This window comes from Nicotiana tabacum, chromosome 24, assembly GCF_000715075.1.
Source record: "Nicotiana tabacum cultivar K326 chromosome 24, ASM71507v2, whole genome shotgun sequence".
Lineage (NCBI taxonomy): Eukaryota > Viridiplantae > Streptophyta > Magnoliopsida > Solanales > Solanaceae > Nicotiana > Nicotiana tabacum.
The window spans coordinates 101,183,123-101,255,211 of NC_134103.1; the positions used below are offsets into that span (position 1 = coordinate 101,183,123).

Sequence of the window (72,089 nt, forward strand, 5' to 3'; positions counted from 1 at the left end):
CTAAGTCATTACTATTTTCTTTAAGCTCTCATTTCTTCTATATTGATATCGTTCGAAGTACCTGGCTCGAGGGTGATTAATTCTCCAGTGCTAAGGCTGTTCAATTCGTGTGGTTTGCATTTACTTTTCCATTACTTATTTCAATTGCAATCTAATTTATCGTTTTGTATCAAGTTAGATCACGTATCCTTAAAACCACTTACAAATTCAATTGTTATCCGATTTTAAGAGTAAACACAAAGGCAATGTAAATGCCTTCGAACCAACATTAGCATGTGCTCATAAGTCACTGTTTGATACAATCGGCTGATTTTTCCAGCTTGGCCAAACGGGCTAAATTAGTTTATTTGAGAAGTGTTTTTTTCAAAAGTGCTTTTCAAAAAAGTTCTTTAGGTGAGAAACAGTTTGTGTTTGACTAATTAATTTGAAAAATATATTTCAGCAGCAATTAGTGTTTGCCCAAACTTTTAAAAAGTGCTTCTAAGTGTATTGTTCTCAAAAGTGCTTTTCAAAAAATTGCTTTTGGGGAGAAGCTATTTTTTGATGCTTCTCAAAAATTACTTCTACTTTTACTCAGAATTACTTTTTTTTTCTTCCAAAAGCTTGGCCAAATATCTCAACTTTGAAAAAAAATATATTTTATTTTTTTTGAAAAAAAGAGTGCTTTTAACCGTGGAGAAACTTGGCCAAAAAAGCTATAAATTTAACTTTGAGTAATACTCCTAATGATCCTATTACCTTATATGCTTTATTGGAGTTATAATTAGGGTGCAGTTGGAAAAAGAAAAAGAAAAAAGACAATACCTTCTTCGTTTACCAAAAAAAGGACAAGCTGTAAGATTTGTCATCTTACTTCTTGTTAAACTTTCAAGTATAGAATAAAGCTTTTCAGTTATGAAGACTTGATTTATGTTTTTGTGGATTAAGCTCAACTTTAGGTAAACCAGATCCAGATTTTAAGATCTGATCATCCTTACATCAACTTTAACCTTAATAATCGTTTAAATAACTTCAATATTCACCGTTAGCTAAGTAATAAATGTGTCTTGGGATACTTACAAACTCATATTGCGTTTATTGAACTTAAAGTTGAAACAACATCTGACTGAAAGAAAACTGGGAAGAAAGAAAAAAAGGGGAAATTATATTGTATAGCCGTTTCCAAACGTAATAACCGGTAAAATGTATTCCCTACGTTCACTTTTACTTGGCATGTATACTAAAAATAAATTTTTATTTTTACTTGTCACTTTACACATATCAAACAATTTTTTTTTTCCCTGTTATACCCACAATATTTATTACCCATTTCAAATTATTTTCTCAAATCCAATAAAATATGCATCAATTAATATGGGTATCATGGTAAATTATGCACTTTATTTATTATTTTTTAAGGGGCGTAAAAAATTAAAACGTGCCAAGTAAAAGTGAACGAAAGGAGTATATCTTTTGTATATTAATGTATAATAAATATTTTTATACATAATCAGTATATAGTTTTTGTATATTTATATATATTTAAGCATGAACCAGGCTCATACAAAGTGAACACAGACACGGGCAGAATTCGAGCACAAGGCAGGCACGTGAAGGAGATAAGCTTAAGTGGATATATCTGATATCTCGTGAACGAAAAGGTTGCATAAGTGAGAAGGAGAAGGACTCCTTACTCGAAGAAAACTCTATCCTAGATAAGGGAGGAGTTAGAAATTGAAGATAACTAGAACTCTTCCACAAGGAAGAGTATAGCATTGGAACTCTAGTTATTTCCTATTCTACTAGCTCTATAAATTACAGGATGTTCTCATTTTACAAGCACGCACAAACGCTAAAGTTAAACGTGAGTTAAGAAGAAAATAATGTCACGACCCAAAATCTAACCATGGTCGTGATGGCACCTATCGTGTTACAAGGCAAGCCTATTTTTCAAAATTTTACTACTAAATCGATTATAAGAATTTAATATAACATTTAAAAAAAAATCATAAACTAAATCAACTCTAAATATAAATATAAAAAATACGGAAACGAGCCCCAAACATTGGGGTGTCATTAAGTCATGAGCGTCTAAATCTATGAACTAAGAAATGAAACTGTCTTACTGTCAATACAATCCAAAAGAAGAAATGATAAAAGGAGTAACAAAGTCCTACGGACGCTAGCAACTACCTTGCAATCTCCACAGATAGCCGGCCTGAACTAAACGATCGCCGCGCTCTAACTCACCTGAATCTGTACATAAAGTGCAGGGTGTAGCATGAGTACAACCACCTCAGCAAGTAACAGAAATATCTAATGAACTGAGCAATAGTGACGAGCTAAGTAAAACAGTCCAATTATTTATTTTCACAATTTAAAAATAAACAGAATAAACAGGTAAATTCCATAACTCAGTAAATGCCACAAAGAAGTTTAACAGATACATGCAGCAACAACACAAATAAATACAACCTCACAGCAGTGTCACTCCATCACTCATCACTCGCACTCAGCACTCAATACTCAAAACACTCAACACTCTACGCTCACTAGGGGTGTGTACAGACTCCGGAGGGGCTCCCAAAGCCCAAGCACTAAGCACGGATAACTCACGTGCCATCATATCAATACCTGAACCTGCACGGTTAACTCACGTGCTACGCGGACAACTCACGCGCTATGATAATAATATCCTCACAACCAGGCCCTCGGCCTCACTCAATCATGTACCTCACTAGCCTTATCATCACCAACAAATAAGGGAACGCAGCCTACATCAAGTATCACCGCATATTAGCAAATAATAGAGACTGAGGTAAATATGTATAATAATTTCTATGACTGAGTACAAATAATGTGAGCATGAATAAAGCATAAGCATGATCTCTAACATGAAGGCAAACAAGTTCAACAACAAATAAATACATAGCCACAGATAATAGCCATTAGGCCTCACAGCCTCACGGGACAGACCAAGTCTCAATTCCTCGCGATGCACAGCCACACGCTCGTCACTTAGCATGGGTATCACTTCCAAACAATCACGTGATGTCAAATCTCCGGGTTTATACCCTCAAAGCCAGAGTTAAAACTGTTACTTATCTTAACAACGTAAAAATCCTACTCTGGGATGCCCTCGTCTCTGGACTCGGTCTCCAAATGCTTCGAATCTATTCACAATTAGTATAATACTATCAATATACGCTAATGGAATTAATTTCACAAGAAAAACTATCAAATTAGACTAAAACCCGAAATTGGCTCAAATCCGGCCCCCGGGCCCACGTCTCGAAATCCGACAAAATTTACAAAACTAGAAAGTTCATTCACTCACGAGTCTAACCATACCAAATTCATCAAAATCTGACATCGTTTGATCCCTCAAATTTTCAATTTAAACCAAGAGGGTTTTCAAATTTTCCCAACTCAATTCACCAATTAAATGATAAAAACAACCATGGATTCGGGTAATTTAACCAATATTGAGTTAAGAACACTTACCCCGTTGTTTCCTCTGAAAATCACCCAAAATCGCCTCAAATTCGAGCTCCAAATTGTCAAAAACTGAAAATGGGATCACTGCCCAGACTTTTCTTCTTCGCGAATGCGGTCAGTGCCTCACATTCGCGAAGCACAAAATATCTCCCGTCAAAATTCCTCCTTCGCGAACGCGTCATCACCCTCGCGTTTGCGAAGCACAAAAATGCCTCTGCCTCAATGCCTTCTACGCGAAAGCGTTCAATCTATCGCGAACGCGATGCTTCGTTCCCCCTCACTACGCGAACGCGACAATCCTTACGTGAACGCATAGACCAATTTCCTGGGGTCCTCAGCTGCTTCCTCTCTTCTTCGCGAACGCGTAACACCTCTCGCGTTCGCGATGCACACCCAGTCCACCCTTCGCGAACGTGTGCTTCTCTTCATGAACACGAAGAGCAAATATTGCCAGCCTCTCAGTTCCTCCTCGCAAACGCGAGGCTCCACTCACAAGCACGATGAAGGAAACCAGATGGTGCATCAGAAAAATTCCAGAAGAGTTCTAAGTCCAATATCCAACCTGTTAACCATCCGAAACTCACCCGAGCCCCTCGGGACCTCGACCAAAAATACCAACAAGTCATATACCAACATACCGACTTAGTCGAACCTTCGAATCACTCAAAACAACACCAAAACATCAAATTACCCTCGGATTCAAACCTAAGAACTTCTAAATTTTCAAATTCGGCAATTGATGCCGAAACCAACCAAACCACGTCCGAATGACCTCAAATTTTTCACACACATAACAAATGATACTACGAACCTACTCCAACTTCCGGAATTCCATTCTGACCCCGATATCAAATTTTCCCACTGCCGACCGAAATTGCCAAATTTTCAATTTCGCCAATTCAAGCCTAATTCTACCACGGACCTCCAAATCACATTCCGGACGCACTCCTAAGTCCAAAATCACCTAACGGAGCTAACGGAACCATCAGAATTAAAATCCGAGGTCGTTTACATATAGATCCATATTCGATCCACTTTTCTAACTTAAAATTTTCAATTATGAGACTAAGCATCTCATTTCACTCTGAAACCACTTTGGTCCCGAACCAACTAACCCGATATAATACAATATAGCTGAATAACACAAAAAGAAGTAGAAATGGGGAAAACGGGGCTATAACTCTCGAAACGACCGGCCGGGTCATTACATCCTCCCCCTCTTAAACATACGTTCGTCCTTGAACGAGTCTAACAGGAGAACATACCTGGAATTACAGCATCTGAAGTAATAGCGTCTGGCCTGGCTGGGAGGGCATAAAAATGGGCCTGACCACCCCCTAATCTACCTCCCCCTCTCGGGCGTCCCATAGCTGACTGGGCTCCACCCCTAGCTAGCTGAACTCCACCCCTAGCTGGCTGGGCGGGTGGTGGAGGAACTGGTGCTGGTGCCGTTGGTCGAGTACTCCGCTACGGAGTCCCACCCAACAGCCTAGGGCAATATCTCGCAATGTGACCAAAATCCCCGCACTCGAAACAACCCCTCCTCTGACGAAACTGCTGCTCCTGATGTCCAAAAGAATTACCCGATGATACCTGAGCGGGCGGGGCATAATGAGAACTCTGTGCTGGCAATGCACTGAATGATGACTGACTCTGCTGAAACTGGTCCTGCTGAAACTGACCTCCCTGAGGAGCACCACTGAAACCACCCTGACCACGAGGCCTCTTAGCCTCCCTCTCAGCCCTCTCCTGACCTCGAACCATCTCAATCTGTCGAGCAATGTACAACCTCATCAAAGGTAACCCCAGATACTCTCTCCCTGGTCATAAGCAATCGAAGCTGAAAACTGAGGCCATCTATAAACTTCCTGATCCTTTCTCGATGTGTGGGAACTAACCAGACCGCATGACGAGCTAACTCGAAGAACCGCATCTCATACTGTGTAACAGATATCTCACCCTAGCGAAGCTGCTCAAACTGCCTGCGTAGCTCCTCTCTGCGGGACTCAGGTACAAACTTCTCCAGAAAGAGAATGGAGAACTGCTGCCAAGTAAGGGGTGTTGTGCCAACAGGCCTACACCTCTCGTAAGTCTCCCACCATCTGAGTGCAGCCCCAGAAAACTGAAAGGTAGTGAATGAGACCCCACAAGTCTCCAAAATACCAACAGTACGGAGTATCCTCTGACACCTGTCCAAGAAGTCCTGAGCGACCTCTCTCTCTGTACCACTGAAAGGTGGTGGCTGGAGTCTCCCAAACCTCTCCAACCTACGCTGATCATTCTCAGGCATAGCAGGAACTACATAATCCTGAGAAACTGCAACCGGCTGGGCTGGTGGTGCCTCCGGTGTCTGAAGTCCCTTAATAACCTGCTTGGGTATGCGAGCGACGGGAGTCTGAGTGCCTCCCCCAGCCTGAGAAGTGGTTGCGGGTGTCGAAATAGAGACCGCCTGAGCAAGGCCGGTACACGCTATCAGAATCTAAGCTAGGGCCTCCTGATGGCTAGGAATCACAATAGGCACAGGTGGTGCATGAGCTAGTACATCAACAATTGGAACCTGGTCCTGATCTGGGACAACCGGTGGGTCTACAGGTACTGCCCCAGCTGTTGTATGGGCTACACCGCTACCCCTACCACGGCCTCTACCGCGGCCTCGGCCTCTTGCGGACCGAACTGGTGGCTGACCCTCTTGACCGGTAGCACGAGTCCTCACCATCTGTGAGAGAATGAAATACAGATGTTTAGTTACTAGAATACACATAACGCACGATAAGAATCCAAGAATGTGAAATTTTCCTAAAGGTTCTACAGCCTCTCGAAGATAAGTAGAGACGTCTCCGTACAGATCCGCAAGTCTCTACTAAACCCGCTCATAACTCGTGAGACCTATGTAACCTAAACTCTGATACCAACTTGCCACGACCCAAAATCTAACCATGGTCGTGATGGCACCTATTGTGTTACAAGGCAAGCCTATTTTCCAAAATTTTACTACTAAATCGATTATAAGAATTTAATATAACATTTAAAAAAAATTCATAAACTAAATCAACTCTAAATATAATTATGAAAAATACGGAAACGAGCCCCAAATATCGGGGTGTCACTAAGTCATGAGCGTCTAAATCTATGAACTAAGAAATGAAACTGTCTAACTGTCAATACAATCCAAAAGAAGAAATGATAAAAGGAGTAACAAAGTCCTACGGACGCTAGCAACTACCTTGCAATCTCCACAGATAGCCGGCCTGAACTAAACGATCGTCGCGCTCTAACTCACCTGAATCTGCACATAAAGTACAGGGTGTAGCATGAGTACAACCACCTCAGCAAGTAACAGAAATATCTAATGAACTGAGCAATAGTGACGAGCTAAGTAAAACAGTCCAATTATTTATTTTCACAATTTAAAAATAAACAGAATAAACAGGTAAATTCCATAACTCAGTAAATGCCACAAAGAAGTTTAACAGATACATGCAGCAATAACACAAATAAATACAACCTCACAGCAGTGTCACTCCATCACTCATCACTCGCACTCAGCACTCAATACTCAAAACACTCAACACTCTGCGCTCACTAGGGGTGTGTACAGACTCCGGAGGGGCTCCCAAAGCCCAAGCGCTAAGCATGGACAACTCACGTGCTACGCGGAGAACTCACACGCTATGGTATTAATATCCTCACATCCAGGCCCTCGGCCTCACTCAATCATGTACCTCACTAGCCTCATCATCACCAACAAATAAGGGAACGCAGCCCACATCAAGTATCACCGCATATTAGCAAATAATAGAGACTAAGGTAAACATGTACAATAATTTCTATGACGGAGTACAAATAATGTGAGCATGAATAAAGTCTAAGCATGATCTCTAACATGAAGGCAAACAAGTTCAACAACAAATAAACACATAACCACAGATAATAGCCATTAGGCCTCACGGGACGGACCAAGTCTCAATCCCTCGTGGTGCACACCCACACGCTCCTCACTTAGCGTGGGTATCACTTCCAAACAATCACATGATGTCAAATCTCCGGGTTTAGACACTCAAAGCCAGAGTTAAAACTGTTACTTACCTTAACAACGTAAAAATTCTACTCCGAGATGCCCTCGTCTCTGGACTCGGTCTTCAAATGCTCTGAATCTATTCACAATCAGTACAATACCATCAATATATGCTAATGGAATAAATTCTATAAGAAAAATTATCAAATTAGACCAAAACCCGAAATTGGCTCAAATTCGGCCCCCGGGCCCACGTCTTGAAATCCGATAAAATTTACAAAACTAGAAAGCTCATTCACTCACGAGTCTAACTATACCAAATTCATCAAAATCCGACATCATTTGGTCCCTCAAATCTTCAATTTAAACCAAGGGAGTTTTCAAATTTTTCCAACTCAATTTACCAATTAAATGATAAAAATAACCATGGATTCAGGTAATTTAACCAATATTGAGTTAAGAACACTTACCCCGTTATTTCCTCTGAAAATCACCCAAAATCGCCTCAAATCCGAGCTCCAAATCGTCAAAAATTGATTTCAGAACTTAAACTCACTGCCCGGGCTTTTCTTCTTCGCGAACGCGGTCAGTGCCTCACGTTCGTGAAGCACAAAATATCTCCCGTCCAAATTCCTCCTTCGCGAATGCGTCATCACCCTCGCGTTCGCGAAGCACAAAAATGCCTCTGCCTCAATGCCTTCTTCGATCACGCGTTCAACCCATCGCGAACGCGATGCTTCGTTCCCCCTCACTACGCGAACGTGACATACCCTACGTGAACGCGTAGACCAATTGCCTGGGGTCCTCAGCTGCTTCCTCTCTTCTTCGCGAACGCATAACACCTCTCACGTTCGCGATGTACACCCAGTCCACCATTCGCGAATGCGTGCTTCTCTTCACGAACCCGAAGAGAAAATATTGCCAGCCTCTCAGTTCCTCTTCATGAACGTGAGGCTCCACTCGCGAACGCGATGAAGGAAACCAGATGGTGCATCAGAAAAATTCCAGCAGAGTTCCAAGTCCAAAATCCAACCCGTTAACTATCTGAAACTCACCCGAGCCCATTGGGACCTCGACCAAAAATACTAACAAGTCATATATCAACATACCGATTTAGTCGAACCTTCGAATCACTCAAAACAATATCAAAACACCAAATTACCCTCGGATTCAAGCCTAAGAACTTTTAAATTTCTAAATTCGGCAACCGATGCCGAAACCAACCAAACCACGTCCGAATGACCTTAAATTTTGCACACGCATCACAAATGACACTACGAACCTACTCCAACTTCCAAAATTCTATTTCGACCCCGATATCAAATGTTTCCACTGCCAACCGAAATCGCCAAATTTCCAATTTCGCCAATTCAAGTCTAAATCTATCACGAACCTCCAAATCATATTCCGGATGCACTCCTAAGTCCAAAATCACCTAACGGAGCTAACGGAACCATCAGAATTCAAATCCTACGTCGTTTACACATAGATCCATATCTGGTCCACTTTTCTAAATTAAAATTTTCAATTATGAGACTAAGTGTCTCGTTTCACTCTGAAACCACTCCGGTCCCGAACCAACTAACCCAATATAACACAATATAGCTGAATAACACAAAAAGAAATAGAAATGGGAAAAATGGGGCTATAACTCTCGAAACGACTGGCCGGGTCGTTACAAATAGCAAGGTTTTTTGCAAGCAATTCTTGTGTGATTCAAGTGTGTGAACCTGAAGCTACATGAACCAGATAGAAGAACCAGTTCCAAGTGTCTGTCTTTTATTCTAGTTTCATTGTAGTAGGTGTTTCAAGTTGTACCTCTCAGTTTTATCTAGAAGCAATTGTATTAGGTACTCTAAGTATTATATTCAAGTTAGAGTTAACTTGAAGTTGTCGTCACAGTATGAGGCCGGTTGCCACAACGAGATTAGAGGTAATTCTTAGGTTTACAAAGCATCTTGTAAATGTTGTTTTGGCTCAGTGATTTAGTGAAGTGTTGGAAAAAATCCTACTGAGTAGTAGGTCATGGTTTTTTCACCTTTTGAGCCGGGTGTTTTCCACGTAAAAATACTTGTGTTCTTTACTTTCCGCATTTACTATTTTCGCAACAGTAGTATAAGAAACACATAGAAGAACCAAGTCCTTCTATAATCCGCGCACGCAAAAAATTGGACACCACACAAATTATTCCCCCTCTTGTGTGGCATTGAAGTATAAAACATCATAGACTTTATTTCGTACCGAAAGTGTTGGGTTCAGTTGAACCCGGTAACTCTATGTTGCATCTGCCCCTGATTATGGTATGTTTAAAACCTCATATATTCTAAAAATCTTATAATCAAACAAATGTTACATCATATACAAGATCACAAGTTTCAAAAATAGGGCAGAGTTAGAGTATTAGGGACAAATTCAGATGAATCCAGTAGCATGTATAAATATTTAATTACAAATATAATAATTAAAACGAATCGTGAGTTTAATGGTAAATTTTAAAATCATAAACATTAAATTCTAGCTCAGTCTTTGTTCAAGAGTCTCCATTTAACCTTAAAATTCATGCCTAATCAAATAAATTTACATAAAATAAAACTGGAAGAGATAAGTAGACCTCGCAAATCCAGGTCCAAAAGTGATACTCTATCTGTTTCAATTTAGATGACACACTTTACTTATTAGTCTGTTTAAAAAAGAATGACACATTTCTACAATTGTAAATAATTTAACTTTAAACTCTTTATTTTACTAATTTTACCCTTAATAAAAAGTTTTTATAATCTACAAATTTCATGATTCCAAAAAATTTTCTTAAATTGCGGGGCGAGTCAAACTAGCTCATGAATTGAAACGAATCGAGTAGGTACCAAACAACGGTTCGATAAAAAGAAAAAAGAAAAAAGAAAAAGAGTAATTACAAAAGCAGTAAATACTTAAAGTACCTGAGTTGTCAGCAAACACCGATGAGCCCGCTTCTTCAGAGAAGATTCCCCATTCGGCTATTCCCTCGCTGCTTTTTGAGTATCTTTTTGTTTTCTTTTCCATTTTTTTACCTGAAGACAAAAGAAACGGGAATTGTTCATTGAAAGTAACCCTTTGTATTTGGTGCAACTACTCTATCCTCCTCTTTGTCCTTTTATTCCATTTCTTCTTCAGTTTCATAACTTATTCAATATATTGGAATCAAATTCACGTGTGATTCTGATCTGGTTTTTCAATTTCTTGATCTGGGTTTCAAAAATCTTGCCTTATTGCTCATTTCTCATCTCCACATTCATCTCTATTGACAAATTTCTCTTACTGGTATCCAAGAACCCATTTTTCTTGTTCTTTCTAGTGGTTTCCGCCAACCCTTTTTGTTTTTTCAATAAAAGGGTCTAACATTTTATTCATACATTGGTTAATAGAAGGTGTCTCCATTTGTTTCAAAATATTCCTTCTTTTTTTTGTATTGATGGTGTGAAAAATGCCTAGGAAAAGGACAAAGACATGATTTTTGGTGTGAGCTGAATGAGGAATTTCATTTAGTTTTGTGTAGAATGAATGATTAAATTGTTCTTGGCTGTATCATATGATGTAATTTTTGATGGTCTAATTTGCAAAAATGGTAGCTTAATAACATATAGTATTAGTTTTTACTCACTTAAATAGAATTGCAATGGCAGAGAGAAATGTACATTCTATGGGATTTTTCGGAAGAAAATCCTTATTCAGTATGTTTTCAATTACTTCTATTATGTTCATGTTATCTTTGTTATTTGTGTTGCGTTCAACTGGCCGGAGACACTTATTTTACCTTAATATAATACCAAAGTCCAAGATTCTTGCTTTGTCCGAAGAAGGTTATTCACAATCCAGTGCTCAAATTGATGAGTATTCTAAAAAAGGAACATTGAAAAAGTACAATTTGTTTAAGTGCAATCCTAGTAAACAAGTGCTCAAAGTTTTTATGTATAACCTGCCCCCACAATTTCATTTTGAACTATTGGGATGGAAAGCTGAGGAGAAGAGTGTTTGGCCTGATATCAGGAACACGATTCCTGAATATCCCGGTGGACTAAACTTGCAGCATAGTATTGAATATTGGTTGACTTTGGATCTTTTGTCTTCTGAATTTGCTGACAATTTGGACGGTCGAAGTGCCATAAGAGTGCATAATTCAAGTGAAGCTGATGTGGTATTTGTTCCTTTCTTTTCATCGATTAGCTATAATCGGTTTTCAAAGCTTAAGCCAGGGCAGAAAACTAGCACGAACGCGTTGTTACAGGAAAAGTTGGTTTCCTTTGTGACAGCTCAAGAGGAATGGAAAAGATCGGGAGGAAAAGATCATATCATTGTGGCACACCATCCGAATAGTCTTTTGGATGCAAGAATGAAGCTTTGGCCTGCAATTTTTGTACTTTCAGACTTTGGAAGGTATCCTCCCACAATAGCTAATGTTGAGAAGGACGTGATTGCACCTTACAAGCATGTCATCAGGAACTATGGCAATGACACTTCTGGTTTTGATAGGCGACCAACTTTGCTCTACTTCCAGGGAGCTATCTACAGAAAAGATGTAAGTCGTTTTTTTTTGCATTTACTCTTCTGTTAACTATTGCTCTCTGATTTAACTGGTAATAATAATAGTTAAGTAATTTCATCTGTTATATGTTGTGCATTTATTTCGACGGGGAGGGAGGAGTTGGATCAATGTAGGGTTGGAGTTGAATGCTAAATTGGATGATGTGAAGCAAGATGATTTGTGATAGATTGGGTTAAAAGTAGAGATGTACTTTAGATTTAGAACTTGATGATATGTGATAGAATGAGCAGCATAGCCTTTTCAGGTTAGAATTTGAAGAATTATATTGAGATTCAGCATCTCGGACCTGCAAAAGTTTTATAGGAGGTACAAGAATTAATATGGTTAGTACAAATGTACAAGAATTACTTTATCTTTTGATTTCGCAAATGTATCTTGCTGGATAAAGATGCTCTTTAGTTTATGCATTCTAAAGGTCAGACACTTCATTTGTCAGACTCGTTGTGTTGTGCTTATAAATAGAGTTCTTTCCCGTCCATGTCCATATTAGCGACTTATGAAATTGCATACTTTGACATTATAGCAATCAGCAAACAAATGTAGGGGAATGATTAGGCAGATTATAATAATTTAGTGGCAACTGATAGCTTGGGTTTTTGAATATCTGTTGTCCGATGGGGGCATGATCACTTTAGAGACAGCCTGCAATTGTTTATTTGGTTCTTGTAACTTGAAAGGAAAAAAGAAAGTTAATGAAATTACAACTCCAAGTTCCAAAACTAAAATATCACAGAGAAGGCTCTGGTTGTTACATGGGGAGGACATAAGCAACACGATACGTAGCGAACCAACTGAAACTGATTGCTTGTCATCAGGATCAAGTTTTTTGTTTTGCTTTCACTATTTCTTTTTTTTCCTGTGGTTGTTGGCTGCAGTCTAAAACACTTTTTATCGAAATAAAGCAAAACAGCAAAGTTTGAACTTTTTGCTAGCATTTATTCTTCCAAGTAGAGTGTTTCTATATTTGGTATAGTCTTTAGCCGATGGTCTATCAGAAATAGCCTCTCTGCCTTCCAAGGTAGGGGTAAGGTCTGCGTACACACTACCCTCCCCAGACCCCACTTGTGGGAACTCACTGGGTTTGTTGTTGTTGTTGTTGTTATATTCCTCAGTCGTTTGAATTAATATTAACAAACTTTTGGCATGTATTCTACGCTAAGTGTCGCTCCGCGCTAATGGATTGAGCATTGAATCTAGTTAATTTGATATCATCATGTTGCAAGTTCTAGAATCTGGATTAATTCAAAGAAGGTTACCCTGATTTCTCTTTTACTACTTGCACGAAGACCTATCTGATGTCTATGCAATTGTGGATGCCCGAACCAAAGTTTTGGTTCATTTAATTGCCAAGATAGATTATCGTTGTGATACATAGAGTCTGAGATCCTCAAGACTTTTCTCTCTAAATCCCCATTTTCTTTGTGAAAGGAATTTGTATCTTGAACTTGAGCAAGATTATCAAGACTCTACCCTATTTGGTTACTCTTTTTCCTGTTTGTAGTTCCTTTCTTTCATTGTGCTCTAGTTTCTAAGTCTTATTTTTCATCCTCAGGGTGGGACTATTCGACAAGAGTTATTCTATATGCTGAAAGATGAGAAAGATGTTCACTTCTCCTTTGGTAGTATTCTGAAAAATGGTGTAAAACAAGCAACTCAAGGCATGCACTCTTCCAAATTCTGTCTTAACATCGCAGGTGACACGCCCTCATCAAACCGTCTCTTTGATGCTATTGCAAGTCACTGTGTACCAGTCATCATTAGTGATGAAATCGAGCTTCCCTATGAAGATATTCTTGACTATTCAGAGTTCTGCATATTCGTCAGTACATCAGATGCTCTCAAAGAAAATTTCCTCATAAACTTCATTAGGAACATCACAAAAGAAGAGTGGACTGGAATGTGGGCGAGGTTAAAAGAGATCGAAAATTTGTTTGAGTATCGATATCCTTCCAAGGACAATGATGCAGTTCAAATGATCTGGCAAGCTATCGCCCGTAAGGTTCCTGCTATCAATTTGAAGTTGCATAAATCGTGGAGGTATTCTCGTGCCCCTGTATCGAAAGAAATAGGGCTGAAGTCATTTCCCATGCCAAAGAATATTTTGTAAGCAACTGAACATTCAGTAAGATTTTGAAAGCTCTGAAATGACATCTGATATGTTCCTGGGAAATGCTGTCTGCAGCAAAATTTTGCCCAAATATTTGTAACTTAACCAATTGTTGCAAACAATATATTTATAGAAACATAGGAAAAGAAAGTTGTAATGTTTAGGTCTCTGCTTGCTGAACAGCTAAGAGATTTTTGATCAATTTGTTCATTCATTTATTTTTTATATGTTTAACTTCATCTATTTGAGCTTTGCATAGCCAGTTTTAAATTTGGATAAAGGAGGAGAGTTGTAGTGGATTAAAGATTATGAAAAGGTAGTCTAATATCATTAATCTTTTAAACATCAAACAACATGTTCCTACTATTCACGATGTTCTAATTAGTAGAAAAGTAATTTTTTTCCTTACTTTTATTTATGCATTTGTTTTTGTTTAGCTCAGGATGAGCAAAAGGAAATGGAAGATTTTCCTACTAATCATGAGCTCACATCATATTTAGGTTATTTACTCCTCCGATTCCATATATTAGCCGTTCTAATAAACTGAAATTGTTTCAAAATATTTGAGGTTAGCTATTAATTGAGAGATATCTTTCTTAAGGGATTTTTAAAATTTTTAAAAGACAGATAACGAGTAAACCGTATAGATTATATTCTTGAAAAATTAACCCAAATAGCCGTCCACCAATCGCTTAAACTAAAATAGTCAGTGAAAATAATATATGCATAATTTATGTATTATATGTGTATTATATTCTTTACGTAACAAATAAGATCTACATAAGTTAAAAAGAATCCGAAAACATATGTTAGAGAACTACGGTTGCCATTACTAATCGGCCGATCCGATGCAAAACTATTTTCTAGAACATTGAGATTTGAGTCGCATCAATTGAATTTCGACTTCGAGATTTGTCGATTTTGTAAACGGATCACTTTTGCTTGCTCAATATACTAAAAATATATTTTTATTTTTACTTGTCTATTTTAGTAAATCAAGAGAAAGACAATTTTTTCTTCTTCATATTTTATCCTTATCATTAATTAATAATTTCCCAAATTATTTCTTAAGAATTTTTAAAATAATATTATTATTATGAGTAAAATTGTAAAATACATACTTTATTTATTTATTCTTAAAGGGAATCAGAAGTTGTGAACAATTAAAAATTAAGAGGGAGGATTTATTTTTCATGAATCTATAACTTAGTGGCATACTGGCATTTATTGTTTAGTCAAGAATCAAGACTGTAGCGCATTGACTATTTTGCCAAGTTTCCCTTTAAATCATAAAAATCGTTCAATTCACTTGGTATTCATTTTTCTTAGTATTTTGAGAAACTTTTAAAAGGTAAAACTGGAAATATGAAAAATATAAGTAGATTAAGTAACTTAAAATTTTCAACGAGGAATCTGAATTTCCAACTAACGTTTGGAGAGTGTGTAACTGTGTACGGTAAATATTTGTTTGCATTTGATGTGTATATCAAGTCAAATAATTAAAGGTACATAGTAATATATTTCAATTAATCATATGATTAAATGGTAAAAGTTATATAGTCCCCACTTACTTTTTTTTTCGTTGGTACTTGTTTCAATTGAAAGTGAAAGCTGAAAAGAAAAAGGAATGAAAGATGTATATGAACTACCGACTAACACCCATTCAATTTTGTTGGATAAAAGTGTCTCAAGAATATGCAAGTGCTTTATTTATTGATAATTCAATTTTTATCTTACCTTAATAATATGGTTGTTGAAAGCCAAAAGAGCTGATTGTTTTTTGTTTACATTAAATTAAATTACTGCGAGATATGTAATTTTTATATATAAATATCATATGCGGATAAATATTTTTCTAATACAAAATTCACCTCCTTTCTACGGAAATGTTACTTGTTTCCTTATCGCACCAACAATGAAATACTGGATAATTTTTGTTGCTAACGTGACAATGGACAAATACTCTTGCATTTCAACCTAAGATTGCAACTTTAATTAATATCAATTGACTAGCTATTGGTATTATAATAATAGCACCAACAATGAAATAGTGTTTCGATAGTCATGAGTGGATGGATTTCTTTCACCCTATAAGCAGTTTAAGAGATAAGGGTATACAAACTGAACCGGAAAATCACGCCAAATCGAAAAGTCAAATCAAATAGATTAAAAAACTCGATTAGGTTTAGTTTGATTTGGTTTGGTATTGAGTAAAAAAATCTGAACCAAACCGATATATAAATATATAATTTTTATATATACTTTTAAGACTTTATCGAATGTTCTTTAAAATATGTCTAGAAATATTTGCGATTCTCTTGATGGATGTGATATTTAGTTAAATATGAAGTGCTCCATATTTATTAACTTTAAATAATTGGTCGTATGATCACTTTTTTATCAAGTATTAGTGAAATGCGTCAATCTCTTTGTTCTTCCATATTCACATGTCAAGATCTATTAAATTCTTATATTTTTTCGAATTTGAAATGGTATTTTGATAATTTAAAATTAAATAGAACATATCATTATATATGTTCATATTTATTTTTATGTTTAATTATTAAATTTGATTAACTTTGAAAGAATACATCAACGTAAAATTATTGTCAGACTATGGAAGAATAATTGTCATGTCTTACTAAGAAAATTCTTCTATAATAGTAATATTTTAATAAATCATATATTTTTTAATTTTTACTAAATATATATTTACTTATAAAAAATTTAAGAAGGTAAGATTAAAATAATATTTATATAAAAAAAAATACGAAAAATCCGACAAAACCGAACCAATCCTAACTGATATAGTTGGTTTGATTTGGTTTTAAACCGAACCAACCCGATCCAGGTATACCCTATGCCTGCGATCAATAAGATCCCATTTATCTTGATTGTTAGTTTGACTTGTTCATATTCACTGTTACTTACTTTATTGTACGCACTTTGGACTGATCTTATTGCTAGAGGTCTTAAAAATATAAATTCTATTGTTTATTCTAAAATTAGTTTTTGGATTAAACAAAGATCTCCTTGGTAAGTTTGTGACTACATGAACAATATAAAAAAGTTTGTTCCATTTATTCTTGAATATTTCAATTTTTCAGTATCATTAAGTCATAGAAATTGTTTATATAGTATTTTAGCTTTGCCATCTACTTTAATTCACTTGGTATTCAGTTTTTAATTCTTTTCTTAGTATTTTGAGAAAGTTTTATACAAGGTAAAACCGGAAATATGAAAAAAATAGAAGTAGATTAAGTAACTTAAAATTTTCAACGAGGAATCTGAATTTTCACAATATTTGCCTGCATTCGACGTTTATATCAAGTCAAACATTTTAATTTTAGTAATTAAAAATAAAATTAAAAAGTAAACATAATACTAATACATTTCAATTAACATGATTAAATGATAAAAATTGTGATTGAAAGATACATGTTCTGCTTCATTGATTAAATCTTGGGGGTCTACAGAATTATATAGTCCCCACTTACTTTTTCTTTTGTTCGTATTTGGTTCAATTTAAAGGTAAAGCTGAAAAGAAAAAGGAATGAAAGATGTATATGGACTACTGACTAACGACGACCATTCAATTTTATTGGATAAAAGTGTCTCAAGAATATGCATGTGTTTTATACATGATAATAAATTCAATATATCTTACCTTAATAATAACTGGTTGTTGAAAGTCAAAAGGGGCTGATTGTGAAAACTTATTCACATTTAGTGTTTATCAAATTAAATTGCTATGAGATATGTATTTTTAGTATATAAACATCAAATGCGACTAAATATTTTTCTCGTACAAAATTCACATCCTTTCTACGCTCGCCCCTACGGAAATGTTACTTGTTTTCTCACCGCACCAACAATGAAATACTGTTTTTTTTTGTTGCTAACGTGACAATGGACATATATTCTTACAGTTCAACCTAACATTGCAACTTTAATTAATATCAATTGACTAGCTATTGGTATTCTAATAAGTAATAATAGCACCAACAATGAAATAGTATTTTAATAGTCATTTATTTATTATGGTTCATCAAGCCTCCCTTCTTAACAAAACTTTCACAAGTCCATATTGATAGGTGTAACGGCCTATTTTATTAGTAATATTGTCCATTTTGAACTTAGATCTGCACGACTTTAAAACGCGTCAAAGTCTAAAACTTGTTTATTTATATACCAAACATTTCTTTTGTGTTTTGTCGATGTAAATTCGCATGGGGTATCATAATAGCATAGTCACCTTAATGACTTACGTTGAGAAAGTCATTAGTTAGAAGGATAAAGTGAGATATTTAGGTGCTCTCTCTTATAAGTGGATGGATTCCCTCCACTATTAACCAGTACTCCCTTTGTTTTAATTTAGATGAAATAGTTTGACTTGACACGAAGTTTAAGAGAAAATAGGGACTTTTTGAAATTTGTGGTATTAAAAGCTTTGTCAGACTATAATATTTGTTTGGTTATAAAAGTTTTTCATTAAGAGTAAAATGGAAAAAATAAAAAGTTTAAAGTTGAATTATTTTCAAATATAGAAATGTGTCATTCTTTATTAAATAAATTAATAGGGAAAATGTGTCATCTAAATTGAAACGGAGGGAGTAACTGTTTTGGATTGTGGTCTTGAGAATAGAAAGTATCTAGCAGGGAGAAATTCTCCTAATAGGCAATATGCGATACAAATTTGAAGATACTCCGATGATTAAAAGAAAACATATGTAAGAAGTAGAAAAGAAAAAAAGAGAAATAGAAAGTGCCAAAGGCAAAGTGGCTATCTAAAGTCGGCCACAGCTAGGATAATATGTTTGTGTGTTTAGCCAAAAAATCCCATCAGTCCTGAATTAGAAAGCGAAAGCTCACAGCCAAGTACAGCAAATTGATATTTATGCCCTTATTTTGTTTGAAAAAATATCACACAAAATATCGGAGCTTATAAAAGAAGATAAAATAAAGGCCAAACATAATAAAAACCTCAAAGAAATTTCAATGCAATTCTAAATTTAATTACGTGTCACGACCCAAAATCCACTATAGTTCGTGATGGCGCTTAACACCGCCGTCAGGCAAGCCAACGGTGATTTATCAATTTAATTATCCATTTTATTACTTTCAAAATCATAGATTTTAATAAGGAAAGAGACTTACACTTCTAAATCCACGGAAACGTACAACATTTGTAGTTTATAAAAGAAATGAGAGGCGATAATAATATACGAAATCGTGAGCATCAACCGGTATAACCTCAAACCCCGGTGTCACAAGTGCATGAGCATTTTCTAAGGAGTACAATAATAATACAACATCTGTCCAGAATGTTAATAGATGGAGACTCGGTGGACTGCGATGCGTAGCCTGGAATGCAGCTCACATGAAGTCCCCTCAACAGGTGCGCCTACGCGCCAAGATGATCACCAAGTGAACTTGTCAGATCTTGCACATTTAGTGCAGAAGTGCAGCATGAGTACGTAAATCAACGCGTACCCAGTAAGTATCTAGCCTAACCCCGGAGAAGTAGTCATGAGGGGTCGACATCGACACTTACTAGAGGTCCAATAAAATAATATAATAAATCATAAGCAGATATGAATCACACATCAATAATGGGATAAATATGTAAGTTACGTAATCTTCCAAATATTTCTTTTAACGTATGAATTTCTCAATCTTGTATTCTACCTTAACAACTCAGAAAAATGTCAAGTGCCAATATCAAATGAATAAGGAATACCATATAAAACGTCGGCCATCAGTGGAAAGATAATCTCGTGAGCGTTCGGATTACCACCGATATAACGCACGATTATGACGAGGTCATTCGGCCCGATCCAGAATAATGTGTATATTACCGAGGGTCGAGCGACACGAACCATAGTTACATCTATTCTACTCCCGAGACGTTCGGCCTGCTCCACAAGAAATGAAGGAAGTTATCGAATTATGAGGCACATGCTTATAATATAGTACATGGGCACAATAATAAATATATCCCTTTACATTTGTCAAATATCTTGGCAACAACTCAAGGTGATAAAGTTCGGCCTAATATATTTACATGTTTCTAAATCAATTTCAGTTAAAATTTTCAATTCATTAGACTAGCAAAATGAGTCCAAACAATTTAAATATTATATGATAAAGTCCTAAGTCTACCCGGACATAATCATGCTTTAGCTACGTACGGACTCTCGTCACCTCGTGTGTACGTAGCATCTACGACTAGTTACACATAACAATAAATATCACATAGGGGATAGTTTCTCCCTCACAAGGTTAGACAGAAGACTTACCTCGCTCTGAAGTTCCATATCCGGCTACAACGCCTCTCTAACACCTCAACTCAAAGCCAAACGTCCCGAAACTAGTCAAACAACGTGTAAATCAATCAAAATATACTCCAATGCTTATAATTTAACAATTTATAATGATTCCCAACTCCGCTCGAAAAGTTAATAAAGTCAACCTTCGGGGCCACGTGCCCGGATTCAAAAAATATTCGAAGATAAACTTCACCCATAACGCCACGAACTCAAATATACAATTTATTCCTAATTCCATTTCCAAAATCATGGTAAAAATCCTAAACTATCAACTGTAGGTCTTCCTCTTAAAATCCCAAATTTTTCCATACATTTTCATGTAAAAATCTGTATATAATCCAAGTATTTCACTAAAATTGTGTGGAAATTACTTAACTTGCAATGGTTGACGAAAATCTCCACTTGAAGCTCCCCAAAAGTCGCCCAAACCAAGAGAGAATGAAGAAAATGGGCCAAATCCCGTATAAAAATCCAGTTTTGCCCAGCGCTTCCTCGCACATGCGAAACAGTAGCCGTTTATGCGGCTCCGTACCTACGGAAAATATATCGCAGGTGCAGCTCCAACACAAACCAACAGCCCTCGCTTATGCTCCCCCAGTAGCGCACTTGCACTTCTCTTCTGCGGCCCTCAAGCGCTTCTGTGCTCGCGCACCTACGCTTCCATATCCGCTTCTGCGGCCCAGGCCTTCTTGGCCAACCTCCACTTCTGCACTCCAATGGTCGCATCTGCGATCACGCAGGTGTAGGAATTCCTTCGCACTTGCGGCCTCTGCCTAGATCACTTCCAGTCGCTTCTGCGAGGTCGCTTCTGCGATGAAGCTTCCGCATAAGCGGTTGCACCAACAACCAGAATTCTCCAGCTTTTCCTTAAGTCCAAAATTCGATCCGTTAACCATCCAGAATCCACCTGAGGCCCCCGGGACCTTGACCAAACATACCAATGCATCCCAAAACACATTACGAACTTAGCCGAGGCCTCAAATCATGCAAAAAAATATCGAAAACTACGAATCGACGATCGAAATCCTTCTTTAAGCTTTCAAACTTAGACGAACGCGTCTGAACCATACCAAAACATTCTGGAATAACACCAAACTTTGCGTACAAGTCATAAATCACAATACAAACCTATGCCAATACTCAGAATCCCTAACGGATATCGATAACACCAAAGCTCACTTCAAACGAAACTTAGAAAATTCTTAAACCATCAAAATGCCAACATTCCATAATAAGCATCGAAATGCTCCCGAGTGATCCGATACTCAACCTGAACATACGTCCAAGTCTGAAATCATCATACGAACCTATTGAAACCTTCAAATCCCGATTCCGAGGTCGTTTACTCAAAAGTCAAACCTTAGTTAATTCTTCCAACTTAAAACTTCCGAAATAAAAAAATTCTTTCCAAATCAACTCCGAACTCCCCGAAGTTCAATTCTGACTACCAGTACAAGTCATAAAACATGAAGTGAAGCTACTCAAGGCTTCAAACCGCCGAACGACGCTAGAGCTCAAAACGACCGGCCGAGTCGTTACATTACGATTATTTCCATAAGTTTAAAGTTAAAATGACCAGGACTATCCCTTTTAACCAGTGTTTTAAAAGGCGTTTTCGGGGCGAGCCCTAGGGCGAGGCGCACTAAAAACGCCCCGGGGCGATGGTGTGGGGAGAAAGTCTCAAGAGGCGTACGCCCCAGCGTTCGGGGCGTACGCCCGGGTGTTCGGGGCGTATTGTTTTAGTGAGGCGTAAGCCCCAAAGATTTTTTCAAATTAAAATAAAATTTGTTGAATAAGTCTTTCGTATAATACCCAAATTCTCAAAATTCAGCTTGGTAATTACTCAAAAGTTGTAAAAAGGAACTGAAATGTATTAAATTTAAAAGTTAAGACCTTTTTTATTGATTGAAGCCCCAATTTATGGTCTTTCCCAATTCTTTATCTTGTCTGCTAGTCTGCTAATATCTTCCAAAAGCAACGAATATTCATTTTTTTACAAATACAAAGAGAACTCCATTCTCCTTCATAGCAGCAAGTTTAGTATCTTTTTGTTCCTTCATGTAGAAAACTTTATTCTTTTCGACTCAAGTCACTTGAGCTTCTAAGTAGCGTATAATAGATTGTTTTGACTAGTTTTTTTGTGGGAATGAAGCACATCTATAGATATATTATTTTTCACATATTTATTGTTTTCTTTTTTTTTATATGCAATTTTACATGTTTATAAATATTTACTATAATTATATTATTTTATAAAATATTAAAAATTAAATACCTATGGGACTTACGCCCCGTGCCTCGGGGTTTACGCCTAGCTGAGTCTAAAACACCTCACCTTACGCGAGTCCAGAACCCATTTGTGGTTTTCTTGGACAAGTGTGACGAAAATGTGTGTTTAAAAAAAAGAGTGGCATTTTTATATATAGCCCTCTTTTAAAGAGCGCTATACTTTAACAGAGTTTTGGCCGTTAAAGTATAGCGCTCTTTAAAAGAGCGCATATATATATATATATATATATATATATATATATATATATATATATAGAACGCTCTTTTAAACCGCGTTATACAAGGCTGATAAGACAGCTATGCATAGCGCGGTATATAACCGCGCTATATATGTATAGCGCAGTTATATACCGCGCTATACATAGATAAATAAATGGTCCCCCTCCTTCTTCCCCACACTCAAACCAGACGCCCCCTCCCCCAAATTAAAAATTCTTAACCGACCCCTTGGCAGTAGGTGTCGGCCAATTTCCTTCTAAAAATATTATAGTGGACCCCACCCATCACACAAAAAGATAAGATTATAGGTCCCACATCCTAGCCAAGCCTTCTATTGTTGGGGTTTTCTTGTTTCGGGCTCAAATTTTCAAATCATCGACTTTCCGAAAAACATAAATCGAGGTATTCCGATTTAGTTTATGTCAAAACTCGTATAATAATGCATATTAGTTGTTTTGAATGTGTTTTCATGTTATTTTGTGTTTTTTTTGCGATTAAACTAATATGTTATTTTTATCCGGACTAAGATATTAGGGTTTTGTATTTGTTTTGTGATTAAAATGTATTTGTTGTTTTTATCTAGTTTAGATTATTTATTTGCTTAAAGACTAGTGCCCTTTTAGCGTAGTAAAATGTAGAGCCTTTTTAGCGTAGAATCCCTGTAGTTTAAGTATCTTTTATACTGATAGATCAAACACAAACTCTGTCCAATTAAATATGATAAAAATTAATTATTTAATTTATAAAACAAACATACAAAATTATGAAAATATTAAAATTGACACACACAAGAATTCAGGATAGCTTGGTGCTACTGGACCTCAAATATCGAGCCTGGAACCCATAGGTATATACTCTGTCCAATTAAATATGATAAAAATTAATTATTTAATTTACAAAACAAACATACAAAATTATGAAAATATTAAAATTGACACACACAAGAATTCAGGATAGCTTGGTGCTACTGGGCCTCAAATATCGAGTCTGGAACCCATAGGTATATACTCTGTCCAATTAAATATGATAAAAATTAATTATTTAATTTACAAAACAAACATACAAAATTATGAAAATATCAAAATTGACACACACAAGAATTCAGGATAGCTTGGTGCTACTGAGCCTCAAATATTGAGCCTGGAACCCATAGGTATATACTCTGTCCAATTAAATATGATAAAAATTAATTATTTAATTTACAAAACAAACATACAAAATTACGAAAATAATAAAGTTGACATACACAAGAACTCAGGATAGCTTGGTCCTACTGGGTATCAAATATCGAGCCTGGATCCCAGACCAATTAAATAGCTTAGTCCAATTAAATATTGTATAATTATAAAAAATAACTATTTAATTTACAGATCAAACATACAATTAATGTTGTTTAATTTACAGTATACGACATGGACGTGCCGCCTATGCATCCCGGACCTGTCTCCGATGAGCTATTAGTGTTACAGGGCGATCATAGGTTCACCTACGTATGGGAGGGAGAGTTACTGGCCCAGACTCTCCGCGTCAGGAGAGTGGACGACATGTGGGATTTTATGAAGGACAAAGATCTCCATCCCCGTGTAGTCCAGCGCCTGCGGGATACGGGCTTCTACAAGATTTTGGAGATCGGGCGGCTGCAGCTCGACTGGTCTTTGATCACGGCCCTGATAGAGCGGTGGCGACCGGAGACGCACACTTTCCACCTGCCCATTGGCGAGGCCACTATCACGCTGCAGGACGTGGAGTTTTTATATGGGATGCCTATTGATGGACTGCCCATTGCACTGCCTCAGGCTATGAGAGAGATAACGCGTGGGCAATATTTGGACATGCTGCAGCAGCTCACTGGTTTCAGGCCACAGGATGAGACTGCACACTCAGGGGCCAGTCGCATGAGTTTGACAGCTATTCGACAGCATTTGGAGATATTGCACCCCGACATCATCGGGGAGACATATGATCTGTATATTCACTGGTATACGAGGTTGCTGCTGCTCCTTCTGTTTGGGAGGGGGGGGTCTTGTTCCCGAGCACTTCGGGGAACCTAGTCACCTTGCGATTTATTCATCATCTTCAGCTGCTAGATGATTTACCCTAGTACAGCTGGGGTATTGCTGTTCTCGCCTACTTGTACAGGCATATGTGCCAGGAGAGCATGGGCACCTAGCATGACGTATGTGGATTTTTGCCGCTTCTACAAGTGACAACATATTCGAATACTCTATTTATTCCTTCCAATTCTATCTAGTCAAAATTTTTCTTAAACTTTACATCAACTTTGTATGTTAGGTTTGGGCCTCGGAGCAGTTCCTGTAGTTGCAGCCACCTCTACCACCATTACCTCCGGATGTACCACCTTCATTTCTCCCTCTAGCTAGGATGTGGGTTCTCCGGCGTGGATATGTACGATATTACGAGGCTCGGCATAATCTCCCCCTTTGCAGGGATGTGTTGGATATGCTGGAGGGCGCAAAGGTAAATGTGTACCTAAACTTACTCGGTATAGCTTCACATGTGTTGCACATACTCACGCTTTCTGTTGTTATTTTATAGTTCATCTGGAAGCCATACATCGACGACTTGATAGGTGACCTGCCCCGATTATTGCTCGGTCGGCCGACTAATTTGGAGCACTTCCGTCCCGCTCATGTGCCTCGATATTGTAGAGCATCATACCACGGAGCGGGTACTTCGTCAGTTTGGCCGTCCGTAGTATATAGCGAGGGGACCTACATGGGAGGCCACACATTATCAGTGGGATGATCGTTCTAGGGCGGACGACGCATATGTAGCATGGCTAGAGGCGCAGGTCCATACTTGGGACGACCGAGCTGACCTAATTCCGCCCCCCTCCCCCTTCACAGATCCAGACGTAGACTATTCAGCTCTATATGCCCTGGTACCGCCGCATTACCCGACTTTTTGTCGGGAATCCCATTCATCAAGCTGGCGGTCGGTACGTTCCATACGCCGGGCGGCACGAGGCCCTGGTATGTTTTCTATTATTATTAATTATATAACTGTAACTTAGTGTTCTGTAGTTTATATTTTATATGTTGTGCAGGCTATTAGCCTACATATAGTGTACTAGATGGGACTGCAGATGCAGCAGCATGCCGGCGAAGGAGCGGCCGCTTTGCACGATTACGGCCAGCAGGTTGCAGAGGTAGCTGCCCGGACACTGCAGCGAGCTCGAGAGGATCAACGCTTGGGACACGACCCTGCTTATGTGGCGTCATAGCAATACCAGCGAGGTAGGAGTGTCACACGAGGGAGGGGTGCCCCACGAGGCAGGGCTGCCGCACGGGGTCGTGGTGGGCGGCAAGGAGGTGGTCCCCAGTAAGGGGGCGTTGAGGCCCCTATTGATGATGTTGGTGCTGATATGCCGGGTGACCTACATGAGCCGGACGAGTATCCCATCAGCATGCCTTCATACAGCCTTGGGATGCAGCTCACTCCAGGGACTTCGCAGGTGACCCCGTCAGGTCCGTTATTGATCACTGGCACGGACCTTACCGGAGAGGATTGGGAAGCATACTTCCCACGGTCATCGACCGCTGGTGAGGATCGGCCGACCCGAGATTTGGATAGTGGGCGTCGGCTGAGTTATGGCTCATCATCACAGGCGCAGGTATGTTTTTATTAGTATTGAATTTAAATTTGTTTTTTCTTTTCTCATTTATTTTCCATAACTTTATTAATTTTCTTATTAAGGCTTCATCCCCGCCCGTCACGGAGGCCCATTTGTGCGATGCTGACATGGCTGCGACGGAAGATTATATTCAGGAGCCCGACGAGACCATGGTAAGACAATTTAAATTATTGTGACTTAATATATACTTTCCTATACTGAGCTGACTTATTCTTCTGTAGGTTTCTACTGGACCGACGACCCCTTCTACCAATCCTGCCAGCACCACTGATGATCATGCTGCAGTGCATCCTGCTATAAAGAGGCGCCGTGATGAGAATAATCCTGATAGCATAGCCGGACGGATGGGATGCGCCTCAGGCCAGCGGCTGCATTGAAGCACACAGGCTGTGGGACACATTGATTTTTTTTTTGTATTTTATGTAAATATTATTTTATGTAAATAATAACAATAATTTTTTATGTTTACATAATATGCGCATTATGTTTTTATTTTCCCGTTCCTTCTTTATTTTAATACTACAACACAAACACAAAACATAACAACTTAACATAATTTAAATTCAGTATAATTAATGAAAATACATGACACGGGAAACATAAAGATAAAGTAGTACACTCAACACATACATGTCATTGTTTAGTCACTGCCGCCCATTATTCTCTGCTCCAACCACTTAAATTTCTCTTCCATCTTATTTTTTTCTAATTCTGCCTCTTTCAGTTTCTCCTTCAACTCCGCAATTTCTCGTTATTCTTTTTCATATTCACATTGTTTTAAGGTCAAATCATGAAGATACTGCAAATATCGTTTGTAGCATTCCTTCTTACAGAGTTCATCAATCCATACCTCAAAATTACAAAAAGGTTCATCGGGAACCCTATAAAACCTGTCCACACACATCCAGTAGCGGTGTCCAACTTCACCATCATCCCAACAGTCATTCATCAAATATTTTTTGCCGCACTGGCACCTTGGTACATAAAGGCGTTCAGACATTTGTTAAAGCGTTAAAAAAAACCTTGCTTTTATGGAAAGTTTTGCTATTGGTTATTGTTAAGCGCAGAAAATAACTAGAATGCGCCCGTTATTTATAGGCAAGGCAACACACATAACGTAGTATTTAACCGCGCTATATATATTCACATAACGTAGTATTTAACTGCGCTATGCTTTGCGTGTTAAAGATGATTACAAATACAAAATAACTTTTTCTCAGACGGGTAGCTTTTCAGTTCGACAAGACAATACACATAACGTAGTATTTAACCGCTCTATATATATTCACATAACGTAGCAACACACATAACGTAGTATTTAACCGCGCTATATATATTCACATAACGTAGTATTTAACCGCGCTATGCTTTGCGTGTTAAAGATGATTACGGATACAAAACAGCTTTTTCTCAGACGGGCAGCTTTTCAGTTCGACAAGACAATACACATAATGTAGTATTTAACTGCGATATATATATTCACGTAACGTAGTATTTAACTGCGTATTTATCAGAAATCTACCTTTAACTCAACTATTTTTGAACTATATTTATCAACTATATTTATCAAATATATTCACATATTTTTTCCATTTTTTAATCTAATACTATTTTTTATTACATGAACAGGAGGGAGAAATACATTAATTTACTCAACTAAAAAATGTTAAATATCAATAAGATTTAACAACAATGGAAATATAATTTTATTTGATACATCTTGCAACATAAACAAAACATCTACTTATTACAACATAAACTCAATGATAGTTGGGAACATTAGAAGAACACCCACCACGAGCTTGATTACCACCACTACCCAAACCAGCCGAAGGATATTTTCGACGGTCGTGTCCTGTTTGCGAGCATATACCACATTTGCGCGCATAAACGGTATCGCTAATATCCATTTGGTTCCGTATACGCGTTCTCTTATGCACCTGTATTCGATGCAAATAATTCTTGTTACACACCATTTTAAATAGTTCCGGCGGCCAATAATGCTCAGCACACACTGGCTGCAACTGCCCACTATAGGTGTTTAAGTAAGCAGCAATACTATATTATTTATCAACGTAGTTGGTTGGCCCTAAACCTGTATGTTGAAAGCACCTGATGGCATGTGAGCACGGCATGTGGTAGATGGAGCCATTTTCCACAAGAGCATAACCTTCTAGATTCATTTATGATATGTACATTATTCTCCCGATTTTGATGGATAGTGGTGCAAACTTCAAAAATATTTCTGTCATGATCATACTGCAAAAATGAATGCCAATGTGCTCGCCGCCTGCATTTCTCAAATCTCTTCATCGGCAGTGGCATAAATTCAACACCTCTTTCCATCAATGACGTTGCAGCTGCAGTCCTTTCAACAAACCTCTCTGCCATCTGCTTGAACGACATCCGCACCATGGCAGTGACAGGCAATCCTCTTGCCGACTTCAATAACCCGTTGAAAGACTCTGACACGTTTGTAGTCATAATTCCCCATCTTCTTCCACCATCTGCATGCAAAGTCCACTTCTGAAGCTCATGTCGCATCAACCAATGATAGGCTCTCTCGTCTTCCTTCCTGATAGATTCCATATGCCTCTGGAATTTATGTTCTTGGTGGTCTGTTGCTGCCATCCACATCAAATCATGCAGATCCTTATTGGGATATGCCTTCTGCAAATTGGCCTTAAAGTGCCTCACACAGTAACGGTGGTAGGCATAAGGTTCTTGCCATGCAGGCAAGTTCTCTACAGAACTTAAGATACCACCATGCCGATCAGATATTAGAAAAATATCGGAACACTGTTTGACAACGTGCTCTTTCAAATGGTTCAAAAATAGCGTCCACGTCTCTTGGCTTTCATTGGCACAAATAGCAAATGCTAGAGGAAATATTTGTCCATTAGTATCTACTGCAACGGCTATCAACAGCTTGATATCATACTTTCCATAGACATGAGTGTCGTCTGCCCAGAACACGTAATTGAATATATATTCTGATTTTCCTGGACTACGCTCAATCTTCCATTCAACAACCGTCCCGGGGTTAAAGTGTTGCAGTGCGGCCATGTACTTGGGTAGAGCTGCAAATGACTTATCCCAGTTACCATAAACAATTTCAAACGCACGTTTGCGCCCGAGAAATGCCTTTCTTTTGGTAATAGTATGACCATATTCCTGGTGGACTGATGTAATGCACTATTTGATTTTATACCTTATGGACGCTTCAAGGTGTGGAATAAGGACAAGAGAAATCAAGTCAATATCCAAGTTATAGTGATTCCCATTGAATGTGTCCATTTCACATATGTGAGTGGGAATATATTTATCCACTTTCCATAGACCTGTGTTCTTCTTGCTCGCACGCAGCATCCAATGACAACCCGTAAACCATCTGCAACAAACAACCTTATATACATCAGGACTTGACTCCCATACCATCATCTCACAATACTCGTTTATGCTGTACATTTTCGCCGCCCTGCTTAGGCGCACTTTATCAGGAAAAAGCATGCCCTTTGCCAACACCGTTGGTCTAAAATCATCCCACATTGATATCCGAATTTCATCAAAATCCCTTGTGAGAGCATCCACATCCGGCATACTTGGCAAGTTATCAAGGTAGGGAATCTTCCTTGAATGAAACGACGCTTGGGACTCGTACACTCTCGGTCTAACGGGGGGTGGAGCATACTCCCTCGTCAAATCAGGTCCTTCATTCTCTTACTCCTCGTCACCATCCTCACGAGGGAAGGGTGTGTCGTCTCCGAAATCATCGGCATTGTTGTCATAATCACTGTTCTCTTCCTCACTCTGTGCATCTACCAGATCCCGATTTAATATGTCATCTTAGGGCAATTGAGTGAGGACAGATGGTTCAACTTGCTCGTTTTCACTGCACAAACAATAAAATAATAAGCTACTAAAATTAATAAATACTTTCCATATAGCTGTATCACTTCACTTACAAGTCATAACGTGTTGACATTCCTTGATGGACAATAATCATGTTGGTGATGACTCCCGGATGGACCACCATGATCCAACACACCAAAACTACGCATATTCCAACTGGGCGTGGATTCATAACTTGTAAAAGTCATATTTGGCCGGTACCCCCTGTGGAATATACGGGTGTTAATACAAATTCAATACAACAAAAATATACATCGTAACACTAAGAAAAATTGAAGTTTACCACTCGTCTTGTAGATTATGTAAAGCAGGAGAGAAATTATTTCCTCGCTCCTCATTTGCCCGTGGTGATAAGTTAAATCAGGGCAAACTCTTTCATCCGGAACCTGTCCGGCAAAAACTGCTCCAGAATAACCACCCGATGACTGAGGGTTATCCCTACTATGCGCAACCTCATTATTGCGAATGTCTTCGACCTTGACGTATATTTCCAATATTTTTATCATAAGAAATTCCCGGTATTCATCCGGAGTCCTCAAAAAATCCCTCAAAGTTTCATCATCGTCGATGTTAAACTCAGCGTAACAAGCAACGCCTTGCGGAGTGACGGAATATGGATATCTTCCGGTTACATTAAGGTTCACCGAACGTTTCCTCACACTCATTTTATTACATAACAACGATACCAATCTATCGTACTCCATTGTAAGTGAAAACTTAACATGATACTGTGGAGATAAACTATAGCGCACAGAGTTATTCGCCACCACAACCTCACCCCCCAATATAATGAAACCCTTACTTTTCGCTCTTCAGACATTATGAAAAAATGCTTGAGAATTTAACAAGAAGAAAAATTTGAACGAGAGTTAGGAATATTTTTGAATGGATTTTTGTAAAATCCTAACTCCTTTAAATAAGGCAATGCCTAGCTCGGTGGGCTGAATGTTTTAGGTATAGCGCTCTTTTAAAGAGCGCTATACCCATTTGAATTATTGTTATGTCAGTTAAACGCAGGAGACTTATTGGTGGGCCCACAAAATAGGTATAGTGCGGTTATATACCGCGCTATGTATATAGCGCGGTTTAAAAGAGCGTTCTCTATATATATATAGCGCTCTTTTAAAGAGCGCTATGCTTTAACGGAGTTTTGGCCGTTAAAGTATAGCGCTCTTTAAAAGAGCACTATGTATAAAAATATTACTCTTTTTTTTAAACATACATTTTCGTCACACTTGTCCAAACCACAAATGGGTTCTGGATCCCGCCTTACGCCCACGCATTTTAAAACACTGTTTTTAGCTAACCTTGTCTTGGTCTCTGCACTCTCATTTATAGTACTGCTGACTAGTGATTATAACTGACACTTGTTTGCAGCCGTCCTATGTCACTCATTTTTTCAGATTTTTTTTTACTAGAAATATTTCATAGTACTACTGTACTCTTGAGGGAAATGTTAAAAGAAAAAGAATATAAACTTGTTTCTCTTGACAATTGTTTGAAGAAGAATAGTTGGTGAAGTTTGTCGCTTAAGTTATCCTTAAAGAAGAACATTTGGAGTTTTACTTCATTTGTAGGTTACTTTCTTCTTTCTGTTGTCCTTAGTAAAACAGGTATTTCTGCAAGACTAAGCTTTCAAGTTTCATAGTTCTGATTGTCTGCATTATTACTTCATGCATTTCTTTTTCTAATTATACTACTAAATGCAAAATAATTGCAACAGTTCATTACTAGTTTGCTTTTTTTGTTTTTTTTTGTTTTTTTGAGATGATAATCTCGTTATATAAAGGATAAGGATGTTGATACAATGCACTATGTGTTCTGTATTTCTTAAGATTTCATCTTTTCTTGGATTGAATTTGGGGGGAAGGAGGGGGGGGGGGGGGGGGGGGGGCTCTTTTTGCTTTTAATTTTTTATCAAATTTCAAATGGAAATCTATATAATTATGAAACTATCTTCTTAAGTTGATTAAATATGTTACCCTTTTCATTAATTTTTATTCTAAATTCTATGGTTGCAGAATTTGAGCTAAGTAGTGAGAACTTCCTAAGTGTTGCAGCTATACATGGAAAAAGACTTTGGACTTAAAATCCTTCTAGTCTTGCATTTTTTATTACACTCAATATGCTTATCAGAGCAACTGCTATCTTCCCAAGTACAGACTCTATTTAGGATTCAAAATCTTCTGAATTATCCACCTGCTTTGAGTAGTTGGAACAATGACACAAATTTCTGTAACACTGAGCCAAGTTCAACTGTTACTGTTATCTGCTATGAGGAAAGCATAACTCAGCTTCATATAATAGTGGGTAAAGGGGCTTCTGCATTACCAGAGAACTTCTCGATCGATTCGTTTGTCACTACACTTGTTAAGATACCTAGCTTGAAAGTTATAAGATTAGTTTCTCTTGGTTTATGGGGGCCATTGCCTAGTAAATTTTCAAGACTTTCATTATTGGAAATATTAGACCTAAGTTCAAATTACTTTCAGGGTGACATACCCCGAGAAATTTCATCGTTAACGAGCCTCCAAACTTTAGTATTAGATGGTAATAAGTTCACTGGAAGACTTCCAAATGGCATTGGTTCACTAATAGTTTTGGCAGTTTTGAGTGTGAGGAACAATTCTTTAGATGGACATTTACCTGATACACTGGGAAATTTGCATAATCTTCGCGTTCTTGCACTTTCGAGGAATAATTTTACTGGTGATGTTCCTGATCTTAGCAGTCTAGAAAACCTTCAAATTCTAGATTTGGCAGATAATTCTTTTGGACCTAAATTTCCTCGCGTTAGCAGCAAAATTCAAAGCATTGTGTTGAGGAACAATAAGTTCACTGCAGGCATTCCAGAGAAAGTTCAATCCTACAATCATCTTGAACATATGGATATTTCTTCAAACAGATTTAAGGGGCCGTTTCCTCCGTCTTTGTTATCTTTGCCATCGATCACTTATCTTAACGTTGCAGGAAATAAGTTTACGGGAATGGTTTTTGAGGATAATCAATGCAATGCCGGATTAGATTTTGTGGATTTATCTACTAATCTGTTGAGTGGAAGATTACCTAGTTGTCTTATGACCGGTTCTAAGCACAGGATTGTGCATTTCTCTAATAACTGTTTAGCAACTGGAGACAGTAGTCAACATCCATTTTCTTTCTGTCGGAATGAAGCGTTGGCTGTTGGTATCTTACCTCATCATCAGAAGCAAAAACCATCTCCAAAAGTGGTTCTTGCTTTTATCGTTTGTGGTAGTATCACGGGTGGAGTCGTGCTAGTTTGCGCGACTATTTTGATTGTCAGGAACTTTCTTGCGAAGGAAGCTGCACGAAAAACCCCAACAAGATTAATAGTAGAAAATGCATCATCTTCATATACCTTGAAGTTATTCACTGATGCAAGTAAGATTCCTCGCTTCTTTCTGTATTCTCTATCACTTAACTCGGCCACTCAATACGTTGATTGAAAAGGTAACATAGTTAATTCTCTAGCTGAAAGGTGTTAGAAGTAAAGTTAATTTCATTAGCGTCCAAGTTCCTGTCTTAGCATTGAAGCATAGTACAATAGGAAAGGGAAAAAGCCTAAATATACAATGTTTAGGAATAGGAAAGGGAAAAAGCCTAAATATACAATATTTCGTTTGATTCCTAACTGCAACTAATTTGCCACGTTGTTTTTGTTTTCTATGTACAAGGATATGTTACTCAAGCAATGAAGCTGGGATCACTTAGCCTCCCGTCTTATCGGACCTTTTCGTTGGAAGAGCTTAAGGTAGCAACAAACAACTTTGATGCAACAACTTTTATAGGCAACAATTCTGACAGCCAGGTATTGCATTTCAAATTACCGCGTACCTTACTTTTTCTTTCCTACCGTACTATGTCATGGTACTATCATCCTTGATCGTTTTGGCACCAAAAAATGAGCTATAGAATGATACATGTTCAGCTGCTTTAGAAATGATACGGCCATCTCTCTCGGTTGCACAATCCCATTACATCGTTCTATTCGTGCTTGAAAAACAACCCCATCGGTCCGCTCCTTTAAATGGATACTCTTACCCGTCCTCCGAGGGTTAACATCACATAGATCAGATCGTGAACTCTTAATCTAATATGTTACACTATACCTTATCCTGTTTAGGTAGTTATAGAAGAATTCCTCTCTCATTCTACTAGCCAATCATTATCTTAGATGAGTGTGTGTCAACAAAGTATGACACGATATAAGCTCTTCGTAGGGATATTCATATTCGAGCGAATGTAAGAGCTGTAAAAATAATCTACCTATATGACCAATCTACTGAAAGTTTGATAGACAAAGGCTCATAAATTTGCTTTTTTTTTTTTTTTTTGGGGTTCAGATGTACAGAGGTCAGCTGAAAGATGGTTCATACATTGCAATTAGATGCCTGAAAATGAAACAATTCAACAATAGTCAAAATGTTATGCATCATATCGAATTGATGTCAAAACTTAGACATCATCATCTGGTCAGCACTCTTGGACACTGCTTCGAGTGCTACTTGGATGATTCAAGTGTTAGCAGGATATTTCTCGTCTTCGAATATGTACCAAATGGGACTCTAAGGAGATGGATCTCTGGTAATTATTTAACAAGTATTTGTACTTATATGCTAAATAATGTGCTTAGCAGATCAATATAAGGAATTTGATATTCTCAGTTTCTCAGTATCCTATTTCTGTTCGGCAGATAAACATGCTAAACGAAGACTAACTTGGACACAACGTATAGCAACCGCTATAGGAGTAGCAAGGGGAATACAGTTTCTGCAGTTTGGAATAGTGCCTGGAATATTTTCAAATAACATAAAGATAACAGATATTGTGTTGGATCAGAACCTTGTTGCAAAAATATGCAGCTATAATTTGCCTATTCTGGCTGAGAATGTAAAGGTGAGATAATAGACTTTACAAAGTTGTATATGTCATTTCTTACATACAAAAAAAGTTTATCCTGCAAAATTGGCTGATTCCGCTATCTGTGCAAATTCGTAGGAAAAGTTTCAAAATTTATCGAGTGGTTCTAAAGAGCTGAAGAGTGTAAGGTATGCATAACTGTTCCATAGTAAGTCATGATTAAGGAATATGTTAGCTCTTTATTTTCCTAATCTCACTTAGGAGCAAAGAAAGTTGTACATACACATTGCTCAATTACCTCTACTGATCACAGGGCTAATTATGAAGAAAAGTTGGATGTATTTGACTTTGGAGTAATATTATTGGAAATAATTAGCGGGAGGCAGATAAATACCAAGAATGAAGCGCAAGTTATACAAAATCAGGTATGACAAACACATCCTTTTCACTCTTCTTAATTCCAAACCTTCATCTTGAGCTAAAGAACCAAACTAGGAAAAGATTGTCTCTTGATATGAAATGAGGATGACAGCGCGAGGGGAGACTCTCTTTCCAACTCCGTATGAGCTAGAAGAAGTGCTTCTATATATAAGCACATAAATCCCCCTTTCCACCACCTATGAGGGATAAAATTCTCATCCAAAAAGAACTTTGCTCAAATTTTCAATTTCTCTCCATTCTTTTTTCCCTCCATTTCCCACTCACACCGCCTCATCTTTTAAAGCCCAACAATTGATTTAGGTTTTTTTACACGCTTGATCCTTTTTTAACTATTATTTTAAAAAATAGCATCATTTATTGTTTATTCCATAAAGAGCACTTTTTTTTTCATTATTAGCATATTATAAAAATTAAGCTCAACATTTAATAAGTTAACTGACTCACTAATCATAGGAAGTACTTCTCTTGTCCATCTCCATTCTCCCTTTCCAACATTCATCTTCACTCCATTTTTGAAAATCTGATGCATATGTGAATGCCACCTAAATTCAAGATGTATTGATTTATACGTCTTTTATACTTTGTATATCAAGTATCACTTTAATTCAAAATGTATTTATATGTATATAATTGTTGTATATTTATTTGTGAAGTGCCATCTTATTTTAAGATGTATTTTTAATGTATATTTCAAATATATTTTATATGTCAAGTGCCATTTAAATTCAAGATGTATTTTTTATGTATATTTTTTTGTATATTTATATGCCATCTTAATTAAATTTAAGATATATTTTTTTATGTATATTTCACATGTCTAAGTGTCATCTTAATTGAAGATATATTTTTTATATATATTTTTTGTATATTTTAAATGTGTTAATTCAATGTATATTTTTTTATATATACGGTTTGTATATATTAACATATATTATTATCGAAGTAAGATCTTTATGTTAAGAAAGGAAGAAAGAAGGAAGAGAAAAACTTAAGAAAGATAATTAAAAAGAAAACGAATGGAACAAATTTAAAAAATATATTGGCTTCGGCAAAAAACAAATTTAAGAATATGAAGAAAAAGAAGGAAAGCTAATAGATAAAGAGAGAAAAAAAAGGGCATGGTTTTTGTACAAAGAATTATTGACTTTCCGTTCAAATTGCTTATGTTTAGGGATTAATAATTAATACTCCTATTTTAATGGAACTGTGTACTACAAATATAAATATTTTCCTGCCACAACTGTAATATTAGGTTTCATGCTAAGAATTTGTTATATTTCTTTTAAACTTTGACAGTTATGTAAAGTTCCCAACAATTTAAGGGTCTTTAAAGCCCAACAAAATATTTTCTGATAACCAAACACCAGAAAATGACTTTATCATCGAAAATATTTTCTCAAAAATAATTTCTAGCGTACCAAACACACCTAATTCTTGGACTGAATACTAAAAAGTATATGGCCCTTATAATAGGACTCTTAACATGGCTCATTCACTCTTTTTTACTCTGCTTATCATATTTGCAGTTGCAAGAGAGCATAATGGCTAATGAAGTTGCAAGAAAGACTGTGGTTGATCCAACAATTAGAAATTCATGCTCGGACGAATCGTTGAAGACAATGATTGAGATATGCAGTAGGTGTTTATTACAAGATGCAGAAGACAGGCCCTCAGTAGAGGATGTAATATGGAATTTGCAGTTTGCTGCTCAAGTTCAAGATGCATTGAAAAGGGATTCTTCTAGTAGTGATGCTTCTCCAATTTCACACCTCTACAACCTTCAAACCAACTTGTCATGCAATAGCAAAACCGCGTGGATTTAGTTTAAATATGTATTTTTTTTGTAACAATTTCCAACTACATATATACAACTCAGAGTACCAGAAAGTAGTGAGTTTACCTGCTGCTAAAAGCATACATCCATCCGGCTGTTTCCAATAGACGCTCGCTCCTTCCCTCCAAGAACTCCCCACCTCTTGGTTGGGAGTGGAAGGTGCTTACCACTAGAGCAATTCACTCTTGTCAAACATTTACACTGTCAAATTGTGGAAATATTTCACGATGTCAGTACATAAAACTTAAACTCTTCTAAATTCTAATGTCTGAATTCATAGCCAAGTCATAACACTTGATCTTTCTAAACACGAGTCCTGACTTTTAAGGTTCATGTCGAACTAGTTACGCTTCCTGTTTTAGTTGGGGAGTAAGTGACAAAACAAGAAACATGAAAAAGATCTCTTTGCTTGTTTTTAGTTGCTTGCTTTAAACATTTCTTTTGTTTTTTTGGTGCTGTTTCAACAAATACATTTTGTTTAGCAACTAAGGGTAATACCAGTTTCTATGATTAATGACAGAATACCATATAAACTACGTAAATATTATAAAAAATTAACTTATACAACAAATTTTCTGCTACAGAATTTTTGCAGTTGTGTTTCCTAAAATCTTCACCCTACCAAACAGATGCCATAACAACTTCCATGTATGTATATACCAACTCAACCAACAAAAATACAGAGTGAGTAGACAACTATTTACTCACCTCAATAACACCAAGATATTACAACATAATTATATAGTTCAGACCCCTAGATTAGACGTGGAAGATAAATACCAAAACCAAATGAACAAAGGTGGAATAATTTATGGAAAATGGCAGCGTTGAAAAATGATCTTCTGGACACTAGAAATGCAATATCTATTCGTTTGTAGGAGTTGTTTCCATCTTCTGAACTTGAGGAGCTGTCACTGCCACTAAGCTAAGATCAGAGGAGCTTGAATCGCCAGACCTTTCACGGATCTCTCTGTATTCCTGGCATATGGCACACAAGTGGCAGAAAAAGTGTGTCGCGAAGTCTCCACACGGGGCTTCCTGCATATAAATCAGGACATAAAAACATTAAGTGCGAGGAATTCCAATCTAAGCAGTTCGCATCTGTCTGTTATATGGTACAAGTGGTCCTTTTTCAGTCTTGGAACCAAATTATACTAGCGCAGAGCAGAGGAAGGGGCCAGGGCACGGGAGCCAAGGGAAGAGAGGAAGGTGAGGAATTCACGGTAAAGAAAGAAAAATGCAACGGTGGTTAAATGTATAGACTGCAGTGTACTCAATTGATAAATCAATACTAATATTCCAACTTGGACACATTTTCAATTTAAACCAAACAGAATAGGGAACTACAGGTCAGTTCTTTATCTACAGGGAGTCCTAATTTCAAGTTCTTGATAGTTTTATCTAGCGGAAGGTACTTGTTCAAATAATGTGTAATCTTCTCTTCCATGGAGTCGATTATGAATTACAAATAGTAACTTTTTAATCTTTTGTAGCTTCTATGGATAACATCTGATCCTAAAGAACGTAAGTGGAATTCTAAGACAATTCAAATTTTTTTTCTTCCTAATGGAACGGTTACTTAAACTCTCCCATCATAAAAGTCTCTTTATACAGCCATCAATATTGAGATAATTTAACACCATAACGGGAGTCCGAATCCTTTTTGGGGAGCACAACTGTTTCTTTCTTTTTGTTTTGTGTAGAAGGGGAGCTTTGGTGTAACTGGTAAAGTTGCTGCCATATGACCAGGAGGTCACGGGTTCAAGCTGTGGAAATAGCCTCTTGCACAAATGCAGGGTAATGCAAGGTAGTGCACCGGGCTGCCCTTTTTTTTTTTTTTTTTTTTTTGTGTAGTATCATTTTATTATTACAAGTGCATTCTTATGTCCTCTTTGCAACATTAAGAGACATGCATCAAGGTAAAGAAACATCCTCAAAAGGTGTATACTTCAAATCATGCAAAACAGACTAGCCACCCATGCATATGTCAAGGGGTAATTTGCTTTGCAAAATATGTATATAACACTGAAAATGTGAGAGGTTATCTTGAAGGTAAATTTTCAAGCAATCTAACTTCACTCATATCTTCCATATATGTCTTTCCCGTTGAATCAATAGAGCTAGTGATAATATGCTAAATCAGATCTTATCCATGTGGACAAAAATAGCAAAACCACAGAGATGGCTACCTGAAGATTGTACTTTGATCTCAATGTCCTTCGATAGCCACAGGCATAACATGCAACAAAGCATCCAGGCAAACCCAAAAGAATGCCTTCAGTTAAGAAGCAGCAAATTGTGTTGAAAAGCGCCCACAAAATAAAGTGAGTCGTACATGATCCCACCAAGGTTCCCGACCCCAAGAACTCCGCGTTTTTCCCAAATAGAAAGCAAGGGCAAAGAAGTCCAATAAAACCTGCACTCAAAATTTTGCATTTAGCAAATAACTCAAGGTTGTCCACCAACAAATACTATAATTCATCAGGCACCAGAGAACTCAGAAACAGTTGTTGATATTTTAAATCCGAAAACAAACATAATTAGCCCTCCAAAGATAGAGAACTTCCCCAATCACACATCCATTATCACTTGTTTTGTTGATCTTATTATATGTTGAAAAAGTTGATCTAGGCCCATCAGCACTGCTGAAACCAGTTTCTGGAAATTCTGGCAATTGTATTATTACTTCACGACAATGACAAACAGTGAGACCACAAGGGAGAGAGGAATAGAAAAACATCTGGAAATAGAACGGGAGCAGTGTTGGGAACAGAAATGCATGAGTGTTTCCCAGAGGCCAGAACTGTATGGAGCATATCAATCAGCATTTTTCCTATTTTTAAGTTTTTGATAAGGAATATATCAATCAACTACGCCTTAATGTATAGGACTAAGACAGCTAAAGGTTGTACTAATTCATGTTTTACACCAACACACAAGCATGCATGCACATACATCCAGCATAAGACTAATGTTGAGTGCAGGCCGCTGGCAGAGTTCAAATGTGCATCTTCAGGCCCATGGTACGCACCTAGAGCGAAACGACTATGCCTATGCCACAACTGTATCTTTCGTACCCTTCCAGTGCTAGCAAGATAAAATCTAAGTCCAAGAACTTCGTCTGTGTGAGCTTGCTCAAATAGTAGGTCCCAAACCAGAATAAAAGATGAGGGCTGCAGTAGGTTAACGACTAGCAAAAGCTAGTCAATTATGATGAATAGTACTGAATACATTGGGACATGCTCACCCAGGCATGCCTCCCAATAATTGAATATTGAAATTAAACGGCTATAAATGGAGTGAAATGGATAGTGAGTATTCACATTGCCAAACCCCGCTAGCTTGGAATTGAGGCGTAATAGCTGTTGTATTTAAGTCCAAGCCTCCAAGGAGTAAACGAAGTTAAGGCTACCTCAATATTGAAAAGTACTTCATCCGCCCCAATTTATGTGAAAGTGTTTGACTAGGCACGGAGTTTAAGAAAGAAATAAAACTTTTGAAACTTGTGGTCTAAAATGAGTCATAGATATTTGTGTGGCTATTAGTCATCTTACTAAGTAAAGTGGGCAAAGGTGTCCTAGGCATATAAAGGTACTCAGAGTTTTATGATAATCGCCACCTAATAAGACAAGAGAATAATTAATCATGACTCTTATTTTACTACCCAAAGATGCACCTTTCATTCACTTTTTTCTCTTGTCATAAAGCAAGATCACAGGGCAGAGAGTAGCGTACAGCTCTGTGGATCATCAAAACAAGCACAGATTCCAGAACTCCACTGAGCCGAGTCTTCATTTTTGCTCTGTTGATTTTTTTCTGCAGCAGAAACATGGTGTGCTTCTGCATCTGACTGATCCAAAGGAATATAAGGTGGAGGTGAATAATTCTTCTGCCCTCCCATTATTCGTCAGGTGTAAACAGCAACTGCAGCGCGAATGCAGGAGAAAACAAAAAAATTGTAATAATTAAGAACAAGCGAGTTACACATAAACATCCAATCAGTTCTCTGATTACATCAAGCCATCAAGAAGAGTTACTTTCTAATGAATCTATAAATAAGATGTCACTTTAAAGAAAAGATAAAACAAACACAGACACCAGATATTGACAGGCAAGATAAAAAGAATAGATGCCTAAAGTTTCGTAATCAATTCCTGAGCTGGCAAACCGAAAAGTAAAAACCAACAAAATCTAGAACAATGTAGACTGATCACATCCTTGGCTGGCTCCACTTAGGGTTAAGTATTAGCAGGTTTCAATTCCCAAAAAGAAAGTATAGTCCTTATAAGTTTGTTCCCAAAAAAATGACACGCTTCTATGTTTGAAAACAATTTAACTTCAAACTTCGCATTTTATCCTTAAGGAGAAGTTTTTATAGCTTATGCATTTGTAATACCAAAAGTCTTTCTTTTCTTTCTTAAATTTAGTACCGAGTCAAGCAAGCCGCATAAATTGGAACATAAGGAGTATTAGTCCTTTAGATAATATTTGTTGCTGAAGAAAATCATAAGTTATCCAACATACCAGGCATTAAATCAAAGACCAATTTGTATAAAATGGTTTAAATCAACATGGTATTTCAAATCAAATGATTTCCAGTTATCAGAAGTTGAAATATGTTGCATGACTAGTTAGAAGGATTTGGTAAATGATTTGAAATTCATGACGTATACATTTTATTTCGAGGCCTTAATTATTTTGTTCCATTTTCTTCACACACACACACACACACAAAAAAAATAGTACTCTCTCCAAAAACACATTATTACACTATCACAAATTAATTTATCGGAATTGAGGCTTTATCCATGCAGTGGAGACATAAAAGCATAAAATTCAAAGATCAATTCTTCATTTTCATTTTACGATTATGAATCAATTTGAAAGGGGAAAATCTAGAGAGAGAGAGAGAGAGAGAGAGAGAGAGAGAGAGGAATTTACAGGTGGATGTTGCCGGAGAAAGAGAGTCGCCGAGGAGTTCGCCGGGGAAAGAGATGGAAGAGACAAAGCTTCACAGACGGAAAGTTTTAACGTGCAATTGACAGAATTCACCAAAAATAAATCAACCGACTAGTTTCCAAATGACGACAGAGATCGCCTTTGATGGCGTTTGTTTCAAAAAAAGAAGGTACAGTAATTTATTTATTTTTTTCGTTTCTAGAAAAAGTGAAAACTTACTTCGGAAAAAGTGAAAGTGTTTTCGTTGAAAGAAGCAATTCGTCTTTTTTTAGTTTTCAAGAACTCAAAATATTTAGGGTACGTTTGACGGAAAACATTTCCATTTTTCACGCACAAAATAATTTGAAAAATATTTTTCTAAATATCATATTTTTTTAAAATCGGAGAAAAATAACTTTCTTAGAAAAAATTAAAAAAATATTTTTCAAAAACTCTACCTAGCTTCACATCTAATCCCAATTCTTCCAACTTCAATTTTCTGTTTTTTTCCGTTTTTTCCGCATCACTCACCACCCCAACCCCGTCAACACCTCCCCCGCAATTTTTCTTTTACTTTTTTTTTTTGTATTTTCAATTTATGTTTTCTGTTTTCTATTTTTTCGTTTTTCTGCACCACCCTCACCTCTCACCTCCAGTAATATTTTTTTATTTTTTATATTCTCACTTCTTGTTTTTTCATTTTTCAGTTTACAAGTTCGAATTTTTACAAGTTCCAAAGTTATGAGTTTGGACGTTTATGTATTTGAAAGTTTGCGAGTTTAGAAATTATAGAGTTTACGAGTTCGAAAGTTTAGCGGTCGAGAAGTTTATGAAATTTGTGAGTTCGGAAGGTTGTTGGTTCGAAAGTTTATGGCTTCATGTTTATTGTATCTAAATTATTTACAAATACTCTTGAGAAGTTATTTTTCTTAATTTGCGTACCAAACATCAAAAATGAGTAAGATTACAACTTGTTTTCCAAGAAAATATTTTCCACGAAAAACATTTTCCGTTATACCAAACACACCCTAAATATACAGTAACATATTTAATTCGTACGTACTCAAGTACGAATACTCGATAAATAGTAATTTAATTACAAGTGCATAGGTAAGATTAGTATTAGTGAAAATACAACTACAGTTGAAAAATAAAATGAAAAAAATAAAATATCTTCAGGTTGAAGCGCGAATATCTCGCTCTCTTTAAGGAGATTCAAGCTTATTGCAGCAAAGTCTTCACTGGTCTAGCAGTAATCATCTTGACTTGTCTCCCCCGGGATACAACAGTCTAATCATGTCGTATGACTTAGCGGCAAAACATGGAAGAGTAGTTACAAAAGAGTTATGACCATTTTCTACATTATGGAGTTGTGGGAAGTTATGGTCATTTTCAAGTTTATGAGGTAATTAAGAAGAGCTCATGGCATATTTTATTTTAATATTAAAATGCTAATATTCTAACAATTAGTTAATACATATTCTTATTAATTCATCTTGTTATTTTGGTTTGATAAATATATTAGATTCAAATAGATCTTTATTAATACCAACATTTCTATTGTTTGATATAAATAGAATCAAGTAGAATTATTTTTTTTGTTACCATTCATGGTATTTCCGAACTTTAAATGATGAGACCAAATATTCAAGAAAGAGTGCACATATGTTTTTAATTATTACACATTATATTATGATCCATACGAAGGACTAGGAGAAAAAAGGCACGGACGAGAAGCTGTATAGGTTAGTCAAGGTGAGAGAAAGGAAGGTCCATGATCTAGATCGAGTGCACATCAAAGACGAGGAGGGTAGAGTTTTGATGGAGGAGGCGCAGATTAAGCGAAGGTGACGAACATACTTCCATAAGCTCTTGAATAAAGAGGGGGATATGAACATTGTGTTGGGTGATTTAGAATACTCCGAGAGTCGTCATGACTTTAGACACTATAAGCGCAAAAGAGTTGAGGAGGTCAAGGTGGCTATGTGTAGGATGAGCAGGGGTAGAGCGACCGGTCCAGACAAAATCCCTGTAGAATTCTAGAAAAACATGGGTGGGACAGGCTTGGAGTTGCTCATAGGTTTGTTTAACGTCATTTTTAAGATGAAGAAAATGCCCGAGGAATGGAGGTGGAGTACGATGATTTTGTTGTACAAGAACAAGGAGAATATCCAAAATTATAACAATTATAGCGATATCTAGTTGTTAATCCATACAATGAAAGTTTGGAAGAGGGTGGTAGAAGAGAGGGTGAGGAGGTGTGTTTCTATTTTCGAGAACCAGTTTGGTTTAATGCTGGGTCGGTCGACAATGGAGGCCATTCACCTTGTGAGGAGATTGGTAGAGCGGTATAGAAAAATAAAGAAGGGCTTGCATATGGTATTCATTGACCTAGAGAAAGATTACGACAAAGTCCCGAGAGAGGTTCTTTGGAGATGTTTGGAGACTAAAGGTGTGTTTGTAGCTTATATTAGGGTGATTAAGGACATGTATGATGGAGCTAAGGCTCAGGTAAGGACTGCGGGGAAGACTCAAAATACTTCTCGGTTGTGATGGGTTGCACTAGAGAATCATCCCTTAGTTCATTTTTATTTTTCTTGGCGATGGACGCGTTGACGCAACACATTCAAGAAGAGGTGTCATGGTGTATGCTATTTGCAGATAATATAGTTCTGATTGACGAGACGCGAGGTGGTGTTAATGAGAGGTTGGAGGTTTAAAGACAGACCCTTGAGTCTAAAGGTTTCAAGTTGAGCAGGACCAAGACAGAGTATTTAGAATACAAGTTCAGCGATGTTATCTAGGAAGCGGACATGGATGTGAGGTTTGATGCACAAGTCATCACCAAAAGAGGAAGTTTCAAGTACCTTGGGTCTATTATATAAGGAAATAGGGAGATTGATGAGGATGTCGTCACACATTGTATCAGAGCAGGGTAAATAAAATGGAAGCTCGCTGCTGGTGTCTTGTGTGATAAGAATATGACACTAAGATTTAAAGGTAAGTTATACATAGTGGTGGTTAGACCTACTATATTGTATGGGACAGAGTGTTGGCTAGTCAAAAACTTTCATGTACTGTGGTTGAAAGTATTTGAAATAAGAATGTTGAGATGGATGTACGGACATACCAGGTTAGATAAGATTAAGAATGAAGTTATTCAGGATAAGGTGGGAATGACTCCCGTGGAGGATAAGATGCGAGAGGCGAGGTTGAGATGGTCAGACATGTAAAAAGGAAAAGTACAAATGTTCCGGTTAGGAGGTGTGAGAGGTTGGCTTTGGTGGGTATGAGGAGTGGTAGATGTAGGCCTAAGAAGTATGGAGAAAGAGGTGACTAAGCAGGACATGGCGCAGCTGAAGCTTACCAAGTACATAGCCCTTGTTAGTACGGTGTAAAGGTCGATGATTAGGATAGAAGGTTAGTAGGTAGTCGAGCGTGTCCCTTTGTCTTTCTCTAGCCGGTAGCATTAATGTTAGTATGGTATCTTTTTATCTTTAGATTGCTAGTACTACCTATTGTTTAATTGTTATCTTTGCTTCGCTTCTTTAATATCTTGTTGTTGTTATTACTTGTTGACACTGCTTCTTTTCTGCGTTTTTTTAGCCAAGGATCTATCGGAAACAATATCTCTACCTTTCTAGGACAAGGATAAACTTGCTTACACTTTACCCTCCTTAGATTCCACTGATGGGGATTCACTGGGTTTTGTTGTTGTTATACACATTATGTTATGATCCGTGGATTATAATTCTTGTATATACCTAGTTCATGAATCTAAGTTGGTGACTCATGCATGACCCTTGCTATGAAGTGTAGTGACTCCCCGCCACTATGAGGAGCTCTCTATGATATCTGTGGTGGAGGTGGATGAGAAACGAAACAAAATTGTTGGTTGTAAACAAGCATTGAAATTGCTGCTTTTATTAGTCAAAGTGGTTATGGACTTTAAATTTATGAACTACTCTCTGCAAGCATACTTTTCAGTAGAGTAAATTCAACTATTGCCAGCAACCCACTCTTCTCTCAACATAATAATTACAATCACCAACGGTCAGAGGCATCTGGAGTATAGTGTATGGGTTTTCGGGAACCCAGTAACTTTTGCGTAGACCCTATATTTTTATTAAAAATTTATTAAATATTTAACGGTGAACCCAATTATTATGGTATATTAATTTGAGATTGCAGCAGGAACCCATAAATTTCAAATTCTGAATCCGCCTCTCCCCGCCGTTATAACATGTACAACCACTTTTTATAGATAAAACAACAAGAAAATCGATAAACGAAATGTTGAGGGGATCGACTAGAGTTTTGAAACGAATTTGAGAGAAAAACTAGGCATACCCTCAAACTCTATGATATAAACTTATTGCATGCAGTATACCACTTGTTAAAAAAGATTCAAAAAATTCACATTAATTGATAGAATAATAACATGATACAAAAGGGAACTGGACCAAAACCTCCGCAATTAAATTCTTTATTACATACGTGAAAAATATCAAACCAACAATGAATTATTAAAAACAAGACATCAATTACAGGTAATTAATTAAAATATATATATATATTCAAGGCTTTGGGTTATGCTGGTTGTTTGCTCGTGGAGCAGAATAGTCTAACGCCAAATCCATTCTTCTTGCTACAGATACTTCTCCAATAAAGAAGTCTGCATCATCCACTGCTATGTCCGTCGCATCCTATATACACAAGAGAGAAGCCAATTACTCAAGTATTTTAGGGAGAACCAAAGTCAATTATCTCGAAATTACATGTACGTATAATATAATCCAATGTCTTTGACTTGAAATATATATAACCAAAGGACTTCTTTGAACCAAATAAGAGTTACTATATTATTAATAGCCGATTAGAAAGGCTCACGTCCTTCATATCATTCTCTTTTTTCTCTCTTGCTTCTAAGCATGTGAAATAAGAAGTTTTGCAGTGTGTGTGTGTGTGTGTGTGTATATATATATATATATATATATATATATATATATATATATATATATATATATATATATATATATATAATTGGTTAAGGGAATATCACAAGTTCTTCGAATAATAGCTAGATCTGGGACTTCATGGCTTTGAGGGAATATATGTGTGTGTGTTTTCTTAGGATCTTAAATTGAATTTCATAAACAAATTGATAATCGAGCATCAATTTCAAAATTAATAGTGACAACTAGAATTAATTAGGAATTTTAGGAACTATCCGTAATTTCATTCCGTTCCCTAGTCAATAGGAAATTAGTGTCTACCTAGTTTCAACACGTAATGGAATTTGGTAATGTTTGATTAATAATATTCATATACTGGTAAAAAAAAAAAATGTACTAACGCAAAAGTAATATAACATCTTCAGAAAAAGTAAGAAAACAGTATAACATCTACAAGCCACATGTTGCGTTCACCTTTTTCTCAAATTCTTTTTAGTGTTTGATTTGAAGAAATAAACAAAGGAAACAAAAAATATTAAAGTAAAGGAGAAGGATTCCTTTTGACTTTTATTTATCTTGCGATTAGTAAAAAGAAAACAAGAAAATTGATGAGAGTAATCATTGTAATCATTTCTCTCATTCCTATCGAGTTTAATTCCTAACAGAAAATGCATTTATTTCCCTAATTTTTCCTTTTCTATCTCGATTCAAAATTAAATCCCTTCAAAAAATGTAAAACTCTAATTAAAAAATGCAAGGCTAGGGGCTCCTACACCGCTTCAAGGATCTCTTTCTGTTTTTCCATTTACATTAATGTTGTTTAAATAAAACATAAACATACCAAATTAATTTGAGAAAATTAAGATTCAAATGACATTTTCTTTTTTGGCATAAAGATCTTACATAAAATGTACGAACTAGCCGTATATATAAAGAAGGAGAGAGGGGAAGAGGACGAGAACCTGGTCCTGTAAGTCGTTGAGAAATGGTTCATCAATGGATGCCATGAGAATTCCTGTTAGTACAGAAAATTAAAAAGACAATTTGTTAGATTAGTTTTAATTAGTGTAAATTGAATATACATAAAATCATGAGCAAATTCTTGGTCGGAATATGTGATTTGCTTGCACGCTTTCTATATTTGATTCATACTCAACCAATCCTTCAAACCCAAAATCTAGAATCAGTGAATTCAGAATGATCGGTACCATCTTTGATATATATTCACATGAAAAAATACAACTTTTTTTAGAAACAGACTAAAAAATATATATATTATCATATAAAACGTAACAGATAAAGTATATACTGACTTGATGATGAAGCTGTTGAAATGATAGTAGCAAAGATGAACAGCATAAGAAGCTGGAAAACAACTTTTTGCACCATTTTGATGAGGTAATTTAGCAGATGGGACAAGTTTTCAGAAGATTTGAGTTTAGGTGATTAATTATATGGATTTGTCCAGTTTATGACAAGATTATATAGAGTTAGAATGGTGTTAGGAAATATGTAGAATTTAATACAAAAAGTCAACTTCTAGTTCCTTACATTAGATAAGAAATCACCTCCCAACAACCCAAAAGATACTGCAAATATATAATTTAAAATTTGGGTAGACTTTCCCACTTGCCTATAATTAAATTTTGTCACATAGTTTTGACATTTTCGAATATTCAGACAGGTTCCTGAACGAACTGGCACCAATTAATTAATAGACATATGGCTATTCATATATATACTCCGCAAAATACATATGTTATTTGTACATCATGCCCTTTTACAATTTTGAATTTAAGAAAATGTCTTTTTAAGATCTCTTATGTGTAAAAGACAAATCTCTTATGTGTAAAAGTAGATCTCTCATGTGTAAAGAAAGAGGTAGCGTCATAAAACTAAAAATAAATTTTTAAAGAGCCAAGAAAAAAAAAGCAGGAATTAAGTAGTTGAAATGTAATGTTTTGAACTTTCTCAATTTCTGGATTTCTATAATAGAAAAATATAATAAAAGAAACAAAGAAAAATTATTTGATTAATGCAATAGCAATGCTCTCACCTCAGCAAAACATGCTTTCTTTGATGTATGAAGAAAGAAGGAGATTTGGGTGCCCCTACTGTTTTATAAGTACTTCATTTGCTTTCTACTCGGATGCTCCAGCAAAGAGGTATAAGCGGCTGGCTTTGGAGGGCACGAGAGGAGGTAGATGACGGCCTAAGAAGTATTAGGGAGAGGTGATCAGGCAGAACATGGCGAGACTTCAGATTTCCGAGGACATAGCTCTTGATAGAAAGTTGTGGAGGTCGAGTATTAGGGTTGTAGGTTAGGAGGTAGTTGAGTCTCCCTTACTTCGTACCTTTGCTGGCTAGTCTTGTAGGGTTTTTGTCGATGTTAGCTAGTGGCAATGTTGTGTCTTACTACTCCTTTGTTTACTATAGTGTCGGGTCTATGTACTGTCTATCGCGTTTGCTTTGCATCTACTTTCTCATTTCCATGATGTTATTTTTCCTATGGTTTCTATTGGTGATACTGATATTGTCTCTTTTCGTCTTCTTGAGCCGAGGGTCTTTCGGAAACAGCCTCTCTACTCCCTCGGGGTAGGGGTAAGGTCTGCGTACACACTACCCTCCCCAGACCCCACTAGTGAGATTTATTGGGTCGTTATTGTTGTTGTTCATTTGCTTTCTACGGCGGTTCATTCTTTTCGATTTATTTAACGAGTCATTAAGATTTTAACGGAAATAGCTACAATATTAAGTAAGTAGTATTATTTTGATATTAATTACTCCCTTCGGTCCACAATAAGTGCATATTTTTTACACAAAAATGAGAGTTAACTATGATTAAAGACCATTAGTTATAGCTAAATAAGGTGATACGTGTCATTTATTTATTGGTTTGGTGTAAACAAACGATGCGAGTAAGTTTTTACACAAGAATTTTGCTTAGGAAAATTCCCTGGTACAGCGGGGAAAGATATATTTTGAAAAAAAGAATATATATATATAAGAAGTACAATTTAACTTGTAATTGCAGGTTTATTTTTATTAGATTATCAATTAATACTTATTTTATAATTAATTACTTTGTAAGTGATTTAATCGTATAAAACATTACTGTTCATGTAGGATAAATTTCATAAATAGTCATACAAATAAAAATTATATAACTATGTTTTCTAATACAAAAATTACAAAACTTTCACATACTCATACAAAAATTATAATTGCCGAAAAATTCACCTTCCGAAGTAATTTTACTCCATATTATTCATTTTTTATCTAATAAATATTGACCAAATTAAAAGATGATCGACTCTACCCGACCTAACACAAAACCCATATGCATAAATAAAATTTACTAAAGAAACATAAGTGATAAGTGTCATTTATTTATTGGTTTGGTGTAAACACCCGATGCGGGTAAGTGTTTACACAAGAATTTTTCTTAGGAAAATTCCCTTATACAGCGGGTAATTGCAGGTTTATTTTTATTAGATTATCAATTAATACTTATTTTGTAATTAATTACTTTGTAAGTGATTTAATCGTATAAAAAAATTACTATTCATGTAGAATAAATTTCATAAATAGTCATACAAATCAAAATTATATAACTACGTTTTCTAACATAAAAATCACAAAACTTTCACATACTCATAACAAAATCATAATTGCCGGAAAATTCACCTTCCGAAGTAATTTTACTCCATAATATTCATTTTTTATCTAATAAATATTGACCAACTTAAAAGATGATCGACTCTACCCAACCTAACCCAAAACCCATATGCATAAATAAAATTTACTAAAGAAACATAAGTGATAAGTGATTTATTTATTAGTTTGGTGTAAACACCCGATGCAGGTAAGTTTTTATACAAGAATTTTGCTTAGGAAAATTCTCTGGTACAACGGGGAAAGATATATTTTGAAAATAAAAATAAAAATAATAAAAATTACCGTTCATGTAGGATAAATTTCACAATGTCACGACCCGAAATTCTCACCGTCGGGACCGTGATGGCGCCTAACATTTCACTTGCTAGGCAAGCCAACGTTAGAGAATCATTAAACCAATTCTTATCCCATTCAGTAAATAACAACAAATTAGCTAAGGTGAAATATAATAAGTACGAAATAATATAAAAAGTGTATTAATTATGTAACGGCACGGACAGTCGTTTTGAGAGTAATAGCCCCGATACCCTATTTACTGCTTCTCCCATATCTATTTCTGCTATTGTGACTTGTCTGGATGTTTCGTTTTAATTTTTGGAGTGTTTTGAGACACTTAGTCTCTAAATGGAGGGTTAAGCCTTAGGATTTGGACCGTAGTCGAAACTATATGAAGACAACTCCAGAATGGAATTCCTTCGGTTCCGTTAGCTCCGTTAGGTGATTTTGGACTTAGAGGCGTGTCTGGATTGTGTTTTGGAGGTCCGTAGCTTATTTAGGCTTGAAATGGCGAAAGTCGAATTTTTGGAGATTTTGATGGGTAGTGGACTTTTTGATATCGGGGTCGGATTTCGATTCCGGAAGTTGGAGTAGGTCCATAAGGTTGAATATGACTTGTGTGCAAAATTTGAGGTCATTCGGACGTGGTTTGATAGGTTTCGGCGCCGGTTGTAGAAGTTTGAAAGTTTCAAATTCTTTAAATTTGAATTGGAGGATGATTCATGATTTTAGCATTGTTTGATGTGGTTTGAGGGCTCGACTAAGTTCGTATGGTATTTTAGGACTTGTTGGTATATTTGGTTGAGGTCCCGGGGGCCTCGGGTGTGTTTCGGATGCTTAACGAGTTGAAATTTGGACTTAGGCCATTGCTGAAGTTTCAGACATCTGGTGTTTTCGCACGTATGGTGGGGATACCGCAGGTGCGAGCTCGCATGTGCGGAAGACCAGGCGCAGATGTGGAATTTGGAGGTTCGACCAGGGGTCGCAGGTGCGAGAAATTTCCGCATATGCGATGCCCGCAGATGTGCCCAAGGACTCGCACGCGCGGAGGAAGACCGCAGAAACGGACAGTGTTCCGCAAGCGCGCACGCGTAGGTGCGGCCCCCTGCCGTAGATGCGGACCCAACCCTTTTAAGTGATTTCCGCACCAGCGAGGGATTTTACGCAGGTGCGACCCATGGCCCGCAGGTGCGAAGATCACTGGGCAGAAAAGGGGCAGAATCGAGGGTTGAGGTTCATATTCATAAATTTGATTTTGAGCTCGGGAATTGGCAATTTTTCGAGGGATTTTCAGAGAGAGCTTTGGGGTAACGATTCCTAACTCGTTTTTGGTTGTATTTCATTAATCTATAGTTGTTTCCTTCATTTAATTAAGGAATTTGAGTGAGAAAGTTGGGAAAATAGGGGAAAAGTTCCCCAACCGAATTTTTGAGTTTTGAGTGGGATTTAGACACCGGATTTGGATAATTTTGGTACGAGTGATCTCGTGAGTGAATGAGTGTTCATATTTGGTAATTTTTACCCGATTCCGAGACGTGGGCCCGGGTCGACTTTTTAGGACGAATTTCAAATTTTTTATTAAAATCTTGATTTCATTAATTAAATTAGTCTATTATAGTTGTATTTATGATATGTAATTGTATTGGCTAGATTTGGGCTATTCGGAGTTGGATATTCGTGAAAAAGGCATTTTGATCGATTAATTGAGCTTGGTTCGAGGTAAGTGGCTTGCCTAACTTTGTGTGGGGGAAATTTCCTTAAGATTTTGAACTATTGTGATATGTGAGCGTCGTGTACGTGAGGTGACGAGTACGTACACGGGCTAGTTATGGAAAAACAAAACCCGATTTTCTTACTGAGCAGCAACCTGTTTTCCTTTTATTTTGAGTTATACCATTTTAATGAGTATTAATCTATTTTCATTCTTAATTGAGTTATTCCAATATGTGTAGCTATCCTGTTTAGTCTAATACAACATGTCTACGTGTCTTAATTGCTTATGTGAACTCTGTGCAGCATGCTTAGTGAATTTCCCGCTTCTTCATTGACTGGTACGTAGTCTAAATCGTAAGATTTCATGATGTAGTTGTATCTCTATTTTTGCGCTGCATATTTACTTTGGGACTACGAAACGGTATTCCGGGAGATTCCCCCTACATATTTACGTTTGGGGCTACGAGACGGTATCTCGGGAGATCCCCTGTTGTTATTTCTGTGTATTGAGCTATTACCTTCTATGAAGTCTTTCTTGTTAAATTTCAGTCTTAATTTTGCTGCAATATTTCAATTTTCCTTGCTTTATTATCATATTTCAGTAGGGCCCGGACCTGACCTCGTCACTACTCTACCGAGGTTAGGCTTGGCACTTACTGGGTACCAAGTGTGGTATACTCATGCTACTCTTCTGCACATGATTTTCATGTGCAGATACAGGTGCTCCTTATCAGCCGCAATATCAGTGAGCCGGGACAGCTTTGGAAACTTCAAGGTATATTTGCCGCATCCGCAGACCTCGGAGTCCCCTTCTATTCTTTCCCATGTCCATTATCTTCTGTATTTTCTTTTGATAGACTCTGATGTATAGAGACACTAGATTTTTCTTCTGTAGTTTGTGATTCACGATGTTCCGGATTTTGGGATTGCTGTGTATTGTTGAACATTTAGTTGTTAAAATTATGCTTTTCATTTCATTATTCCGCAGATGTTAGGCTTACCTAGTCGTAGAGACTAGGTGCCGTTACGACGTCATACAGAGGAGAAATTTGGGTCATGACAAATTACTACCACCCGGATCTGGAGTAACAATTCACGAGCATTCTAGAATTTACTACAAGTAATAGTCTGAAAGAAACACAATTGTTTGAATGAAAGAAACAGTAAAACAGAAGGATAGACGGGGATTTCAAGATCTGTGAACGCCGACAGAACTACCTTGAATCTCCGGATAGCGGGTCTAACAACAAAAAATCTCGATCAACCCGAGCCAGTACCAAAATCTTCATAAAAAGTGCAGAGTGCAGTATCAGTATAACCAACCCCATGTACTAGTAAGTGTCGAGCCTAACCTCGATGAAATAGTGACGAGGCTAAGACAAGGTACCTACAAATCAACCTGTACAATTTAACGGTGTATATACAAATAACAATAATGAAGAGCTAGACAAGAATTATCGGGAAGGGGAAACATGCTGGGGAAAATATGAAATAAAGAGCTACAACAGAATGAGAACTGGAACAACCAATATAATATGAATCAACAGGAGCACGAATACAGTAAAGGAAAAATGCACGGCATCACCCTTCATGCTTTTACTGTCAATCTCACCATAAAATCAATAGAAACGGTATGGCATCACCCTTCGTGCAATAACTCTCATGTCATGGCACGACATTACCCTTCGTGCTTTTACACTCACAATATGGCACGACATCACCCTTCGTGCATTAACACTCACAATATGGCACGGCATCACCCGTCGTGCATTAATACTCACAATGGCACGACATCACCCTTCGTGCAATAACACTCTCCCTTACCATAATGCAATGAGCAATTAAAAACAGGGGGATAGAACAACATGTACAAGCCTTACTTTAACATTGGTTCCATAATATAAATCCCAACTTTGAAATAAATACTCAATTATCACCAGAAATCCATAAATATGATAAGAACGATCAATTTAACAACACTAGTCTAAACACGTAATAATTAGGCATAGGAAAGAGATAATATAAGAAAAACGGAAGAAAACAGAGAAAACAGGTAAATTGGCAGCGCATAAGTACTCGTCACCTCACATATACGCCGCTCACATGAATTTCACATAGCAAATAATCTAAGGTTCCTAATTCCCTCAAGTCAGGATTAGACACAACACTTACCTCGCTCAGAAGGCCACTTAATTCTCAATCACAGCTTTTTGTGATGACTCGCCATGTCATCATGCCATATAAGCGCCATTTGGCATATATTAATGCCATGTGGAAGCTTACATAGGAGGAATGCTTGCATTTGTGAGAAGATTCTAGAGAAGTATGGACATTTCCTTTGGAAGATCCTAGATGTTTATGGATTTGCTAGGAAAGTCCTTGGAATCTTCTAGGCTTATAGAGAATTCTAGAGAAAGCCCTTATCTTGTAAATATTAAGGACTTGTGTAACAATTAATATTTGCACACTAGCCCCTAGGAGACTAGTATATAAAGGAGACCATTCATTTGTAATTCATCAAGCAAACAATTCAAGTTCTCTCTAATACAAAGCTTCCTTTAACAATTCTCTTGTGTTCTTTCTACCATTCTCTTAGCGATCTTGAGTGTAGTAAGGCTGACTTGGCATAGCAAGAATGTGAGCAAATTGTCAAGTGCCGCACGTGTATTTAGTTAACGACTAAGGACGTGACAACGTGGTATCAGAGCAAAGGTTGCGACTAAGGGAATGGCGAACGACGGAGAAATTAACGCTTTCAACACCTAAGCCAACGTCATCCAGGATGCTGCTGGCAAGAGCGGCCATAACAAAAAGAGAAATGCCACAACAAGGGCCAGGAGGTGCCACCCGAGGTTGTGTCAAACGAAGGGCTTACATCCCAAGAACCATCTGCTACTGAGGCGAATGAGGATGAAGTGGAGGTCCTGCCTGAGGACACCTCGCTCGGTAAAGAGTGGGTGATGAAGATGAACGCGGGGATGGACGCCGTGGAGATCTTTGACCAACGCTTGGGGAAGGTTGAAGGCACCCTTAGCGTTCTTGAGGGGCACACTCTTGAAGAGATTGAGAGCATACGAAATGACTTGGAGGGATGTACACAGACCGAGATGGAACTAAGGCAAACTATCACTGCCTTAGAGTGCAGACTCATGGAGGCTTTGAGTACCATCGATGCTATAAAGGCAAAGATAGACTCACTCGAGGAGCATGTTAGTGCTGGCGTGATCGAGGCAGCCAGCAATGTTGTGGTGACGAGGGAGGCCAAGATCGAGGCTCCCAAACCCCCAGTGTTTAAAGGTGTTCGTGATGCGCAAGAAGTGGAAAACTCCCTTTGGCACTTGGAGAACTACTTCAAGCACGGCAAAGTGAAGGACGATGAGGCCATGATTAACACGACGGTGTTGTACCTCTCAGAGACTGCCATGCTATGGTGGATAAGGAAGATGGCAGATGTGGATAAAGGTATATGTACTATTAGCACGTGGGATCAGTTCAAAGCCGAGTTCAAGCGACAGTTCTTTCCAAACAATGTCTTGTACGAGGCAAGGCGCAAACTTAGGGAGTTGAAGCAAACATGGAGCATACGTGTCTATGTCAAGGAATTCACTACCCTTATGCTTCAAATCCCCAACCTGACAAATGATGACTTGTTGTTCCACTTTATGGACGGGTTGCAAAATTGGGCTAAGCAGGAGTTACAACGCCGGCAAGTCGCAAATATAGACCAAGCCATAGTGGAGGTCGAATCATTGATGGATTTCAGGCATGACAAACACGACAAAGGGAAAGTCAAAGAATCAAAGTTTAACAATGTCAAAGGTGGGGGAGACCGTGGCAAAGGCAAGGAGATATAACAACAATACTACAAGACTCAAGATTCCAAAAAGCTGAGTGGTCGTCAGGGCTACGGCGAGAAGAAGGCGCAGGCCGAGAAGAAGGGATGTTACATATGCGGAGGGCCGCACAGCTTCAGGAATTGTCCCGACCTAAAGAGCCTTAGCGCCATGGTCCGTGAGAGAGAGTTCGGGAACCGCACAATTAGGTATGATCGGATTATGCGGTGCTGTCACAAAGCAATCTATCCAACCTATCGAGAATGGAAACCAGTACGTGGATCTCACCATCAACAACAAGCCTACTCGTGCAATGGTGGATACTGGAGCAACTCATAATTTCGTGACTGAGGCTGCCGCAAAAAGACTAGAATTGAAGCTTGCTCCAACCAACTCCCGCGTCAAGACTGTGAATGCCGAGGTACAAAATGCTCGTGGGGTAGCTAATGGAGTTGGTGTCAAATTGGGAACTTGGAAAGGTATGACAAACTTTACCGTAACCGCTATGGATATCTTTGACATCATATTGGGACAAGAGTTCTTTAGACATTGTCATACTTTGATCGATCCCTACCTCCAACATCTCTTGGTTATGGAGCGAGAAGGAGCTTGCATGGTACCTACAGTGTCTATGCCACACGGACAGAGCCAAGCACAACTCTCAGCTATGCAGGTTGTAAAGGGGATCAAGAAGGGGGAGCCGACGTTCGTGGCAACCATCGCAAGTCTGGAGGAAAACAAGAGTTTTCAAGAGACACTACCACCTTGCATAGAAAAGTTGCTTGAGGAAAACAAAGATGTCATGCCCGAGGAGTTGCCTAAGCACTTGCCGCCTAGGCGAGAGGTAGATCACAAGATTGAGTTGGAGCCAGGGGCTAAGCCACCCGCATTTACCCCATATCGTATGGCACCGCCCGAGCTGGAGGAGCTTAGGAAACAATTGAAAGAGTTGCTAGATGCTGGTCACATTCGCCCATCAAAGGCACCTTTCGGCGCACCAGTATTGTTCCAGAAGAAGAAGGATGGATCACTACGCTTGTGCATAGACTACCGAGCACTTAATAAGGTCACAGTGAAGAATAAGTACCCGATCCTGCTCATTGCTGACTTATTCGATAGACTTGGGCAAGCCAAGTATTTTACTAAGGTGGATCTTCGCAAGGGCTACTACCAGGTTCGCATTGCAGAGGGGGATGAGCCAAAGACAACATGTGTGACGAGATATGGAGCCTTTGAGTGGTTGGTGATGCCTTTCGGCTTAACCAATGCACCTGCCACATTTTGCACCCTTATGAATAAGATTTTCCATCCCTATCTTGATCAGTTCGTGGTAGTCTACCTAGACGACATAGTCATCTACAGCAACACCTTGGAAGAGCACATGAAGCACTTAAGGAAGGTTTTCCAAGTCTTGCGGGAGAACGGGCTATACATCAAGAGGGAGAAATGCGAGTTTGCACAATCAAAGGTGCACTTCTTAGGCCATGTTATTAGCAATGGCGAGCTACGCATGGACGAGGCTAAGGTACGTGCTATCCAGGAGTGGGAGGCACCTATAAAGGTAACTGAGTTGAGATCCTTCCTTGGCCTTGTTAACTACTATCGTCGGTTCATCTGTGGCTACTCAGCAAAGGCCGCACCATTGACTGAGTTGCTAAAGAAGAACAAGCCATGGGTTTGGACGGAGCATTGTCAAAGGGTGTTTGAAGACCTCAAGGCAGCTGTAACAGAGGAGCCAGTCTTGGCATTACCTGACTTTGCCAAGACATTTGAGGTTCATACAGATGCCTCAGATTTTGCCATTGGGGGTGTCTTGATGCAGGATAAGCATCCCATAGCATTTGAGAGTCGCAAGTTAAATGAGACGGAGCGGCGTTACATAGTGCAAGAGAAGGAGATGACTGCTATTGTGCATTGTCTTCGTACATGGCAACATTATTTGCTTGGGTCAAGGTTCGTGGTCAAGACCGACAATGTAGCTACTAGCTACTTTCAGATGCAGAAGAAGCTCACCCCAAAACAGGCTCGATGGCAGGATTTCTTGGCTGAATTTGATTATGTGCTGGAGTATAAGCCGGGCAAAGGTAACGTTGTAGCCGATGCCTTGAGCCGAAAAGCCGAGCTTGCTGCAATCACTTCAACAAGATAGGACATTTGTGAGGCTATAAAAGAAGGCATGCAACATGATCCAGCAGCCAAACAACTTATCGAGTTAGCCAACCAGGGCAATACGAGACGTTTTTGGGTCGAAGACGGCCTACTACTTACCACAGGTCGGCGGGTCTACGTGCCTAAGTTTGGAGACATTAGATGGCAAATTATAAGGGAAAGTCATGACACAATGTGGGCTGGTCATCCAGGCCAACGTCGTACTAGGGCCTTGGTTGAGTCAGTCTACTATTGGCCACGCATGCGAGATGACATAGAGTGTTATGTGCAGACTTGTCTTGTCTGTCAACAGGACAAGGTTGAGCAACAAAAACCCGGAGGACTTTTGGAGCCACTACCAGTTACAGAGCGTCCATGGGAGAGCGTGACTATGGACTTTATCACTTGCCTACCGAAGTCTGACAGTTATGGTACTATTATGGTGGTCGTGGATAGATTTTCCAAATATGCCACCTCCATGCCCGCCACACCAGGTTGCACTGCCAAGGAAGCCGCCAAGCTATTCTTTAAGAATGTGGTGAAGTATTGGGGCTTACCAAGGCATATTATCAGTGATCGAGACCCCCGTTTTACTGGAAACTTTTGGAGAGAATTATTCGACATACTTGGCACGGAACTACACTTTTCCACTAGTTTCCACCCACAGACAGAGGGACAAATGGAACGGGTCAATGCCTTACTAGAATGCTACTTGAGGCATTATGTAAGCGCACATCAGAAAGATTGGTCAAGGCTCCTAGACATCACCCAATTCTCTTATAACTTTCAGCGGAGTGAGTCCACGGGGCGGACACCATTTGAGCTAGCCACAGGCCAACAACCACAAACTCCACATTCATTACCAGCCGCGTTCGAGGGAAAGAGTTTGGGGGCTTATCATATGGCCAAAGGATGGGAGGAGCAGCTTGACACTGCTAAGTCCTACTTGGATAAAGCAGCTAAGAAGATGAAGAAGTTTGCAGATCCTAAGTGGCATCCCATGGACTATAGAGTTGGGGGCATGGTCATGGTGAAGTTTAATCCAAGACAATTTAAGGCACTATGGGGCATGCATCAGAATCTGATTCGCAAGTATGAGGGGCCATTTAAGATAGTCGCCAAGGTAGGCAAGATCTCATACAAGCTTGACATGCCATCATATCTTAAGATCTACACTGTCTTCCATGCCAGCATGTTTAAGCCCTATCATGAAGACAATGATGATCCAAGTAGGGGCCAATCAAGTCGAGCGCCTATTACTATCACTGCCTCGCATGACCGGGAGATTGAGGCTATTATTGATTACCAGTCCAGGCGAAAACAAGGGCAAAAAGCCACCGCAATGTTCCTCGTCCATTGGAAGGGGCAATCACCAGAGGAGGCCACATGGGAACGTTATGAAGATTTATGGCAATTCAAAGATAAGATCCGAGAGTTTATGCAGCAACATTACGTCGTGGTCGTCGCAACATTAGGTGGGGGAGAGTGTGATGACTCGCCATGTCATCATGCCACATAAGCACCATTTGGAATATATTAATGCCATGTGGAAGCTTACATAGGAGGAATGCTTGCATTTGTGAGAAGATTCTAGAGAAGTATGGACATTTACTTTGGAAGATCCTAGATGTTTATGGATTTGCTATGAAAGTCCTTGGAATATTCTAGGCTTGTAGAGAATTCTAGAGAAAGCCCTTATCTTATAAATAATAAGGACTTGTGTAACAATTAATATTTGCACACTAGCCCCTAGGAGACTAGTATATAAAGGAGGCCATTCATTTGTAATTCATCAAGCAAACAATTCAAGTTCTCTCTAATACAAAGCTTCCTTTAACAATTCTCTTATGTTCTTTCTACCATTCTCTTAGCGATCTTGAGTGTAATAAGGCTGACTTGGCATAGCAAGAACGTGAGCAAATTGTCAAGTGTCGCACGTGTATTTAGTTAACGACTAAGGACGTGATATTTTCCTATAGAATTCACCTCCAAACCACCCGTATCTATTAAAAAATGACTCAATAATATCAAATATTGCTAAAGGAATAAATTATATTGCATAAATTAAATTTTCCAATTTTTCCTCCAAAAAGTCAAAAAATCGACCCGGGGCTCGCTTGGTCAAAACCCGAGATTCAGACCAAAATCCATTTACCCATTCATCTCCGAGCCCGAATATATAATTGGTTTTGGAATCTGACCTCAAATTGAGGTCTAAATCCCCAAATTTTCGAAATCTCTAGTTTCTACCCTAACCCCTAATTCTACCATGAAAACTCTATATTTTAGGTTGATAATTCATAAAATGTAATGGGTAATTGAAAGAAAATAGTTTAGAATCACTTACCAACACTTTGGGAAAGAAATAACTCTTGAAAATCGCCTCTAACCGTTTGGTTCTTGAAATGTTGAAGAAATGGCTTAAGTCCTGTTTTGATTCTGTTTTTAAGTGTTGGGCGACAGTGTGCATCGCGTTCGCGAGGCCACTGTCGCGTTCGTGAAGAGTATCGGCTGCCAAGCCTTCACCTTCACGAGACCTTGCTTTCATTTGCGATGGTTAACCCCCCTGGCCTTCATGTTTGCGAGACCATGCTAGCGTTCGCGATAAAGGATCGCTGACTCTCCCCCAGGTGTGCTAACACTACGCGTTCGCGATGAGCTGGTCACGTTCGCGAAGGGTAACGCCCCCATCGCTTCGCGTTCGTGACCAAGCTTTCGCGTTCACGAAGAAGTAAATTCCAGCTGATCTGTTTACACTTCGTGTTCGCGAGAGTACCTTCGCAAACGCGAAGAAGGACATGCCAGAACACCTGCTACAGCAAAATAACAGATTTTCTAAGTCCAAAACATCCTGTGGCCTATCCGAAACTCACCCGAGCCCTCAAGGCTCCAAACAAAAATGCACACAAGTGTAAAAACATTATACGAACTTGCTCGCGCAATCAAATCGCCAAAATAATACCTTAAACTACGAATTTAGCACCAAATCAAATGAAATTCTCAAGAACACTTTAAAATTCCTATCTTCTCAACTAGACGTCTGAATCACGTCAAATCAACTCTGTTTCTCACCAAGTTTCACAGACAAGTCTTAAATATCATAATGAACCTGTACCGGGCTTCGGAACCAAAATACGGACCTTGTACTAACAATGCCCAACATCAATCAATTCTTAACAATAATTAATTTTCAGACTTTTAATTTTCATTAAAAATTCATAACTCGAGATGGGGACCTCCGAATTCGATTCCGGGCATACGCCCAGGTCCCATAATTCGATGTGGACCCATTGAGACGGTCAAAACACGTATCTGAGACCGTTTACCAAAAACGTTGACCGAAGTCAACTAAAATTAACTTTTAAGGCATAAATTCTTATTTTCATCAATTTTCAACATAAAAGATTTTTGGAAACATGCCCAAACTGCGCACGTAAATCGAGGAGGGTAAAAATGAGATTTTTTTGGCTTAAGAGCACAGAATCGAGTTCTTAAATATAAGATGACCTTTTATATCATCACATTCTCCTCCTCTAAAACTACCGTTCATCCTCGAACGGACATAAAAAAGTACCTGAGCTGGTGAAAAGGTGGGGATATCTACTCTGCATATCGGACTCGGACTCCCAAGTGGCTGCGTCAACAGGATGACCTCTCCACTGAACTCGAACTGAAGGGTAACTCTTTGATCTCAACTGGCAAACTTGCCGGGCTAGAATAGCCACCGGCTCTTCCTCGTAAGTCAAATCCTTGTCCAACTGGACAGAGCTGAAATCTAACACATGGGACAGATCGTCGTGATACTTTCGAAGGATGGACACATGGAATACCGGATAAACACCTGCTAAACTAGGTGGCAACACAAGCCTGTAAGCCACCTCTCCCACTCTTTCTAGAATCTCAAAAGGTCCGATATACCTAGGGCTCAACTTGCCCTTCTTTCCGAACCTCATTACACCGTTCATGGGTGATACCCGAAGCAACACTCTCTCCCCTACCATGAATGCAACATCACGAACTCTACGGTCGTCATAACTCTTCTGCCTGGAATGAGCTGTACGAAGTCGATACTGAATAATCTTGACCTTATCCAAGGAATCATGTACTATGTTTGTGCCCAAAAACTGAGCCTCTCCCAACTCGAACCACCCAACTGGCGACCGGCACCGCCTACCATATAATGCCTCATAGGGAGCCATCTTAATGCTCGACTGGTAGTTGTTGTTGTAGGCGAACTCTGCAAGGGGCAAGAAATAATCCCATGATCCTCCGAAGTCTTTAACACATACGCGAAGCATATCCTCCAAGATATGAATAGTGCGCTCAGGTTGTCCGTCCGTCTGAGGATGAAACGCTGTGCTCAACTCAACTCGTGTGCCCAACTCACGTTGTACTGTTCTCCAAAAGTGCATGGTGAACTGTGTACCTCGATCAAAAATGATAGACACAGGCACCCCCGTGAAGACGGACGATCTCATGAATGTAAATCTCTGCCAACCGCTCCAAAGAATAGGTAACTGCTACAGGAATGAAGTGCGCTGATTGGTTAGCCTGTCCACAATGACCCAAACTGCATCGAACTTCCTATGAGTCTATGGGAGTCCAACAACAAAATCCATAGTGATACGCTCCCACTTCCACTCAGGAATCTCTATCTACTGAAGCAAACCACCAGGTCTCTGATGCTCGTACTTTACTTGCTGACAATTTAGATACCGAGCTACATATGCAACTATGTCTTTGTTCATCCTCCTCCACCAATAATGCTGCCGCAAGTCCTGATACATCTTGGTGGCGCCCGGATGAATAGAATACCGGGAACTGTGGGTCTCCTCAGAATCAAATCACGAAGTCCATCCATATTAGGCACACAAATACAGCCCTGCATCCTCAAACTATGTCATCTCCAATAGTAACCTGCTTGATAAGGCTTCATTAGACCTAGTGTCTCTAAGGACAAGTAAATGAGGGTGGTCATCGTGCCGATCTCTGATGTGCTCAAACAAAGAAGACCGAGCAACTGTATAAGCTAGAACACGGCTGGGCTTAGAAACATCCAACCTCATGAACTGGTTGGCAAGGGCCTGAACATCCAATACAAGCAGTCTCTCTCCAACTGGAATATAATCAAGGCTACCCATACTAGCGGACTTTCTACTCAAAGCATCGGCCACCACATTGGCCTTCCCGGGATGATACAATATGGTGATATCATAGTCTTTCAATAGCTCCAACCACCTTCTCTTCCTCAAATTGAGTTCCTTCTGCTTGAACAATTACTGCAAGCTCTGATGATCCGTGAATACCTCACATGGCATGCAGTAAAGATAGTGCCTCCAAATCTTTAGCGCATGAACAATGGTTGTCAGCTTTAGATCATGAACAGGGTAATTCTTCTCGTGAACCTTCAGCTGCCGCGAAGCATATGCAATAACCTTGCCACACTGCATCAATATCGCACCCAGACTAATACGATATGCGTTACAATATACTATATAAGATCCTGAACTTATGGGTAACACCAATGCCGGTGTTGTAGTCAAAGCTGTCTTGAGCTTCTTAAAGCTCATCTCACACTCGTTTGACCATTTGAACGGGGCACCCTTCTGGGTCAACCTGGTCAACGGGGCTGCTATGGATGAAAACCCCTCCACGAATCAACGGTAATAACCCGCCAATCCCAAGAAACTACGGATCTCTATAGCTGATGTGGGTCTAGGACAATTCTGAACTGCCTCAATCATCTTAGGATCCACCTGAATACCCTCTACTGATACAACGTGACCCAAGAAAGCAATTGAACTCAACCAAAACTCACATTTTGAGAACTTAGCATATAACTGGCTGTCTCTCAGAGTCTGAAGAATGATCTGAAGGTGCTGCTCATGCTCCTCTCGGCTGTGGGAGTAGATCAAGATATCATCAATAAACACAATCATAAAGAAATCCAAGTAGGTATTGAACACCAGGTTCATCAAATCCATGAATGCTGCTAGGGCATTTGTTAGCCCAAATGACATCACTAGAAACTCATAATGCCCATACCGAGTCCGAAAAGCTGTCTTAGGGACATCAGATGCCCTAATCCTCAACTGATGGTATCCAGACCTCAAATAAATCTTCGAAAACACTTGGGCACCCTGAAACTGGTCAAATAAATCATCAATCCTCGGCAATGGATACTTGTTCTTGATGGTGACTTTGTTCAACTACCGATAATCTATACACATCCTCATCGATCCATCTTTCTTCTTCACAAACAACACATGTGCACACTAGGGTGAGACACTAGGTCTAATGAAGCCCTTATCAAGCAAATCTTGCAACTGTTCCTTCAATTCTTTCAACTCTGGCGGGGCCATGCGGTATGGCAAAATGGAAATGGGCTGAGTGCCCGGAGCCAAATCAATGCAGAAATCAATGTACCTGTCGAGTGGCATCCCTGACAGGTCTGCAGGAAACACCTCTGGAAACTCACGAACAACTGGCACTGAATCCATGGAAGGAACCTTTGCACTAGAATCGCGGACATAAGCCAAATAAGCTAGACACCCCTTCTCGACCATATGCTGAGCCTTCACATAATAGATAACCCTACAGGTAGAATGGCCAAGAGTCCCTTTCCACTCTAATCGAGGCAACCCCTGCAAAGCTAAGGTTACTTTCTTGGCATGAATCTAATATAGCATGATAAGGTGACAGCTAATCTATACCCAGCATGACATAAAAATCAACCATATCGAGAAGTAGAAGGTCTACACGAGTCTCAAGACTCCCAATGATGACCACACACGAACGATAGACACGATCTACAATAATAGCATCTCCCACTGGTATGGACATAAACACATGAGCACTCAAAGAATCACGGGGCATAACCAAATAGGATGACACATAGGAGTAAGTAGACCCCGAATCAAATAGCACTGAAGCATCTCTACTGCAAACTGAAATAGTACCTGTGATAATAGCGTCAGAAGACTCAGCCTCAGGCTTGGCTGGGAAAGCATAACACAGGGGCTGGGCCCCACCACTCTGAACTACGTCCCTGGGACGACCTCTAGCTGGTTGGTCGAGGTATGACCTCTACCTCTACTTCATATCTAACGGCCTGACCTCCACCTCTAACAGTATGGCCTCTACCTCTGGCTGCCTGAGCCCTGCCTCTGGCAGGCTGAGCAGGTGGTGCAGCAACTGGTGTCGGAACCATGGCACGAGAACTCTGATGCTGTGAGTTGCCCGTTGCCCGAGGGCAAAATCTAGCAATGTGCCTTGGATCACCACAAGTATAACATAACCTAGGTTGTTGTGACTGTTGACCCTGAAACTAACCCTGTCGACCTGAGTAACCACCCTGATAATTCTAGAGTGGAGGTGCACTAATAGGAGCTGGCGGTGCACTATAGGCTAGCTGGTCGGAATAATGCATCTGAGGGCCAAGACCACCTGAGGCACCGTGGGATGCCTGGAGTGCTGAATGAAACGGCCTGGGAGAATGGCCTCTACCAAAAGTACCCCTGCCTCTAGATGGGGCACCGCTGAACTCACCGAAATAACAAGGTTTCTTGTCAGACCCCTGACCTCCCTGAGTAAGAACCATCTCAACTCGTCTGGCGATATTAGCAGCCGCCTGAAAAGAAATATCATTCCCAGTCTCCTTAGCCATTTGCAATCTGATAGGCTGAGCAAGTCCGTCAATGAACCTCCTCACCTCTCTCTCTCTCTCTCTCTCTCTCTCTCTCTCTCTCTCTCTCTCTCTCTCTCTCTCTCTCTCTCTCTCTCTCTCTCGGTGGGATGTAGAAGAATAGCATGACAGTACAAATCCACAAAATGGGTCTCATACTGAGTAATAGTCATACTGCCATGTTAGAGACGCCCAAACTAACGGCGACGCTCCTCTCTCAATGTGATAGGCAGAAACTTATATAAGAAGAGCTCAGAGAACTGGTCCTAAGTAAGGGCAGACGACCCAGCTGGTCTGGTTAACAAATAAACTCTCCACCATTTCTTGGCGGAACCAGTCATCTGAAATGCAGCAAAGTCGACCCTATTGGTCTCCACTATACCCATGTTCCGTAGAACCTCGTGACAGCTGTCAAGATACTCCTGGGGATCCTCTGAAGTAGTACCACTAAAGTGAACAGGAAAAAGCTTCGTAAACCTATCCAATCTCCACAAAGCCTCAGAAGACATAGCTGACCCATCACCGGTCTGCGCCACAATAAACAACTGAACTACTGCGATTGGCTGAGCTACTGGAGCCTGATACTGGGGAGCTATCTGCTCCAGAGCGGGAGTAGTGGGAGTCTGGGCTCCTCCTCCAGCCTGAGAGACTGCTGGTGCCATGGGAAATGTGCCAGTCTGGGCCACACTCTCCATAAGACCCACCAAACAGACCAACGCGTCCTAAAGTACTGGGGTGGCAATGAACCCCTCCGGAACCTGAGCTGGCCCGGAAGGAACCGTCTGGGATGGAATTTCCTTATCAAGATCTATCTGAGGCTCCACTGCTGGGGCTGCTACTCGAGCCCTGGGTTGAGCCCTTCCCCTGCCTCGGCCTCGACCTCTACCCCTCGTAGGAGCTTCCACTGGAGGCTTTGGCTGCTGCTCAGCTGAGGAAGTGGTACGTGTTCTCTCCATCTGTGAGAGAATAAGAGTAGAAGAGTTCAATCAGTATTGAGAAAACAACATCATACGACAGAGGAGAATAGAAGTGAAATTTGTTCCTAAACTTCATAGCCTCTGGAAGATAAGCACAGACATCTCCATACCGATCCTCCAGGCTCTACTAAGCTTGCTCGTGAATCGTGAGACATAGGCAACCTAGTGCTCTGATACCAACTTGTCACGACCTAGAATTCCCACCGTCGGGATTCTGATGGTGCCTAATATTTCACTTGATAGGCAAGCCAACGTTAGAGAATCATTAAACCAATTCTTATCCCATTCAGTAAATAACAGCAAATTATTTAAGGTGAAATATAATAAGTACGGAATAATATAAAAACTTTATTAATTACTACCACCCGGATCTGGAGTCACAATTCACGAGCATTCTAAAATTTACTACAAGTAATAGTCTGAAAGAAACACAACTCTTTAAAGGAAAGAAATAGTAAAATAGAAGGATAGACAGGGACTTTAAGTTCTGTGAACGCCGACAGATCTACCTTGAGTCTCCGGATAGCGGGTCCAACAGCAAAAAATCTCGATCAACCCGAGCCGATACCAAAATATACACAGAAAGTGCAGTATCAGTACAAAGTGTCGAGCCTAACCTCGACGAAGTAGTGACGAGGCTAAGACAAGGCACCTACAAATCAACCTGTACAGTTTAACAGTGTATATACAAATAATAGTAATGAAGAGCTAGACAGGAAATATCGGGAGGGGGGGGGCATGCTGGGGGAAAATACGAAATAAAGAGCTATAACAGAATGAGAACTAGAATAACCAATATAATATGAATCAACAGGAGCACAAATACAGTAAAGGAAAAATGCATGGCATCACCTTTCGTTCTTTTACTCTCAATCTCACCATAAAATCAATAGAAACGGCACGGCATCACCCTTCGTGCATTAACTCTCATATCATGGCACGGCATCACCCTTCGTGCTTTTACACTCACAATATGGCACGGCATCACCCTTCGTGCATTAACACTCACAATATGACACGACATCACCCTTCGTGCATTAATACTCACAATATGGCACGGCATCAGCGTTTGTGCATTAACACTCTCCCTTACTGTAATGACCCAACCGGTTATTTTGACTTTTAGAACCTCGTTCCCTAAAATAAAGCTTCTCGTATGTGCTTTTAATGATTTATGACTTGCGGGGATAGTTGGAACGGGATTTGGAAGTGTTTGGATTTAAATCGGAACACTTGGTTCCTTAAGTTAGCTTTAAAAGGCTAAGTTTGACTTCGGTCAACATTTTGAGAAAATGACCCTAGAATAGAATTTTGACGATTCCAATAGCTCCGTATGATGATTTTGGAATTAGTAGCATGTTCAGAATTTTATTTGGAAGTCCGTAGTTAAATTAGGCTTGAAATAGCTAAAATAGGAATTTAAGTTTGGTCAAGAATTTAAGTTTGGAAGTTTGACCGGGGAGTTGACTTTTTGATATCGGAGTCGGAATCCAGTTCTGAAAATTTTTATAGCTCCATTTATGTCATTTATGACTTGTGTGAAAAATTTTAGGTCAATCGGACTTGATTTGATAGGTTTCGACATTGAATGTAGAAGTTGGAAATTTTAAGTTTCATTAAGCTTGAATTGGAGCATGATTCATGGTTTTAGCGTCGTTTTATGTGATTTGAGGTTTCAAATAAGTTCGTATGATATTTTAGGACTTGTTCGTATATTTGGTTGAGGTACTGAGGGCCTCGGGCGAGTTTCAGATGGTTAACAGATCAAAAGTTGGACTTAAAACAACTGCTGCAATTTTTCTCTTCTGCTGAAAATTCTGGGCTGTGATCGAGCCCAAGATAGAGGCCCAGGATCGAGATCCAAGATCGAGGGTCATGATCGAAGGTAGGGCTCAAGGGTCATGATCGAAGGCAAATGATCGAGGGCCATGATCGAAGATACGATCGATGCCGAGGATCGAGGCCATGATCGAAGCCACGATCGAGGCCACGATCGAGGCCATGATCGAGGCTGAGGATCGAGGCCATGATCGAGGTCGGGGATCGAGGCCGAGGATCGAGGCTATGATCGAGGGCCATGATCGAACTACGATGGAGGCCGAGGGCTGCCTAGGCAGAATTATAAAGGAGAGCATTCGTCCCATTTGCCATTTTTGACAAATTGGAGCTTGAGTAGAGGCAATTTTTGATAGATTTTCAAGGAAAGACATTGGGGTAAGTGATTATAACTCGGATTTGGTAAATATACACAAATATATCATTGTTTTTATCATTTAATTAGTGTTTTGAGATTGAAATTTGGAAATTTTTTGAAATCTCATAGAAACGAATTTTTGAGATTTCGGTATCGATTCAGAGTCGGATTTGAGTGAAAATGGTATGGTTGGACTCGTAATTGAATGGGTGATCGGATTTTGTAACTTTTGCCGGATTTTGAGACGTGGGCCCCACAGACGAATTTTTAATTAATATCGAGATTTTTATTGAAAATGTAGTATTTTCTTATAGAATTGATTCCTATAAATTTTAGTGATTGTATCGAATTATTTTTGGTTAGATTCGAGCCAATCAAAGTTGGATAATCGAGGAAAAGGCCTACTAGTGGATTAAATTGGAGCAAGACGAGGTAAGTCTCTTGTCTAATCTTGTGAGGAGGAAATGTCCTCCTTTCTTGTGGAGCCGGTCGAATGCCTCGGCAGGATAGATGCATCTATGGATCGCACTATACGTCCCTCAGCAGTGTACACGACACTCTGGATCGGGCCATACGACCTCGGTAGAAATCGTGCCTAATAATAATAATTAAATGATACTTGGATAGTTTATTGCATCTTGTAAAGCTAATTGATAAATTGGAAATTTATTGGAATTGAAGGAATTTAATTAATATATTAAGAAGTGTTGCATTTGAAGGATTTTTATTATTTTTGCTAATTGAATAAAATTGTTGATTAACTCTGTGAATCATGCGGATTTAAATAAATTCTATCTCATTCTATTTATTATTGTTGACCCTTAGTGAGTGTCAATGTCGACCATCTCGTCTCTACCACTTCGAGATTAGGCTTGATACTTACTGGGTACATGTTGCTTACGTACTCATACTACACTTGCTGCACTTTTTGTGCAGGATCTGAAACAGGCACTAGTGGAGGACCTATCATCGCACATCCACGTTATCTAGAGGCGTAGTGGTGAGCTGCCTTTCTGAGCCGTTCTGCAGCTACCAGTGCCTCTTCTGGCATTATTATTCTGTCTATTTTTATTTCAGACAGTATGTGGAGTTTTGTATAATCTACTAGGTGCTAATACACTTGTGACACCATGTCTTGGCACACACATTGGTAGAATTTGGAATTGTATTATTTTCTTGGATTTAAGTAAATCAGTATCTTTTCTAATTTCTTTAATATTGCTAGAAAAATAATAAAATTAATTAGAAATATTATTCTAAAAATAATTAATTTATGTTTAATTTATTTGTTGGCTTACCTAGCTGTAGTATTAGGCTCCATCACGACCTATAGGTAAAACTGGATCGTAATAACATGGTATCAGAGCATTAGGTTCACGTAGGTCTCACAAGTTATGAGCATACCTAATAGAGTTTTGTGAATCGGTACGGAGATGTCTATACTTATCTTCGAGAGGCTATAGGGTGTTAGGAAACTACCTTTATTCATATTCCATCGTGCAATTGATATAGTACTAAATATTTTTCTCTTATTCTCTCACAGATGGTGAGAACCCGCTCTATTGAGGTTCCAGACCAGGGAAAAGCTACTCCCCAGTTGCTAGAGGTCGAGGCAAAGGCCGAGGGAGGGCTCCAGCCTGTGGTAGAGGGCGAGGACATCTCAGGACTGTTCCAGTTATACTGCTAGTGGGTCCAGTAGAGAATCCCATTATTGAGGAACAAGGTGAGGTGCCTGTGGCAGAGCCAGCTCCGGTGGATTTCACATCTGCACCGAGATTCCAGGATGTTATGGGTCGTATGCTGCGGTTCATGGACAATATGACTCAGGCCAGTTTATTTCCAGCAGACCCATCCACATCTCAGGCGGGCGGGGGAGCACAGACCCCTACCGCGCATGCTCATGGATAGGCAGCTCTTGTATATCAGACCTAGGGTGCACTACCCGTGGGTGG

General features: G+C 38.7%; 3 protein-coding genes and 1 long non-coding RNA gene across 4 annotated transcripts; 2 read left to right on the forward strand and 2 right to left on the reverse strand.

The window, feature by feature from the left end:
- The first annotated feature begins 10,448 nt into the window (after positions 1-10,448).
- On the forward strand, positions 10,449-14,404 carry LOC107802493 (putative arabinosyltransferase ARAD1). Its single transcript, XM_016626007.2, has 2 exons — positions 10,449-12,047; positions 13,627-14,404. Exons 1-2 carry the CDS (start codon positions 11,148-11,150, stop codon positions 14,179-14,181), a joined length of 1,455 nt encoding a protein of 484 aa, XP_016481493.1. The 5' UTR covers positions 10,449-11,147; the 3' UTR covers positions 14,182-14,404.
- Positions 14,405-31,974: 17,570 nt separating this feature from the next.
- On the forward strand, positions 31,975-37,823 carry LOC107802491 (putative inactive leucine-rich repeat receptor-like protein kinase At3g03770). Its single transcript, XM_016626005.2, is given in 9 exon segments — positions 31,975-32,198; positions 32,607-33,987; positions 34,281-34,414; positions 34,950-35,190; positions 35,300-35,502; positions 35,605-35,654; positions 35,780-35,891; positions 37,434-37,673; positions 37,676-37,823. Coding segments are annotated over 8 exon segments (2,352 nt in total). The 5' UTR covers positions 31,975-32,198; positions 32,607-32,651; the 3' UTR covers positions 37,712-37,823.
- On the reverse strand, positions 37,513-37,943 carry LOC142177966 (uncharacterized). The gene is made up of 2 exons (XR_012706492.1): positions 37,808-37,943; positions 37,513-37,696 (listed from the first exon to the last, which is right to left on the reverse strand). It is a non-coding gene; the product is annotated as an uncharacterized LOC142177966 (long non-coding RNA).
- Positions 37,944-38,371: 428 nt separating this feature from the next.
- LOC107802492 (protein PLANT CADMIUM RESISTANCE 10) lies at positions 38,372-42,823 on the reverse strand. Its single transcript, XM_016626006.2, has 4 exons — positions 42,683-42,823; positions 41,477-41,665; positions 39,931-40,157; positions 38,372-38,779 (listed from the first exon to the last, which is right to left on the reverse strand). Exons 2-4 carry the CDS (start codon positions 41,640-41,642, stop codon positions 38,606-38,608), a joined length of 567 nt encoding a protein of 188 aa, XP_016481492.1. The 5' UTR covers positions 41,643-41,665; positions 42,683-42,823; the 3' UTR covers positions 38,372-38,605.
- Between the last annotated feature and the right edge of the window lie 29,266 nt (positions 42,824-72,089).

What these genes read in the sequence shown, in the direction of transcription:
- LOC107802493 (XM_016626007.2), top strand. Translation starts at nt 11,148, where the DNA reads ATGGCAGAGAGAAATGTACATTCTATGGGATTTTTCGGAAGAAAATCC. An exon ending in GAGCTATCTACAGAAAAGAT is followed by an intron (nt 12,048 to 13,626) that starts GTAAGTCGTTTT and finishes TTTCATCCTCAG; the next exon opens with GGTGGGACTATTCGACAAGA.
- LOC107802492 (XM_016626006.2), bottom strand. Translation starts at nt 41,642, where the DNA reads ATGGGAGGGCAGAAGAATTATTCACCTCCACCTTATATTCCTTTGGAT. An exon ending in TTTTGATGATCCACAGAGCT is followed by an intron (nt 40,158 to 41,476) that starts GTACGCTACTCT and finishes TTTTGAGTGCAG; the next exon opens with GTTTTATTGGACTTCTTTGC. An exon ending in GATCAAAGTACAATCTTCAG is followed by an intron (nt 38,780 to 39,930) that starts GTAGCCATCTCT and finishes ATTTATATGCAG; the next exon opens with GAAGCCCCGTGTGGAGACTT.